Source organism: Zophobas morio, unplaced genomic scaffold (assembly GCF_036711695.1).
Source record: "Zophobas morio isolate AGI-343-1 ecotype UQ-CSIRO unplaced genomic scaffold, CSIRO_AGI_Zmor_V1 ptg000029l, whole genome shotgun sequence".
NCBI lineage: Eukaryota > Metazoa > Arthropoda > Insecta > Coleoptera > Tenebrionidae > Zophobas > Zophobas morio.
In genome coordinates, this window is record NW_026972134.1 from 7246610 (window position 1) to 7307557 (window position 60948).

Consider the following 60948-nt stretch of genomic DNA (forward strand, 5'->3'; position numbering starts at 1 on the left):
AACCCGATGAGACAAAAACCTCTTCACTTTTGAAAACACTGGAAAAATGTTTTGCAAACCCATTAACAACAGACTGTGGATTGGACAATACACAATCTTCCACTTTCATTATCCCCGGAATCCTTGATGTATTCTTTTTTACATTGATATACGACCAAAATTTACAAGGATCAGATCTGACTTCAATTTCCGAGGAAGTAATGAACTTTGAGAACTCCTGCTTGATTAGAATTTTAATTTCATACTCCAGTTTTTTAGTTTTTTCTTTCTGAGACAAAAGGCCCGATTTTGTAAACCTTCTCCAATGACGTTCTTTATCTTTTAATAACTTGATGATGTTAAGAGTAAATCAGGGTGGATATTTCTTGCTCGTTTTCCTATATTTAGGAACATAGGTAAGTATCGAAAAGCTTTAAGATGACATTATTAATAAAACAAATACATGCAAGATTTATGTCTTGGATAGAAAGTACATCATCCCAGTTCCAACAACTAATGGCTTGATATAGCCCTTCGAAATCGGCTTTTCGAAAATTATACATAAAATTTTGAGTGTCTGGTACTAATTTCTACAGAAGATATATTAACAAGAAATGTCATTAATAAAGATGGATGATAACCATCTTCTACCACAAGAGAATGAATGTTATGTGAAATAGTGTTGACAATATTTTCGGAGGAAATTATTACATCAAGAATTCTACACTTGCTGTTGAGTATTCTATTATTCTGATTAAATTGAGAAAAGGCTAGAAAAGAACAAAATATATTATACAGTTTAGTTGGGTGATGATTTCCATTTAAACAATTCTGGAATATTAAAGTCTCCTACTATGATGCAATTTTGTGATAAATCTTAAAGTTTCAAGATGATCGAATACTGATTCATATAATTCAGAAGATGTGGAAGGTGGAAAGTAAAGATTGATGACAATAATTTGAATTCCTTTGATATTGATCCTCACCACTAATATGACAATTCACTCTTTAACACATCTGCAGAAAATCTATGATGTACTGCAGTTAGTACGCCACGCCCTTATCTACCATTCGAAGACCTAAAGACTTGATAAGTATCACCAAAATATTCACTGGATTTAACCCTATCCTTCAACCATGTCTCAGAAAGTAATACAAGATCATAATCACTGCTAAGGATATTTAAATAAAATTCGTCTGTTTTAGTATTTAATCCGCGGACATTTTGACAGGTTGCCTTGAGTTCATAAAAATTTCCTGACCGTTGGACTGGACTCAGTTTTTTCTACTATTAATACCTAACGTAGTTTTAACAATTTTTGGCATACCATTGATATATTTTAGTTTGATATCCACCTCTCCTCCTTCTTTCCTACCTCCAAATTCCTTTCTTATTAAGTATGCCATATTCCTTTGCCGCACTGTAAGATCTCTATTTACATAAATATTATCACGCGTTCGATATGATTTGAGTACCTTAAGAACATCATCCGAAGAATTTAGTCTTACTAATAAAGGATTAACAGCGTCATTATCATTTTTCCGCTTTAAGCGTACACACTTGACTATTGAATTCTCAGCGATACCTACTATTTTCCCAACATTAGTAAGATCATTATCTCTCCTATCTCCTAACCCATGATCTGGTACAGGCAAATTATAAATTATCAAATTGTTCGCACGATCCTGGCGGTCTAACATCTCAGTGATAATTTCTTCATCTATAAATTGCTTATCACTATCAGATTTAGTATTGACTACGGCGTTATCAGCTGATTGTTTACTAATCTGGTTTTTCATGTCACTCAATTCGTTTTTCAATTGATTCAGTTCTTGTTGAATATTTGAGACTAAGTTTATTTTTGATATTGTTTCTTATATTAATTGAGTGTATCTGCACCCCACGCTTTAGATAAACTTCAGAATGTGTTTTTAAAGGAATGAGAGAATATCCAACAAGAATAAACAGATAATTTATTTCGTGGAATGCCCTAGAGAATGGCAGCAGTTTTACACGTTCGTGAGGGAAATACTCGTTATTGTTGTTCTTAAAGAGTGTGTCAATGATCATTGATTTTGCTTTTTTTTGGAAACTTTATCTTTTTTTCAGCTTTGTTTGATTATTGAATTTTTATAATTTTCTATTAAAATATATGTTTTTTGTTCTTTTTGCATACAAAAAATGCAAGAAACGTTTCATAGCAACATCAAAGTATTGCAACCGAAATCGTATTTTGTTTTGCACATTTTCGGATCTTAAGAAAAAGATACAGGTGGCCCGTTTTTCATGCTGGTGAGTGTATTATGTACTTTCAAAAAATCATAATAAATTAAAAATATTAAAGAAAATCTAAATTGTATAAAAATGTGTCACAAATAATATATATTCAGAGTTTGGGTGCACGCCACTGCAAAGACGTTCTACCCTACGAGCGAAGAATGGACTCGACCGCAATAAACTGACATTATGCGCAGTGGTATTAGTTATAGGCCTACCTGAAATCCAAGGTCACAGGTCTGACCAATTGTCAAAAATAACCGTAATTAAATAATATGTTCACTATATTAGTCAAACAAGTTAAAAGCACAGTATATAGCTTACTGTCAGCTATATACTGTGTTAAAAGGTCCAATAATTACTTCCCGAGCGTAAGCTAAGGAAGTATAGTAATCGAGTCCATGAATCCTAAAGTACGAAAAAAGTAGTCTGCCGTTTCCGTCTGTCTGTCTCTCTGACTGTATGTCTGTCTGTCTGGTGTTTGCATCCATTTATCTTAGACAAGTAATCTCCAAAACTACTGAACCGATTGTTGTCAGATTTTGTATGTATATGAATATCATGTAGATGGTTAAATAGAAACTAAAATTTGACTAATCATCCCCACCAACAAGGGGATAACGTCATCTCCAAAATTTGTAATAAAAGTTTTTTTAAATTATATAAAATAAGATACTCCTGCAGTTGTGGTGTGTGAATCCGTGCCGAATTTTCATCCTAGTCATCCAGAATTTTTGGAAAAAATTCAAAACTGAAACTGCAAATCCGATTGGCTTGAATTTCTTGCAAATATTTTAAAGTTATCGTATCATAGTAAATCGTTAAGCAAAGTTTATTCGTTTATCTCATACCAAAACATTTATGACGCCATCTCAAAATTTTGCCGAATAAATCCTATTCAAAATGTGCAAAATATGTTGAGTCTATAGGTACTTGTGATTTATCATAGCATTAAAAGTTTTTAAATTTCTTATACAGAGCGACTCATAAAAATTAATGAATGAGTCAAAATATTTTATTAATTAAATCGGGAACGGCTCACACCGTTTTGGCGAAATCCAAAGTGATATAAGTGTATTTGCAAAAATGTTGATGACGTCATGACAAAATTTTATTAAGGGTAAATTAATTTTTAACGTCGTACGCTCAACACGCTTCTTTACATTAAATTTGTGGGACGTGTTGTCGTCACAATTTGATTTGGTATACAATTGTTATTTTTTTCCAAAAATCTTGATGTCAACACGGATTCATGAAACATAAGTGCAGGAGTATCCTATTCTAAGTATAAAATTTATATAATCTTTACTGTTGTAAATTTTGGAGCTGACGTTGGTTAGCATTTTATCATCTACACGAAATTTCTAACATAGAGGTACATAGAAAATTTAACAACAATCGGTCTGCTATTAGCATATACAGGGGTGACTCAAAAAAACTAATGAATGAGCCAATTTATTATTCCAGTACCAGTATATGTACTCATCTCTTGTATTACATAAATATATTCTGTAAATAATTTTCATTTCCAAATTTATCAAAATGCATGTACTTGTAATTATTCCTTATGTCTTGCCAATGGAATGTGTTATCATCGTCGATAACCAACTTACGAAACAAATGAATACCGTCCTAATATTCTCGAATAGGTATGGCGGACATAGTACACAACTGATCATAAATTTTAAAGATGTAAATAAAGAAATGAGAGTCTTTTAACAGTCAAAAAATAGTCGAATTGAAATCACAAATACGACTACATATCAAGAATTTATTCTCGGAAAATGTTGCTTACAAACGCAACACGAAGTAGGAACGTGTACGCTCGTTTTATCCTAATCAGTCACCTTGTACAAAATACACAGACAATATTTGTGCGTTTACGCCTTCCTTAAGGTGGGTCCTGATCTGAACATTTTGGTCCGAACGAACCAAACGCACAGAACAAACAGAACAAAAGGTCCGCGCAAATATCGCTGTTTTTGAGGAATTTGCTGTGTTCGCCACGTTCCCACTGCATTTCCAGGATTCTCGCAGATTTGAAACATGGTTGACGTTATAGTGGCTGCTAGTGTATTTTTTCTGATTCATTCCCCGACTAAGAAGAAGAAGAAGAAAAAAACGAAGAAAATATGGCATATATATATGATACACTGCGATGTGTCGTGGCGATATTCGTACTACTCTAGCAAAATTTCGTGCTACCAAGTGGTATAAAATAAATGTAGCTCTAACAGTGACCGATTTGCTGAATTTACTTCCCTAATTTGAGGTCACAAGAAAGAGTTTTCTAAATCTCTAGAAGAGATCAGACATCAATTGGTTGAAAAATTAACACCTATCAAAATCGATGGTACCTCTGCAAACAACACCAAACTCAATGTGTAGTACAAGAAGTTAATTAAGGATTGTTGTCTGTAATCCAGGTTGAGACAGAAAGATTGAAAGCTGTTATTATGTTTATTGATATCTGTGACATCTGATTTATCCACAGATATACTGAAATGTTTTATGTTTCCGTTTCTTTAAACATCACTCGAGTAAACCACAGGAAAAATAGAAACACGTACTATTTTGTACTAAGTACTTGATTTATTTTTTTATACCTCGGAGATTCAACCATCACTGCTTACAACGTTTTCATTTTTTCCATTACATTCACAATAATTGTTGCCTACTTAATCTGAAAATGTGCTTTCATCATTCCCTGTCGATGAACTGACAAGTGCTTATAATTTTGCTTATTTATTTCCTAGATATGCGCAACTTTTATCGGTTCATCGATCGGGTTCGCCGCCCTCTTACACTACTATATTGCAATATTATGCAGATCTGTAAATTTTGTTATTTCGCTGCCATTCTTGAGGCTTATATATAATCTAATTTTTTTTTCAATTAATCTGTGTGTGACTCGTACTGGCGCCGTTTTTTTGATTGTCAGTAGATTTTGTTTTGGTGTTGGAAGTTCTTGCTCGGTCTGAATTAACTACTGGTCGAGCGGTTTTCACAATTTTTGCAAGTTGCTGTTTTTCTATTTTTGTCATCATGCTTTTGACCGTTATGCTTTTGTTGTATCTTTTTCTTCTTTTATTATACCATCGGACAAAATCCACCCAAATTTTGTGTTTTGACCACGAAAGCATTATTTGTTTTATCGATGCTGCGGTATTTTCCCGCAGCTAGTATACATCAGTTAGGAGTTGAGTATTTTTTTTTGGTTGATCTTCAGGTCGTTTCTTTCGTTGTGTAATAATGTGTGATGTCTTCATTTACATTTGTAGCATGATGCTGTACTGTGCTGAAGCACAGTCTGCATCTGTCTTCTAGCGATTCGGCTTGAAATTCTGGACATTCTTGAACTGAATAGTAGATCTCTGCAGTACTTGCATGATTGAAACTGGGAAATTATTTCAAATTTATGAAACTGGGCATCTTCCTTCTAGTTTGCCTTAATTATTTCCAGAGATAAAAGTCTTGTTTGCAAGAAATCCATCATTTTCTCAAATTTTTGCAGCTCGTGCGGATTGGTTAGTGACTGTTCGTTTCAATGTCCCATTTTTGAGATATTATTCTTGTGATCATTGGTTGGTTCCCATATTTCCTTGTGAATGTCTAAATTGTTTAATGCTTTTTGACATTCTTTTATTGTTAGATTGTTCTGGTATGCTTGGCAGATCCAAAATTCTGTCTAATAAGTTACGGTAAATCTTGTGATGCTAAATCTTTTAGTCAACACCTCCCATGCTATTTCGTAATTGTTTTCAGTTAGCTGGAGATGTTAAATGATTCTCCTGGGGTTAAGAAGATTTCGCGTCGATCTTGACCTTATTGTTATATAGTTGCACAAATAGGAAATTCTGGAAATTGAAATAAAAAATTATTGTTTAAATTTAGGATTTAAACAACTACGTTAAAATATTGTTTTTATCACTTTCTGATCGTTCTCTGTTATTTTGCAATTCAATTTCAATATTAGAAAGAATAAAGGTCCAATGATACTACCTTACGGAATTCCTATCACAATTTTCAATACTTGAAAAACATGACCTTTTGCTATCTATTGGAAAGATACGACTTGACCCAAGCAAGAGCTGGCCCCCTGACTCCATATTTCTCTAATTTTAAAATTAAAAGGTCATAATTTAAGCAATCTAATGCCTTCGACAAGTCAAGAAAAAGCCCAAAGACTATTTCTTTTTTTGCTAAGCTGGCAATTATTTTCCTCAAAAACTGGAATATCGCAGTTTCAGTCGATTTTCCTTCCAGGAAGCCATATTGTTCGGGACTAAATATTTAGTTTATTCTTAATAAAGAAGTTTTTTATTCTGTCGTGCATTATTTTTCAATAGCTTTTGCAAAGGAAGATGGAGATCTTATTGGCCTCTAGTTACTAATGAAAGTAGAAAGAAGAGATTTCCTTTTTTGTAGACCGGAATTATTTCGGCTAACTCCAACTCATCAGGAAAGATGTCAGACTTTATAGAGTTATTATATACTTATGTTAAGGAAACGACAATTTGAAAAGCGCAACTTTTAATGATATCGTTTGATACATTATCACATCCACTACTTCTTTTGTTTTTAAGTATATTTATTACACTAGCAACCTCCTATAGAGTGGTAAGAGAGACGTACAGCTATTTTTCATTACTATTAATATCAGAAGGATGGTAACTGGAGTCGGGATCTAAATTACTTAAAAGTGTTTCGAAGGACAACTTTTTTCAAATGCCAAGGTGATCTCCAAACTTTTCGTCGCAAACTTATTTTGTTGGATCTGTTACAGAATATACCAAATAAAAACAGGATCTTAAATCTAACGAGAAAACGTAAAAGTATAAAGTCGGCGGACGGACTCAATTATTACAATACTTCCTTCGCTTACGCCCGGGAAGTAAAAAACGTAAGATAACAAATTGAAAATTTCTTGTGATTGCATGAAACTATTGCGCCTCTTTGTAGTGGCTTAAAGCCCCTCCAGCTTTTAAATTGATCAATCATAACGTTTTCAAGCAGAACTTGATATAAGATTCCTCTTTGTTAAGGTTTCTAGTGTGACGTGTTTGCAGCGCTGTTAAAGTCGTGTTTATAAATAACTCAAATTTAATCTTTCAATTTTTAAAGAGTATTCGAAACAAAAAATATTGTACAGTTTCGGCCAGAAAATCTTGGGCAGTATTTTTCTGTCATTTAAAAAACACGATGTAGTCTACGCTTTATTGTCATAATGACTGACACTTTTAAAAAATAAATTTTGACATACGTCATCATCCACATTCCAGTTTACGTCAAAATGACAAACATGGCAGATTTGAGGTTATAAGTACGTAAAGCCTGTTTTAGAGCTTATGTCACTGGAATGACAGAACTGCCCAAGATATTGTGGCCGACACTGTACCACAAACAAGCGCCCTTTGCGGTAAGGAAACTTTTCTGATCTAGTTGTATACATTACTATAACAAAACTTCATTTGGCAACTGGCTTTTTGCAAATAAATAAAACTAAGCAAGAAGGGTTTGTCTTTTCGGTATTACATCAGCGCTTAAGGTGTTTTATATTAAGACCCACCACTGACCCGGAAATGACCGGCATTCAGGCAAGACTTCTATCATTACGGGTACTAAGACCAAGTAATGATATGCTTTGATTAGATTAACAGAACAACTTTCGAGATTCTAGAATTACAGCATACAAATTAGTCTGCTATTATTTTCTAATCTCACCCCATCCCCAAAAGTCAAGCGTAACTACCGATCATTTATCCGCGCATCACATGAAAAGTGACCTACACTACTCTGACCTACTGGTGCTAATCTAATCTGACTGACATGATCAGACTGTTCAAGAAACTTACGAACAATATGACATGTTCCTAACAAAACAGCTTTTTGAATTTTGACAATTATTGAATCATTCAAGTGCAAAGACTTTAAATTCTCAACTAAGCTATTTGGAACTACACCTACATTAGAGATAACTAGGGGTAGAATTGAAATTTTTTTAAGATTTAACATGGATTTCATTTCTATCGATAATTGTAGATATTTGGAAATCTTGGTGTCGTATGTTTGAATAATGTTGTTTGTGTTGGGAATAGCAATGTCAATGAGAATGGCTTCGTTCGTGTGTTTTTTGATAAGTATGATGTCTGGTCTGTTAGCTGTAATGTTTAAGTCTGTAAGTATTGTGCGATCCCAGTATAATTTGTATTTGTTATTTTCAAGGAACGGAGATGGAATGTAAGTGTAATAGGGTGTCGTATCTTCGATTAAATTCATAAGTGTTGCTAATTCTTTGTGAATGATTTTGGCTGCGTTGTCGTGTCTAGCTTTGTAATCAGTTTGTGCTAGGATGCTGCAAGAAGAGATTATGTGCTGGATCGTTTCAGGTTTTGCTTTGCAGAGGCGACAGCAGTCGTTTTTTATGTTCGGATCTTTGATGATGTATTTTCTATAATTCTTGGTATTGATTACTTGGTCTTGAATAGCAAACACAAATCCTTCTGTTTCGGCATACAAACTTGATTTTTTTAACCAAATCAATGACATCTTCTTATTGACATGATTTTCTTCTAAGTCTTTGTAGAATTTTCCATGTAGTTGTTTTTGTTTTAGCCCACTTATTATTTTATCTATTGTGTGGGGGGTGTGGATTTCTTCGGTGTTCGACAGATTTAAGGGTGTGTGGTTCAAATCTGCTCTTGTGATGGTGCGAAACATTTCATTTCTTTCCGCTCGTTTCAAGAAATACTTCTTCAAATCTGAGATTTGTCTCTGATATAAGTTTTCTAAGTTCTGGAAACCCCTTCCTCCATTCTGTCTTGGTAATGAGAATCTTTCAATCGATGATTTTGGGTGATGCCTTCTATACTGTGTGAAGATTTTCCTTGTTGCGATGTTTAAATTTTCAAGATCAGTTTTGGACCATTTAATGACTCCAAAAGAATATGTTAGCAGTGGAACGCAGAATGTATTTACTGCTTTCATTAAATTTTTTCCATTTAACTGTGTCTTCAATATTAATTTTAATCTCGCTACGTATTGATCTTTCAACTGTGTTTTCGTTTTGGTATGATTGATGTGGGAGGATTGACAGAAACCCAGATATTTGTATGTATCGTTTCGTTCTTGGGCTTCAATTATTTCCTTATTCTGTGTTATATGTGGTACTTGGTGAAACACGCCTTTTCTGATTGCTTGGGTCTTACATTTCTCAATACCAAAGGACATACCAATATCACCGGAAAATTGTTCAGTCAGATTTAATAGGTTTGTTAACTGATTTTGTGTACTTGCATATATTTTTATGTCATCCATATACAGCAAGTGACTTATTCTGTTTTCTCTTTGTTTGTTAATTCTTATATTGAACCCATAATTGCAGCTGTTCAGGATATCGGAGAGGGGATTTATTGCTAAGCAGAACCATAACGGGCTAAGAGAATCGCCTTGAAAAATTCCTCTTCGGATCATTATTGGGTCTGACTGAATTGTTTGTTCATTTAAGGTTATTTGGAGGGTGGTCTTCCAAAATTCCATGGAACATTTGAGAAAAGTGCAGATTTTAGTATCAATCTTGTATAATTCCAGAATTTTGCATAACCAGGAATGAGGGACAGAATCGTAAGCTTTCTTATAATCAATAAAAGCAGTATATATGTTTCGGTTTTCTTTTCTAGCTTGTTCACAGATGATGGAATCTATGATTAATTGCTCTTTGCAGCCAAAGGATCCTTTAATACATCCTTTCTGTTCTTCATTAATGATGTCAGAGTTAAAACAGTGTTGATATATTTTTTGTGTAATGCATGAGGTTAATATTTTATAGATTGTCGGTAAACATGTGATAGGTCTGTATTTTGATGGATTTTTTGTGTCGTTATCTTTAGGTTTTAAGTATGTTACACCATGACATAAGAATGTTGGAAAAGATGATGGGTCAAGAAGGAACTGATTTAAGTGATGTAGTAAATGAATATGTACACAATTTAATTTTTTTATCCAAAAATTATGGATTTTGTCTGGTCCTGGTGATTTCCAGTTGTGTGTCTTATTGATGGTATTTATTAATTCGGCAAGTGTTATCTGATGATCATTCATTGGTGTAACTGTGGATAGTTTATTATATATATGAGGAATCCATTTGGCAGATTGGTTAAATTCAAATTCTTGAGACCAAAGTTTTGACCAAAATGTTGTTACATCTTGTGAACTTGGTAGTTCACCGGATAATTGAGTTTTGCTTGAATTAGTTAAATGTTGATAGAATAGTTTTTCGTTGTTTAAAAATTTAGTGTTATGAATTTTTCTGAGATGTGATTGTTTGTATCTTTTAAGTCTTTTGCTATATAATGAAAGCTTTTGTAATAGTGTATCTTTAATTTCGGATAGTGTTGTGTTGTACTCATCGTAATCAGTTTGATGAAAATTATTGTTGGTCAGTATCGAATGCATACATGTCATGATGTGTGGTGTTTTAACTCCTCTAAGGTACTGTGTTATTTGACCTAGTTGTTTTCTAATGTTATTAATTTTATAATTTAACCGTGTTTCCCAATGAGGGGTGGAGGGTATGCGATTGTTGTTTGTATTTATTATGTTATCTTTACATGTGTTAATTTGAATACAAGTTAAAGCTGCACAGTAGATAATTGTATGAAGTTTTTCAAAAGAGATCGAGTTTGTGAGATATTTTGGTAAAATGAAGGAGTTCATTATTTCTACAATTGCCAGAAACTTTTTTGAATAACACTGGAGGGGAAGTGATTGTCTATCATTTGGTTTTAATTTAGAACATGTTTCGAAAGTTAATTTAAATTGGTCTTCAATTTCATTTTGGAAATTAATGTGAAATTTAAAATTTTTGTTGACAGTTTTGATTAATGTGTCTTCTGTGTTGTAGTACGTGTTTTGTAGATTATCTGTGATGTTAATTTGGTTTTGGATTGTTCTTGATGAATTGTTAAGTGATTTGTCAGTTAATGTGTTGGTAATTTGTGTTACGGTTGTGATCTTATTTTGAGGTGTTTTGTTTAATAAATCTTTAGTAAATCTGTCAGTTCGTGTCTCTGGTGCATTTAATATACTACTATTACTATTTTGTGGTATAATTGGGATCTTATTTTGAGATGTTGTTTTTGACAAATTGGTGACAGATTATTATTATTATTAATATTATTATTACTTACCTATTAATAAAAGTAATGAAAAATGTGTGAAATATATGATTTTTAGTTAGTTTAAATATTTTTTAAGTACATTGAACTATAGGGGATTTACTTTATTTTCAAGATGTGATAAGAAATATAAGTCCAATCAGGACATCTCTGTAAATATTTTTATCGACGTCTGTACCATAGGTAACACTTATGTGTAAACAAATCTATCAGTTAACAAAATGTTTTCTACGTTGTAGTTAATTGATGTGCTGTAATTTTTATTTAAAATTTAAGCGACGATTATGGAAAACGATGTAAGTAGATTCTGCACAATTTTACTTACAGCTAGGTACTTCTGCGTGAAACAATATATCTAAATTACCTTGAAAACATAAAACCTTGGTTCTTGCCAATACTAGTGAACGATTAAATGTGCATTATAAGTGGCCAAAAGTGGTGTATGTCGTGATTGTTATAACTGTGATACTGATTTTACGAGCTTATAATGATATGTTGCTCTTCAGTAACAGCTTTTACAAGATTAATCCAAACTGAAAGTTCATTTAACCTAAAAGATCGTATTGTAATTAGATGTAATACTAATATTCATAGTTATATTACTTTATATTACGTCGCTCGCGAGTATTTTACATCACTTATTAATAATATTGAATTTTTACCCATAAAACAGATGCATAAACTACTCCAAAATCTACTACTGTAAGATAAAGAATATAGATTTAACATATTATTAATACAACATAGTAATACAATTCATTTATTAATATGAGTATTTTTACTTAATTTTTTTTTTATTCATTCAACTTCAAGTTTATTGAAATTTGAATTGAAATAAATAGAAAAACGAAATATTTAAGTTAAATTTTTTTGTTGTGGTCAGATTCATTTTATCATCTGTTGTGCATTTTTGGATCCTTACTTTATCTTACTCAAGTAAAACATAGAAATCTCTATATATTAACGTTTTTTAGTTTGATAAAAATAAACAATTTATTTTAGTACCATATCAGTTACATGTAGCATTTATTATTGTTTCAGACTTTTAATAAAAGAATTGGCACAACCGACCTCGGAAAACACTACGAAAACGTCCTCATCGCAAATTTAACTTTACAACTTGTGTTAGATAAAACTATAGATGATTTCAAATTGTCAGCCAATGACGAAAAATTCGGTGACTTTGACGATATCGTCGTGGAAACTGAATCAAATGGAGAGAAGAAAATATACGCAATTCAGCTCAAGCACTTTAGGAATGTAACTAAGAAGTTATCAAAAGACAGCTTTAAGAAAAACAAAGAGTTTGATCTTCAAAAATACTTTACGTCGTTTAAAAATATCAAACAAGGCGATCGTTCTTGCAATTTTATTTTGTTTACAAACGAAAAATGTGATATGGAAGTTGAATTGAAAATTCGCGATAATGACATCATTCGTGTTAAATTGAAAAAAGTTGAATCGAAAGAACTGTTTACCAACGGACTGTGTTACAAGTTTGAAATAATGAATAGCAGCGAACTTCCTGCAGACTCTAAAGAATATCACACATTCTTTGACAATTTGTTGTTATATACAAACCAATCAAATGCAGAGAAAACAGAAACTGATGTTAGATTACAATTCGAACAAATATTTTCTTGCTCTAGTGAAGAGTCAGCTAAGTTTTTACAATTTATATCTCAGTGGCATTTTCAAGACGGCACCAAAGTGAAATTAAACAAACCCATGATGCGGAAAGTGATAGCAGTTGCTGCACTGTGGGGTTCTACTAAGCCTCTTGCATTTACACATACTACCGACGAAATGAAATTGGTACGTAGGGCTATTGATAATTTTAATATCACAGCCATTCAAGAGGAAAGTTACGATAAAATTAAAATTCTCTGGAGTGACTTGAAATTCAAAGTTTTTGAGCAGAATATCGAAAAACTAGCACGAAAATTTCCATTTCTTTGTTTGAAAGAAAGTGTCGCTGATACTGATGACAACACTTTATCAAAACTTTTGTGGTTACTGGAAATGACTCCACTGATAGTCAGCGAGAATCAAACGGTTCATAATGTCATGGACCTCTGTCGCAAAGAAAAATTTATCTTAGTTAGTTCGGGAACACCCAAGGAGCAACTATCGCCAAGCAGAATTTTTCAAAATCTGTCAAATTTGGATCCTAGGTCTGAACTATATCAAAATATTGTAACCACATTCAAGTGTTTACTTCAAGGGAAAGAAATTGTTACTTTAGATTTTCTAATTAAGAAAAATGATGAAATTCGAACAATTATAACCCCTGAGGAACTGGTGAAAATGTTGGACCGTCCGTATCAGATTGGCGAGAATAAAGAATTTATATCGGAAAGTTACATTAACAGACATTTGTCGGTAAATTATATTGATATCAATTATTTAAAAAACGTTGATACTGATACTTTGATTGTTCTTGATTGTATGAACCAAATAGAAAATATTTTGAAGAAACTGGGCAATTTTAATTTGATGGATATCAAATTATTTTTTCGAGATAACGATAATAATTCTAGAAATTGTGGTCAATTTTTGCCGAATCATCGAACGCTATATCACACAAGTCCATTCTTAAAAAATTATGTTTCTGGTTCTGATATATACATCAGTGACAAATGTTCTTTGGATGATTTTCAAAAAATTTGTGATCACAATCCAAAAATGAAAAAATATCATCATTTGAAGATTATAGATGAAAAGACTTTAGAATGGGTACGAAGCAAAGGTGATATAAGCGATCTATCGAGGTATCGAAGAGAAGAACGATTTGTTGAAGAAACAACTTTTTATACTAGTGAATTTGACAACAATGTGAATGTAGTGAATGGAGACCCGGGAACCGGAAAATCTGAATTATTGAAAAATATCAAAAATAATTGTGGTGTGGATTTTTGGTGTATTTTTTTAAAGTCTGTGGACACCACTCTTTTGTGTACGCGTCTAGAGAAAATCCAAGCAGATGAAAGAGAATCTGAATTGATAGAGTTTATTCGAGACACAATGTATGTGGGATATCCAAATTTTGATAAAGAGGTAATAACGTTATTGATCAAGAATCGTCACGTTGTCTATTTCTGGGATGCTCTTGATGAAGTTACAACAAAATGTACAGAAATTGTGATTGATCTCATAAAGGAATTGTCCCAGAAAAGTGTCTTCCAATGGATAACCAGTCGTTGCCATTTAAAGAAACAACTCGAGAAGAAGTTCGGTGTGTTATCAAAAAGCGTGAGCCAATTTAGCGAGGAAGAACAAACTCGTTATATTCATCAAAGGCTTAAAGACTTTTATTCCGATGAACATATTGACAAAGTAATCCAACAGATTAGAACTACAGTCACATCAATAAAAAATAACAATATTTTAGCAACCCCTTTACAGATTTATATGTTCACTGAGCTCTTCCATCACAACCCTGTCAAATACAGAATCTTACTTGAAAAGCTGTTTTCTTTAACGGATCTTTACCAACACATCATAGACGAGAAGTTCAACAGATATTACAAAGAAAAGGCTGATGTTCGATACCCTAATAACGCCTTAAGACAAGTCTTAGAAGGTTACAAAAAATCGATGTTTGAGAAATACGAAAAAGCGGGACTAAAATCACTTGTCAAGAAAGAAGTCTTCAAGCAACTGAATATCAACTGTGATGATTTTTTGAACGAGATTCAAGATCGTGCTGACAGTATAGGACTGATAACTGAAGTCACTGACAAATTTCCGCAGTTTCTGCACAATTCCTATGCCGAGTTCTTTGTGGCCAAGTATTTTATAGAACACCATAGCGAGATCAATGATTTTGAAAAGATCATTTTTGATAGCAGATACACGAATGTGCGGTTTTTCTACGATCTACTTACTGCGAAAGATTCAATTGCTCACAAGGCGGTGTTGTATAGAAATACAGATTTACTTATGAAACAGTACATGGACGATATGATTACTTGTGAAGACACTCGAGGGCGAAATGTTTTACAGATTGCATGTTCATGGGGACAGAGACTTCCTGTTCTACAAGTGGAAAAAAATGACGGCATCTATGTTATTGACAATGAAAAAGATGATTCATTGTGTGGAGAACCAACCGAGTATATTGAAATGCTGCAGTATCTCTTAGAGAATTGTCACACAAACGGTGATCAAGAATTGAAAAATGCTGCGTTAGAATCGGCCAAAAAATCTGAGTCTTTGTTGGCAAAGTTAATACTTCTTGGACATAGCTCCTCCAAACTCAGAAACGATGACGACGGTATTAGCATCTTGTACTATTCTGCTAAGTTTGGTTACACTCAAGCAATTGACTTGTTTGACAATGTGCCTTATGTGAAAACAAAGAAATGCGGTTTCTCTCTTCTTCATCTATCCGTTAATTATGGTCAAGGAAAATATGTGAAGAAACTTCTTTCCATAGAGGCATACCAACAAAATATAGACGATAAAGACGAAAATGGAGAAACTCCACTTTATAAAGCCTGCCAATACGGATATTACAACCTGGTGGTTTATCTTGTAGATCACGGTGCCAACGTCAATGCGACAACCTCAAATGGTTCCTCACCTCTTCACACAGCGTGTCTTCACCTTCACACCAACATCGTCCGATTTTTGCTATCCTCAAAAGCCAACATCAACGCGGTAAAAAATTTTAACATAACTCCACTCCATGTTGCTTGTTGGAATGGTCATTACGACGTTGTGGATCTACTTCTTCAAAACGGTGCCAATATCAACTCTGCGGCAAGCGATGGTTGCACGCCCCTGTACGTCGCTTCAAGAAACAGACACGACACTGTAGTTAAACTTCTACTTCAGAAAAATGTTGACATCAATTTGGCTCAAGAAAATGGCGTAACTCCTTTATTTATAGCTTGTCAAGAAGGGCACATAAAAAATATCAATCTTCTTTTAAGAGCAGACGCTGATGTCAATCGTGTTACGAAGAGTGGGGAGTCACCACTTTATGTGGCTTCTCAGAACGGCCATGAAGCAGTGGTTAAGTTGCTGATTATGTTCGGAGCTGAACTAAATGCTGTTGCTGATAATGGGTTTATGCCGATTCACATTGCGTCTCAACAAGGGTTTTCAAAAGTTGTGCAATTGTTGCTTGAACGAGGAGTCGATGCCAACATTTGTAGCACTGATGGTATGACAGCTTTAAGTATGGCAAAAAATCTAGGACACGATGATGTTGCTTCGTTGTTGAAGAGGTCCAGATTGTGGAATAAAGCATTTAAAGTTGTTAACTACAGGCTTAATTTTGTTAAGAAGCTTAGAACATAGAAGTGCGTTCCTATCACTGTAATTTCATTTGTAAAAGATAATTTTAATAAGTACTTGTAGTATGTTTTTTATTATCTTAAGTTATGTATTACTTTGTTGTTGTTAATTTATATTATTATGTATTATATGATAAAGCAAATCACAGCCATTTGTTTGAAATTCATCAGATGAATGATCTTATGTAGGTATTCTTGATATTTGAGTGAAGTTTTATTTTTGACATGGTTTTACTGCCTAAAATTTGTATCGCAAAAATACAATTTTCGTCAAACTATATATCATATAGTAAAGTTCTGGATCAGTTGTATTAATTATAGGCCTGCCTGAAATCCAAGGTCACAGATTTGATCACTCGTCAATAATAACCGAAATTCAATAACAATATTGTTCACGATTATTATTATTAGTCAAGCAAGTTGAAATGTCCAATTTTTTGTTCTACGACCTATGTGTTATAAGATGCAGTTGATAGAAAAATTGACAATTTAATAGTGTCTATGAAGTTGTTGTGGGCTTTTATCCTGACATATTATAAATTCTTTTCGTTTTGTGGTTTATTAACTACGTATATAAAAAGTATATTCTTCCGAGCAAAAGTTTACTAGAACTTTTTTGAGGGGAATTTTATTCTCTACATTTTGGTTGAGACGTCTTTACCTGAGTATTTTAAATTTTTCAGTATTTCTAAATTAATATTTTAGAGTAGTAATCAGTGGCGGCTCGTGAAGTTTTCTTCAGAGGAGGCTCAAATTTGAAAAGCACTATTTTAATGTCTTTTATTATCTGAATAATTTTTTTCGACATGCCCACGAAAAGAACACTCTTGCGTTGACAGATAAATTATGTTGCATCGATTAGTCTTTTCAAAATTGCCCAATTTTCACCAACTTTCTCGTAATAGTTCTCCCTTTTATGAGCCGAATCTAAATTATTGGCAATGTTTTGCTTACCAAGCATTTCTAATTTAATCGAAGAAAATATGTGTTCCTGTGATTTTTCATGCCTTTCTATAGCTCGTGACAAATTTTGTAAATTATTATAGCCTGTTTTACCCCAAGCGGAAGATTTATCAGTTTATCACTTATAAATAATACACAATTCCAGCAGTATAATTTGTTTCTTAAAACCGAAGCCGTTAACTATTTAGTTTTATTATAATTATTTTCATGAAATGCTCTGTTTTGTTTCTAATTGTAACTGTCAATACCATTAATGGGAGTGATGGTGTTGGTCTTCCCTTTCATACCCTTACCTACGTAAAGCCTAACCACCACCACCACTGAACAGGTAGCTCGCGAAACCACCTCAATGTTTTTCCTACTTACACCCGATTGCTCCAACTAATAAGAAAGAGATAAAGTTATCTGTACGACTAGATCTGAAAAGAGATGAACTAGCCGGAGGCTAGCGGCTTGGAGCGGCAGTCCGATCACCGTTTTAGCCAATGCAATACCCACTGACGGTGCGTCAAGGTTACGGCAGGCCTATGAAAGTCTCAGCTGATTCCATAAGAAATACATGGGGAGCTTACGGAACGACATAAAGAGGTCACTAGCGTTCTAAAGGTGCTCCGACCTTGAAGAACATAGTTTCTTTTCCATTTTAAGGTTTTCGGTGAACGTTTTGTCTGGTTTTGTCTGGTTTTGTCAACAAGAAATGTCATATTATTTACGGAATCATACGGGATGTTGGGTTATGGGGTTAAAAACAAACGTAAAATTTATTTTAACAAAGTAATAGATACTTACGACACAGTCTTACGATACATGTAAAAAATACTATAAAATTCCAGGCTAAAGAGGTCAACAAACTGCAGGTTAAACGAAATATATAGTTTAATTTTCGCTGTGTACGTGTTTGAGCGGTCCAAGATTTATTTTTAAATTTTAGTGTATAAAAAATTCTAACTCAAATAAAAACTGAGACGAGGTAATCAAAAGGAAAGTCTTTGCAGGGGTGGTGGAATAGTATTTTTGTATGGTTCGTTTTTTAGTCGCAAACCAGTTAACGAATACAGTGCATAAATTGAGAAAAACTCACAAAATATATTATCCACTACTGGAGTATAAACTGCAAAATGTTCAGGTGGCATCATTAAATCGCCAAAAATCACATCTTCATTGAAAACTTTAAAATGTCACACAATTAAAACAGGATGTACCACTTCGTAAGAATCTGCAAAGTTCACACAAACTTCGCAGAAGTGGTGGTGTAAAAATTTTCGTATTAATGAGTATCCACAAACATACCATAAACAGTTGTGTTCTTTCAAGGTGAGTTTCCGGTAACTCACATCACTTAATGATTGTTGAAGAGGCCGGAATACAGGGAAGATGTGTTGTGGAAGTTTGTTTAAAAGAACACCTTAGCAAATTTTTCATTTCAAATAAAATAGTGCTTCACAGTTGATTCTTGCACTTGTATCGAAATAATCTGTAGTAAATAGTTTCCGAAACGTTCTTTGGAATTCTATTGGTGTGGAATTTATACAATTCCCAAATTGACGCCTCACAGAGCCAAATAAATATGTCAAACAATACTGATTTAGTTGCAGCAACCTTTTAGTGAAAATTGTAAACAAATTGTATTCTGTGAAAACTATTAAAAATAATAAGCAAAATGTTTATGTTCCTGAAGTTGTTTTTTATTTTTTTGTGAGTGATTTAAAAATATTAAGAGTGAATTAAGAATTTTGCAATTCACTTGTGGATAACAACTTATTTGTCAGACTTGTTAAGGCTTTAATAAACCCAGTTTAAAACGTCAAAATTGAATAAAAATGTTTTGCTTGAATATATTAATAATTTATAAGAAAGAAAAAAATGACCAATGTCACTAGTACATGCCAACCATTATTGTTTTTGTGTACAATTATTAGTATTATATGAATCGCATACGAATGCTACGAAATATTTGAATCTTCGTGTTTCCCGGGAACGGGTTCCCAAGGTCACACCCATTCCGCAAATATTGCTGAAGTTTCGTTACTGATCTACTGTGGTTACGGTCTCATTATTCAGATGCATCGTCGTTCGGAGGCTAGCGGCTAGCAAGCCTCTGCCGCTGAAACCAAACGCGGAGTGGTGTCAATGTGAATTATGATTGTGCAAATATAAATTTTTCCGACATTTTAACCTGATATATGATGAAAGTAAATGAAATCCAATAAAATATTCTGAAAAATAACAAATGTCTACAAAAATATAAATTCTTTCATCGAAAAAAATTAGAGGAAGCTGAGCTCCAAAAAATAGAGGAGGCTCAGCCTCCCCTGCCTTCTCTGAGGAGCCGCCACTGGTAGTAATGGTAACTAAGTCTGGATAATATTTAAAAAATTAGTTTCCAGTCTTTTGAAAATCTTATCCAGGGGTACTCGTATATCGGGAAAACGTCCTGTATAAAATAGTGCAACAAAAAAAAGCGGTTTCTCTGTATTCGTTATAGAGTAAAATCATACAAGTTTTTTCTATTTTTTAAATACGTTTTAGTCTCTGACAGTTTGGTTAACAAAATTTAAAGCCCATAGGCCTCAAAATTTAAATGATCATGTTTAATATTTTAAATAAATTGAAAAATAAACCAACGAAATCTCAGTATTATTATTATTAACGGGATTTGGCGTAAAGTGTTTATTTAACTTCACATTTTGGTTATTTTAATTGATTTTGTCAATATTATTATTTCAGTGTATTCATTTGTATTTGACGACTAATAAACAAGAATATAAAGGAATTAATTTCAGGAAATAAAAATTTTATTTAAAGTTTGGCGACTAATTCAGAACACCACAGATTTACTGATTTTTATAATTGCAAACAGAAAGAAGGTTAGGTAAATGTTGGATACAAACGCAAGACCAAGAACGCAAAAGTCAGTTTTCGACATCTGAGTACAAAAAAGTGACAAGTCAGTCCAAAAAAGTGATACTTCATCGACATGATTCGGGACTTAAAACAACTTGATTGGTAATGGTAAATTTGTAAAAAAAATACAACATCATCTTAATTCATCGAAAGTAACAGTAAATAATAAGCATCTATTTTATGCTAATATTTTTTTACATCTAACCAAATACCACCTTCTGCTTGTACACTAACACTGTTTTTTGAAAATTTGAGCGGTTCTTTAGTTTTCTCATTCAGCGTAAAATTGTAATTTTTTAGCAAACTGGTAAGTACAACCTTGGCTTGCATCATCGCAAATCGTAGACCTGCAAACATTACATTACATAAATTAACAAAAATTGTATAACAAATTTCCATACCAAGACACATTCTAGGTCCAAATCCAAACGGAATAAAGCAGCAGCGATGTCTCGCTGTCAGTTTCTTTTCATCGAAACGCTCAGGATCAAATTTATCGGGATCGGGATAATACTCTTCGTCATAATGTATCCCCAGTACTGGTATGACAACTCTTGTACCCCTTTCGATGATTACACTATGTTCAGGGATTTTATAATCTTTGACGCATTGCCTGTTCAGAAAAGGAATTGGTGGATATTTTCGTAAAGTCTCTAAAATGTAATTAATATATAACCACTCTAAACTAAATGAAACACTACTTACCATATAATACTTGATTCATATATGTCATTTCCTGAATGGTATCATAAGTTATTTTTCCATCGTGTTTATCCATTACGATATTGATTTCGTTTCTGACTTTCTGTTGAATCTCCTGATTTTTTGCAAGTTCATACAGCGCCCAAGTTGGTGCAATAGAAGCATTTTCAACACCAGCCACAAATAAAAGAAAACTTTGAGCAGTGAGTTCTTCAATAGTTACAGTTTTACCATCATGGTTATATCCTTCATCTCTGGCTAGTTTGCTATTTTTCATGTTTATCAATATTTGTATATAATCATCCTTAACGTAATTGTTTGTCTCTCTGTCGTGTACAATATTTCTAAACAGTTTATCAAAAAAGTTTGATATATCTTTGGGTACCGCTTTAATATTTAAATTTCTAGCGGCATTTGGAAAGTTCATAGTAAATAAAGCCACTAGCAAGCGGCCAATTGAATAGGTAAAAAATTTCTTCACGTATGTTCTGAGAGGATAATCTTTATCTTTCAGCGTGTCACAGTTCATACCGAAAGCGCAGCGTCCAATAACGTCAGTAGTGAAACAAGACAGAACGTCTTTGATATCAATTGGTTGCTTTTTTTGATGTAATATTTCAAAAATTTCTTGCAGGTTTTTTTCACAGTGGGTAAACACATCAAACATAGCTTTGATTTTTCCAGACGTGAATGTCTCACTCAACTGCACTCTCAAATTCCTCCACTTTTTCCCACCAATGCAAAAAAGATGAGCACTGATTGGATCATCTTTTTCGTTATAGTAAAGTCCACGATCTACGAAATGGTGAAAATCTTTTGATAACATTCTGTCAATGTTTTCTACATTAACCACCATGTATATGTGTCTCGCAAAAAAGTATACGCCTCCATGTGGATGATTCTTGCGTTTTAATTCCTCATAAAGACGTTTGAGTACCATTCCCAAACTATCAGTAGTTGTTACAAGGCTTTGTAAGTTCCCAAAAGGAATAGTCGGTTGCAAGTAAGGTAGATTTTTTTTCTTCCAGTAAGTGTACTTCCATTTGTAATAGACGATGGCGGTGCTTGTCAAAAGTAAAGAAAATCCAGTTAAAATTTCTAAAAGTGGGTGCAGCCGATACATTTAGCTAAAATTTGATGAAAATGGATTAGGCCACGGTTTATTTCAAGCACAAATAAATATTTTACCGTTACAATAGTGTTCACAGTGTATAGGTATGTGGTATTCAAATTATTTAAAACACGATTAATATTATGAACAATTTAAAGTATTAACATTTTCTAGTGTTGAATTATATAACACGTAAATATGTCTTGTGGCGTTTTGAGAGGTTTAACGACCGAGTTCTAGGTTATTCGATTTCACTGGCGTAGATAAGACAGTCATCATTTTACTAGATGTCCTATATTATATTTATATTTGGGCAATTCCACCGTTACTTAGGCTAAAATCGTACGAAACTCTGCAAAGTTTTTTATTTTAAACTGTCGTCATAAGTGCTTTTACACTTTCATTTTTTAACATAATCGTTGTAATTTGATTTCTCTTTTTTCTTAATAATTTGATATTACTAAAGTCATATTTAATTTAGTCAAAATTTAATTAAAAGTTTGCGTTACTTACGCGAAATCTTTGAACCTGCCTTCTCTGGAATTGATACATTTTCTCCATTTTCTGTGGAATTGTGGATTATCATACAAAAACAGTTGTATAGATAAAAAATTTAATTTTCGTGTTTTCAAAAACCGAGAAGTAGTTTAATTTTGATTATGTCTGAATAGAGAAAAAATTGCGTTACTTACACGATGTCATCTTTACTTATACGATTTGATCGTTTCTTACGCGAACTTGTGAATATTAGCTGCCACGGAAGTAAGAAAAATTGCAAATTCGTGTTTTAAACAAAAGGAAAAGTTGGTCGAAGGTTGTTTAGAACTTGCCTCGCCCATGAAGTGCATACAATAAAACATTTCCAGCATTTTCGAAAATTATAAAATTTGATTTTGCAAATTTTATTTTTTATGAGAACCTCTATAAATTGAAATAAACAAATGTATGTAATGTCAAAGTAAAAGGATTAAATGCTAAAAGAGAAAATATTCAAACTTTCCGAATTTACAATTTATTTACTTGATGACATTACCATCATTTGAAATTTCGATTTGTTTGTTTTTATTTTGGCTTTTCTCGCTTTTCTCCTTGTTATTTTCATGGTATCTTAACTTTTTTATAGCGCAATGTCTTTTTTCTTTGTGCAGCTTATGTTTGCCCTATATTCCTGCTGATATTTTCGGTTGGTTGATTTTAGGTATTCTGAGTCTCTTTACTTTTTGTCGGTGTTCTCTTTCTCTTTCAGTGGATGTTAAAGACATTTTGATTACACAGTAAAATCAAATTATTGGTAGACTGACGACTGTCAAGACTAATTATTATTTAATTTCAAAGCTAAGCCACCGAATGAAAATTATCCCGTTTCGCGTAAGTAACGGTGCGATTTTTAATAATAATCACAAGGCAATTTCAGACATTTAATCAACAGTACTTACGCTTGTATTTTGAAATAAATAACCAATAAAAAGTATACTCAACAAAACGCCGGTTTAACAACTGTTCGTCTTTACACGTCACTTCACCACAGATAAAAAGTGAAAACGGAATGAATTTTTGGACGTAAGCAATAAAATGTTTGCTCTTGTGTTGTAATAACTGTAAAAAGCAAAAAAACGAAACAACCCATAATTCAGTACCGGTTAAAAAGGATAGATTTATGATGTTTCCAGGCGAATCTGGGCCGAACAGAGGGTTTCAAAACCAGATGGTCTAAGTTTGTCACATTTCTGTGTTTGTGTGGCCATAAAACTGAAAGTGTAGGGTATGTACCTACTCTTACAAATGTGCTGAAGTTTAATTTTGACAAATAAAAAGGAAATTGACGCAGAATCTCAGGGGGGGGCATCGCCCCCCCTGCCCCCCCCCTATGGGCGCCCATGATAGGTGCACTCTTTACGACCGTGCTTGATATTGTATGTAAATCAAGATATTTACTTTGTTTCTAGCGATGTTAAAGAAGATATAATATCTATCATTTCTTTGAACAATTTTATTATTCCTCAATAACAAGAATTTTTTACTGCGGGTGTTATGGTACTGCAAAAGCAAATATATGCCAGTAAAATTTAAAGTTTTTAGAAGTACTAATTGTAAGATTTAGATTAATTGAACAATTTTCAAAAAAATGTGCTGAGGTTGACATTTTCGTGGAATTGCACATTTATATCAGTTTAAAAATGGTTTGTATAATCTAAATATATGTTACTTATTACTTACTTAATAAACGAAACAAAAATCATTATTAAGAAATTTAAGCGTAACGGATATTTGTGCTGTCAATTAAAAGGCCATACCTACATCATTGGACGGTAAAATTAGTCTAGAATTTAATTAAATTGGTTTTATAAAAATGGAAAATAATGTTAAAATTAGAAGTCATTCAATTATTATTACAGAGGGATACATAATTATTTGCAGTATTGTTACGTTGATCGGTGAATAAAATCGGCGTGGTTAAAACTCAACAATTTATTTCTTACTAACTCGAATTTACGCGACTAATTACAGAGCGATTATGTACTCGTTCCTGACGGTAGCCTGTATTTGAAGCCTATTCCTCTAGACGAATCGCGAATGCCACTTCAAGATTTTCGTAGACGCCTATAGACTTGTCTTATTTCGAACGCCGCTGGGTCGTCGTCACCGATGATGACTCACCCATCATCTCCGCACATTGTAGGGAACTCATAGGTGTCGTACTAGTATAGGTTTATTTCGTAACAGTATTTACGAAATTATGATATATCATAGTAAGTATTTATTTGAAAAACAGCTAAAACTAAAGTTCATTAGCACGTTATAAATCTTCGAAAATAAAAACGTTGGTTCGTTTTATTTTGTTATGTCATAAGTTGTAATATATATAGGGTGAGTCCCTAATTCACTTCGATATATTATTAATTATCAGAAATAGAACAAAAAATTATTTTTAATTATAGAGAGTGTTCTGTTTTTAAGGCGTAGCACACTCCTTAGTTTTTTTTTTTAATGAAATACTATATATTTTTACATATTCTCATTACTACAGTTTTTTTTTTAGTTCTAATGCGACATTACGTTATTTCAATTTTCTTTTCGCCAATCACAGGGTTCATAAAAAATTCGCAAAATAGTTTTTTAATGATTGTCATACAATATTTTTTGGAAGGATAAATTAAGATACGCGCTTTCTTGCGGTACCAATTAAATCAGTTTTTAGTACATTCAGTGTTTATAAAAAATTCAAAAATTGTGCAATTTTCAAATATCTATAGTTCAATTTTTGAAACAGAACACCTTGCATTTTATTACTGTATAAGAAAGGCGGTAGTGTGGAAACATTGGAGTTTTCGTAATGATAACACACTGCTAAATTCCTTACAGCTGTCTGGCGAAATAAGTCAACTGCTGCACTGATTAAAGTTTAGATATTGGAAATGTTCAACGTTCAACCTCATTAAGTTAGTGTATTTACCGGATTAATAAGAGTCGGTTAACAGAAGGTCAATGAAATATTTATGTTATCATTATCAAGGATTTTTTATTTTGTAATACTAATAATAGATCATAAAAGTTAGCATAGGGTAAAATGGGTTAGCCAAGTAGGTTAGGTTACTATTATTACCAAAATATATTTTTTTGTCGGGAGTGGTGTAAGGAATGCAGTGGTGTGGAAATTTCACACTACCGTATATACTACTACAATGCACAGGGTAACCTTAATAAGGAACTCAGCACAAAAGGTTTATCACCATATATGTGTCTTTGATAAAATGTTGATGACGACATCATAAAATTTTGTTTTGGAAAAACTCACTTGAAATATACGTATAGCACGCTCTTTTACTTTTATTTTAACAGTTTTTACATAATCTTTATTGTAACTTACACGAGCTACAAACACACAATATTTAAAAATTATCCGGAAATCTCTGTCATAATTATCAAAACTAATTTTTTATCTCGTTCCACTTGTATAAAATGTATCAAAACTTATATCCACTTTCATCTAAAGATACGTTATTGCTGATGAAGTGCTGATAAAAGCGTTTACACCGTGGCCATGGAAACCGTCCGTCTAGTCCCGGTATTGCGCTGGAATCAGGTCCTGTTCCGACAGTGCCCACCAGTAGTAACTCAATTGGGGGTTTTAATTTTGAATCTGCGCGAATGAAATTGTTTGATTTTAAATAAACAGTGTCACAACGATAGAATGTTAGTGAAAAATTTTAGGGAGGGCCACGACCGATTAAGCGCCCTGGATTAATACTGGCGTGAATCATCTATGACACGAAGGTATGTGGACAAATACTTTTTTACTTTTATTGAATGTATTTTTGTTTTTATTTCCATCACACAATTTCGTGTATTATTTGATAATAACAGCCTGTTTTATATCTTTATATTTAACTCATCTATTAAATTGTGTCCCCCCCATTTCAAAAGGTCACGAGCCGCCACTAATTTGTACATTCGAATACATCAGGAACGAGGGAGGTTCTGTCTCAATAACGTTAGACTAATTTTTATTTATTTGTAGTCGTTGGAAATTGCTACTGTTATTGTTAAACAAGTAGTAGTATTTTTATTTATTTGTCTTATAGTTTTATATGTGTTTCCAAACATTTTACAATTATACGGTGTAATTTCCAGATTGCATGTACAAGGACGTGTTGGAACAGCCGATTTGTTGATGCAATAAACTGTTTTACTGCCAATAAAGGTGTAGTGAGAAATAAATAAGTCAAGTCTTGTCAAACCTGATCTTGATCTGGAACCAGCGTTCCGCTGTGACAGGATTTTCAAGTTTATCGCACTTTTTATAAATAAAAATCTCGAAATAAAATGCAAAATACAATAAACAGAAAAAAACAAACAAAAACAATTGGAAATCAATTAGTTACTAAGGTCAACATGTTTTGAAAACACTTAAATTGATTATATTGCAGAATCAACATTCAGTTGTTTTTGTAATTAAAGTGCTAAAATTGATATAACACCTGAACAAAATGGTCCCTGCATGGATTTTTTTAGCCGCGTCACTCTTGCTTATGAAATATCTCTGGTCCAGACGATGGGTTTATTACTATACTTGGAAAATTGCAGGCCCTGTTTCGTTCCCCATTATAGGAAGCACTCACCTGTTATTGCGGGAAGGATATGATGGTTTGATATGCAAATACTTTTTAAGTATAGTTATTCTCCAGTTATTTTCCAGGTTTTCTCAAAACATTTACCAGCGTTTGCAAAACGCAGCCGGCGGTGTTTAAACTGTGGTTGGGCGGACACTTGCTTATCGTGACTTCCCAGCCCGAAGATATCGAAATTTTTTTAACTAAGTATCTAAAGAAGGGTACATTCTATGAGTTTGGGAAAGAGCTTATGGGTGACAGCCTCATAAATTTACCAGGTAAGGCTAACCTTTAGCAAAATGAGCATTCGAAAAAAAAATTGTAGTCGAACAATGGAAAGTAAATCGGAAAATTATAAATCAATCTTTCAATTCAAAAATTTTGAATTCGTTTGTTCCTTCGTTCGTGAAATATGCCAACCGACTTGTAGAGGACCTCAGTAAACTTTGTGATGGAAAATCAACTGATATTTTGCCAGAAGTGTTTAAATGCACTTTAGATGCAGCTATTGGTGTGTATTTTGACGTTTACTTGTTTTTTTTATGAAATAGTTTTTCAGAAAATCTAACCGATGTTGACGCAAGTTTAATAAAAGGACAGGAAAAATTTATTGCAAATATAATCAGGTTAGCCACAAACATAAATATATATCAAATAAAAGGTTTTCTTTAAGTTTGCCGCTTTATTTTTACTTAAATCAAATCTGAATGATTCCAACTAAAAATTGATTTCATAATTGTGCTGTTTACCCTTTATTTAACAAAATCGATTAAAAATTACTTAAAAATAATGAATTGAATTTTGCAGAATGGAGGATTTATTGATGTTTAGAATGTACAGGTTTTGGCTTCATATGAATTGGGTCTGGAAGCGTACTGCTGAAGGAAAAGAAAACAGTAAGCTTTCCAAGGAAACAACGGAATTTATCAAACAGGTATTTACAGTTGCCCAAAAATTTGAAATATACATAATGGTTGCGATTTTGTAATTGAAGATAATCAATAGGAAAAAAATGGAACTCCAAAAGAATACCTACAGTAATGCGTTTTATTCTTCTTGCTCTATAATTAGTTTAATAATATTATTATTGCAGACGACGATATCAAAAGGAAACAATTTCTAAATCATTTATTTAATATAAGCGACGAAACAAGTCTCTCAGAACATGCTATAACAGACGAAACTAAAACTATGCTCATTGCTTCGAGTGAAACAACAGCAATTACCATTAGTATGGTTCTTTTGGTTTTGGCTATCCGATCTGATGTGCAGGTCAGAATAACCAATGTTTTCTAATAAAAATAAAGACAATTAAAATTACAGAACAAAATTTACAAAGAACTCACGACGTTGCTTAATGGTAAAGACAGAGATGTTACACTAGAAGACCTTAATAAAATGCTCTACTTAGAATGTACCATAAAAGAAACCATGAGATTCTTTCCTACGGTGCCAGCGTATGTACGAACAGTTGATGAAAATGTTAAATTAGGTAAAACATGTATTGAACACAGGTTTTAGTGTTGCTTTAGATTCATACACAGTTCCAGCCGGTAGTACCTTTTTGATTGCTGCAGTGCATATGAATAAACGGGAAGATATTTGGAGCGATCCTTTGACATTTAATCCAGACAGATTTCTGTCTCAAAATGACACCCTAAGACATAAATGCGCATATGTACCTTTTAGTTATGGACCAAGAAATTGCATAGGTACGTATGATAGAGAGGGGGAAGCAAAATTAATCAGTACTATTTTAAACGAGAAGTCAAGGTGCCAAATTTTTGAGCAGAAAAGTGAGCTTACGTACGCTTTTTTGTTGTTTTGAAGTCATAGATCAGAGAGAAAATCTGAGTTTGTGTGTTACCTACTTCATATATTTTAGCCAGACTCTACTTTTAAAGATCGTTAAAAATACACGCATACTCCGTTGTATTTATTCAAAAAACAACTGACATTATACAATATAAGGCCGTGTGTCCTGGTCCATTGCAAACATTTTGTACATTATCATGATCAAAATCTAAAAAGAAAAAATATAATGCAATTTTACTTTCATACGTTTGCTTTTCAATTAAGCATTTGGCTGGTAATTAAGATAAAAATGTTTTTATTAGCTTTCACCAATTTTTAGTTTTTAGTTTGTTAAAACTTCGTCATAAATCTGGTTTTCTCTTCTCTCATCTATGGCATTTTTTCTTTTGTCTTTTGCTTTCTAGTATGATTTAATATGAAGTCGTCACCGTTGAGTTTGCATGAGATTAATGTTTGCCACACTTTATCAACGATTCAAACACAGAATTTACTTGATGTTAAATTATGCCTTGATCTAAGTGACTGGTTTCTTAAAACAATTAGCTTTGAGAGTTTATATCGTGGACTGTTCCCAGCTTTTCCCAAACAAACACATGGTAAATAACCACAAAATCCATCCCTCGTCGCGAGAAATACGTCTCGATTATGTGATGATGATGATTGCCTAAGAGGAAAAATTTCATCCCCCCGCCCCTCAGTCCACGATATTATGAATTCTACTGTACTTTCAACGGTCCTTTTTCTCAGAGTAGGACAATGTTAGGTTGATTTAACTGCTGTAAATGAACTATTAGCAATCTAGAAGTGTCATAAGGTAACACTTAAGTTTAGGCATCCAGAAACCTTATTTATAACTTGATAAACAAAGGATGAGTCCTGACTAAGTGAATCTATGAAGTCTCCCAGCAAGTTCTTTTCTGAAGAATCTCATGACTGTTAGATTGTGTTAGAATCAGTAACGATTCAAATCCTAACATGAACTGTGAATTTACTAACAGTAAATCAAATTTACACCACGTGGTAGCGTTTCCCTCAAATGTTCAAATATTTTGTAACTATAAACCTCTACCATTAGAATAACGTCAGGCCACAGGGGTTTAAAAAACTAATCTAAGTCTTTATCCATCACAGCAAACGCAAACGACTACATACTAAAGCGTCAAACCCCTTTTCGAACTTGAATATCAGAAAATTTTAAGAATCAGTAAGGGCATCACCAGTAAATACATAACTTCACAAATCGTTAACTTTTTCCTAAAACTACTATTTTATTTAGGCAAATTGTAATTTACATGTTCAAATAAATAAGAAAAAAATGTTTTTACTTTTACAGGACTCAATTATGCAATGCTATCAATGAAAGCAATCCTAGCAACACTTTTAAAAAACTATATGTTTTATCCTGTAGGATATAAATCGTTCGAAGACATTGAATTTTCCTACAGTGTAGTTGCAAAAGTCAGGAACGGTTATAATATTAGGTTAACACATGTAGACAAACAATAAAAAACAACGTAAAATAAAGGTGTAAAATATTTGGTCGTTTTCATTTTCCTTTTAAAGCTCATTCGTCTAAAATGAGCGGATTTCATGTACCAATGAAGAACGAAGATTCTTGGACGATGACATGATAGCAAACACTTTCAGTATATAGGTACACAAGTAATAAAAAAATTGTTCGGATGTAATACAATAATCTAATATTCACTGCAGGATAAACAAAAAAAAGTGAAATATAAAGACAGTACTTATAGAAACAAAGCGTAGTAATATACTTATAATACTGGAGGTACGTCCAAATAAATTGGGTTTCCCTTTACATTAACCACATACGATAAATTCTCCACCTGGTTCTCGCCATCATCATCGCTAGGACTGTTGTGAATCAAGTCTACCTTTTCTTTACTCAGAACAAGAGGATCATCCACAATTACATCATGATCCATAGACATGTCCACATATTTGAAAGAATATTTTTCCAACAGCATATTTAACAGCACGTCTGGAGAAATTTTTTCCAGAAAGGTTGGATTATAGTCGATTATTTCCTTTAAAAGAACTGATGTATCGCAAACTTTAATTTTAATTCTGTTTTGTATACTATCGAAAATGGTTTTGGTTTCTTTACCTTGCAGGTCTTTTAAGTTCAGAAAGATTTTTAAATTTTCATAAAATGTAGTAGCACCAATTTTCAAATCCGTAATAATAATGAATTTTAAAGTGATATGTTCTTCGTGAAGGAAGGTGATTATATTGCTGATAGTTTTTAATTCGTTTTCATCGTTTACGAACAGTACCAAGGGTATAAATTTTGCTTTCCACATTGCTAAGTACGCTTGCGCTAACGTTAATTCTATAGTTTCTTCGTACTTTTCAAATATTACCTCAGACAATCCCAGTTCAGAAATGTTAGCTTTTTCGATTTTCAGTTTACCGTTGTTTTCAACGAAATTCGTTTCTCTGCGCAGAATGTAGTTGAAGCATTTATAAATATTTTCAGCTACGCCGCGCTGGTCTCTAATAATAATCAAATCAAATATCATTAGTATTTCATTCCATGCTGTCAGCCTTGTCTCGGCGATATTTTCTGAAGACACGAGAAAGGGTTTCAGAAGCAATTCAGCAATTTTTAGAAGAAAACTGTTCCTCGATAATTTCTTGCAAGTTTGTTTCTGTTTAAAATGGGTACATACATAATTGATAAGTTCTTGTGAAACATCGCCGCAGTTATCGAACTTATTTTGTAGCATTAATTTTATAGACCTTTTTAGACCTTCCAACTTTCGTTGATTTGTAAACATACTAAACTTGTTCAAATCATCAAACACTTGCTTATTGTCTTTGTCTACGACTTTGAATATACAGATATCGTCAGAATCGTCGGTTGTGTTCAACAAATGCATCCTTTTGTATTCGGGAATCTTCAGCTCGTTGTCTTTCCATTTTTCTTTGTCTTCGGCGTTCTTCCAATCTCTAAGTGCATCATCATTATACACAAATTTAGAAACGTCGTCTTTGTTAACTTGCAAGCTAGAAACTGTGAATAATTTGAAGTAAGCTTTATCGTAAGATTTTTTTTTCTTGTTTTTCAGTTGCATCAAAATATCGCATCGACTTTTTATACTAAACTTTCCCATTTCAGCAGCCAGTGTTGGGACTAAAATGTTACTTCTGGTCTGAACTTGCTTACACTGTATAGCTTGAATTTCATCTACTGAATTGTAGGTATAAAATTCGATAACAACGTCTCCAAATTCATTCCAGTCTGAGTTTATTACCGATATTCTAAAATCTCTATTGTCTTTACTTAAACAATATTTTAAAGCGAAGTATGTTGACAATGTAACTATGTAGAGGTGGTGTTGTTCTGGAAGAGGATTTCCGCCACGTACGTGATAAGTCTGTAGAATGTGACAGATGTATTAATATTTATAGGAAAATAGGTACATTTTCTACCTCTTTCACTTTTCTTTTGTCGTGTAAACTTTGGGTTTGTGGTTCCATTTGGAAAGATAAACTTTTAGCAACGGTTGTTGAAGGTCCAGTTTCTTTCTCTTCTGTTGGTGTTATTTTTCGTTTTTTGCGGAACGTTGCGTACTTCGACCGATGAATTTTGGTATTCTTATGTTTGTCAAATTCTTTATATGTAGTCTTTTCGCCGCAGACAGCACAAGTGATTTCAGCATTGCCACTGTTTGTATCGATCTACACAGAAGAATTTAAAAATGGAATTGTATTACATTATTTTTTGATTACCTGACCCACTGAAACCTTTGATTTTGATGGAAGAGCTTCTGAAAGTTGTTTTTGATGGTTATTCAGAGTATGCTTAGCTGAGTGTGTCTCAAAGAGACCCGTTAAATCAAAGATTTCATTATCTTCAATTGTCTATTAGAGAAAAGTATTATTTATAAGTAAATATTTAATAATGTTAGGTAACTTACGCTTTCCTGTCCTCTTTCTGTTGCTTCCATTTTGAGAATCCCGAACTATATTAAGCTAATACAATCCCCTATCTTACCTTTTACGTGGATTGTACTCGTAAATAGTTACAAAAGTAAAAAATATGAATAAAAGTTTGATTCAGACTTCTGAGCTAATAAAACGTTAACATTCCGCTGTTATCACTTAAACGTTGTTCAGCATACGAATGTCTAATCTAATCGAACTTTAAATAAAAATGATTAATCTCTTGTTAAAATAAACTAAAAAATAAATAAATACGTAACTTTTGAAACGTCGACACAGAATTCCGAAAAATCTTCTACTTGTTGCAACTGGTTCATGTTTACATTTAATTTACTAAAGACTTTCACGGCCGCTACTACTAGAAATTAATTAAGTAATAGACGCGCATCAGCTGTACAGCTGTAAGCAATGCGTTTCGTTGAGGCGAACTTTGTCGAATGCAAATACGAAGTAAATAACCTTATCTAGCCATTTGTATATCGTGTTGCCTACCCATCATTGAAAACCGTGAACGAAAAATTCCACTAAAATAAAATTGGTAAGAAAATTTTGTTTGTTTCGCTAGCCAGGAAAATGAATGAACTTCCAAGGAAACGTTTTAAATAAACTTTACGCTATGAATGTCAATCAAGCATATTAAAACTAAAGAAATAATAGTCTCTGCGTTCCTCCTAATACGTTTTGGTTTTAATGATGTATTTATTTAGCGTAGAAGATATACTGTGGTAGAAGTATGCAAACACAACGAATATTATGCGTGTTTATGACAAAATAAAGTCGCGGTGAGTACGGGTATTGCGAAAGTACGAGCATCGAGTAGGTAGGAAATAACGGAAATATTCAAACAAGAAACTTTAATTCTTCTCCCTGAAAAATCTGGAGAAAAATATAATATTCAGTACAACTCATTTACGGAATGGTGTGCAAGTAAATGTTAAAAATATTGTGAAAGTGCAAGTTTTGGCATATCTATAAGAGCTATCAAAAAAGTATAAATCGTCTACACTGTGGTCAGTTCATTCTATGCTGAAGACAACACTGTTGGCCAAAAATTATGTTGATATTGGAAAATATACCTGAGTAACTTCACCAAAAATAATTTCGGGGCAACTTGTATGGACTCTGTCATTGCTCAACTCGATTCGTTCACTAAATAATAATAATCGTCCCCGAGGGTGGCCTCTATTTAAGCCTATACGTTCCTCTCGGCGGATCGAGAACGCGGCTTCGAGGGTTTTCTGGACCCACAATCAAAACATCCGGTAACCCGCTACAGACCTGTCTTTGTGGAAATGCCGCCCGGCCATTCTGACCGATGATAACTCACCCACTAACGCCGTGCGTATAGAAAGTTCGGGAACCCATAAGCGTCGTACCGGGGAGGCATATGGGTTTATTTCGTAACAATATTATGGGTTGTTAGGTTTTAGGGAATAATCCTTGAGTATAAAACAAAACGTCAGTTGGAAACAAAGTAGAAAAGACTAGAAAGAAGACAATTTGGAATACGCTGGCAAATATTTTACAAGAAAAGTACAAGAAAGTGCACAACATTCAGTTTCATCCATTTCGAGTATCATTTTCTTAAGTGTTATAAGATCCCGATTGACGATAAACCTACCACTGTTAACTCGTTTAAAATTTGATTAAAAAATACCCGTACGAAAAAAACCTCAAAACTTTTAGTGTTCTAATTGGCTAAAATGTTCTGAGGGAAATAATAAGTATCATTTTCATCATGGGATATTTTCACCGACTTCAAAAGTATTTAATTCGACAATTTCGCTTCCTCTAAAACCTAATTCCTAGTTTTGATGCGGTCTTTTACTTGCCAAGTAATTTAATTATTATTTTAAATTAGTTTCTGTCGACATCGTTCTCTAAATTACGTTCGAAGTGAAGTATGGAAACGGTTAAATGAGGCAAAATTAAGTTGGAAATATCATATTTATTGAAAACGTAAAAAATACTTACAAAACTAAAACTTAAAGCAAGGAGTATGAGCTACAGACATTTTCTAAGACGCAAGGACCTCCAAGTACGCTTCTGATATACCCGTCTTTACAAACACATCCTTCAGCACAAACATCCGGGCAGACCCTTGGCTCCTTATTTTGGCAAGTCAGAGGACACACCGTTGCACATTCTGAGTATATTTCGTTTACTCGGACATTTGGGTACTTCTAGAGTTGGCAAAAATTAATGGTCAAAAAATCTAAGACAATGCTTAAAGTACTTACTTTTACAAGACTCCCTGGGTACACAAGAACCGGTCTCTGCTGCCCTCACTAACCTTCTTTGCAGAAACAACATTTGATTCGGTTCAAAGATTTACAGATAGATTTGTGGGCACTCAGTGCCGCAGTTTTGGTACTCTTCGTTTTCATCAAATGTTTTTTATTCATTTGATGAAAATTTTGGTTACTTACTGCTAAATGTGACCCCTAGGAGGAAGAAAGTGACGATGATGGTACCAAACATTTTGGTATAAATTCTTGGAGTTGTAGACTTCATAGCAGTTTGTCTTGATTCTGATTTAATGGTTGCAAGGCTGGATTTAAATACCTAATTGATATTGTTGACAAATATTTCTATGGCCACTGTACTCCAAAATATTAAATAACAGACTCAGAATTGGTAAAATTCACCATTGTCAAACACAAGCAAACACACCAAGCGCTAATTCATGACTACCCGTACCGTCTTTTTGCGCCTTCCTTATCAGTGCACTTTTTTGTGGTTCTTAAGCGTAGTCGCTCTATGCCATTCATTGTAGTAATTATGTAGGTCACGAAACAATACGAGCGGCGCGTATAACAATTTATCTTTAATTCCAAATAATTTTTGCCAGACAGTGCTGCCACTTAGGAATGTGAAATTTACAACAGCCGTAATCTTATTGTGAGCTATTCACCATTTTTTTTTGCACATATTTCGAAATCACCCTGTATACAAATGTTTGCTATAGTACTGTATTGTGTATTTTATATTTGCAGACAAACATTGAAAAATGTATTTATCAAATTCAAATATAAATAAAATTGTTGGAAATTTCCATATCCAATCATCTTAAGCAGGTACCTGGGGTTGTGAGAGGTGGGGCTGTGTCCCACCCACCCCATTTAATCGGTACCGGTAAACACAATTTTGTAGTTCTGGAATAAATCCCAAGCAAAACGGTCGCACTGTTATTACTTTGGTCCTTCGAAGCAATTCTAATAATCACAAACAAAAATGTTAAAAAATGCGCACAAAACAAACAACAGTTTTAAGCTTAACAAGTAATGTAACATCCACAACCTAAGATCTACGCGATTGTAATTGGTTAATAGAATCTTTGGTCAAGAGTTTTCAGAATTTTAAAATACAATGATTGTAAATTTTTGTTTTTGATGTTTCCTGTAATTTTTTCTCGTATGTCAGTAACCGTGTTTTGTAAGCAATATGTATATAGATCTGCAATATTTAGTTCTTCAGATACATTTAAAATTGTTGCCAGTTGTTACCATTACAGCCAACCATGAACATTTACCTTGTTGAATATCTGTTCCCTTTTTACCACTTTTCTCTGGGTTACCATAACAGTCCATGAAGTCATCCTAACAATTACAGCTGTCTTTAAAATGATTTAATCTCGCATTGCATTTTACGAAAAATATTTGTTTTCTTTTTTGTAGAGTCACGTTACATACTTTCGTAAATTGTCTATGTAACTTACCTGAACTTGATATAGAAATGAGAAATCTTTGGACAAATCTTCAGACTTCTTGTGGAGTTTCAAGTCATATATGTTTGCCATATACATTCCTAAAGCTATCGGTAAATAGGAAGTGTAAAACCCAGTTTTTTGTTGTTACCTCTCCATTGTAAAAACTTGCAGTTGAGGTTTCCATCCTTGACAGACATAAAGTTCGCAGCTTCTCCCAAACCGGTTCTCAGAGTGATGTCATGAAATAACAGCATCGAGGGTCGATAATAGTGATGCTTTCTAAAATATTTTAAGTTCTAACGCCCAAGCCATAATCATTGCTAATCTGAGATTTGTGTTTCGTAAGTTGTGAACGTAATTAAAGCTCTCAGTTTTTTTACCAAGAGGTTAAGATAACGAAGGTCCTCATCGTAGCGTACATTTGGTTCAACAAGATTTGAGTCTGTAATCTTATTCGTTAAGTCATTCACTACCACAGGAAACAATTCCAAAAATTCTTTATATTTCTCCGTACTAACTAAAAAATTACTGCTCGATGTAGTTCCTGGTGCAGATGGAATTCTAAAAATACATGCATTAGCAAAGTATCTTAACAATATCCCCACCAGTTTAACCATTACGTCGTACACTGAGGAGCTCGGAAATGTAGTTTAGGAAATTGTTTGTGAATTTGTAATGCTTAAACTGAGTTTATAATTTTTGAGAATTTGAGAGTTGTAACGTAGAGGAAACATTTAAATGTTAAATTTAATTTAAAATTGTTAAGAAATCAAAATTATTTTAGTTTACACTGAAATTTAAAAACATAATTAAAATGTTCTAAGCGATCATATATTACATTTCGAATAATTTCAAAATATTTCATTATTACTTAGCGTGGCTGGTTAAAAACAACATTTTCTGTAGTTTAAATTCATTATACCGGGTGTCTGGAAAATGGCGGATTAACTCTCCGCTACGCTCTTAACAATCAACTGGTGAGTCTGAGAAAAATAGTAAAAAAATCTTTTTTACATTATGGAGTAGTTATAATGATTTTAAAATTAGTTCTTTTGCTACGTTTAACAACTAAACAACTCATTCATTATCACAATAACTAGTAATAAAACTGTGACGGGCTTGGGAGATTTTCAAAATTAACTTTTGTTAATTTAGTATATATTCTTGTCGTGGACCTTGTGCCCGACATATAGTGAAAATATTATTTATTTGTTCGTAGGCTGGTTCGTGATGATGGTAACACATTCTAGTGACTGGACAAAGGGACTACTTCAAGTATATGCATTTTGCTTAAATGAATAATTATATTTAATTTAGAAATGAGTATGTACAAAAGAGATTTAGTCATATGAGAATAATTTGGTATAACAATAAATTGTAGTGTAGTTTAATATGCAAATACAATTATCAGAAAATGAACTTCAGTATTGAAACATTTTTAAATAAATTCAAGAAAACCTTATAAGTTTGAAACTAAATCTTTGAAAGCATAATAAAACAAACATTTAAAAGAATCTAAAACAAAAATATAACAAAACTCAAAATTGGTACCATAACTCAAAATTTGGTAACATAACTCAAAATTTGGTAACATAACTCAAAATTTGGTAACAACTCAAAAACTTGGTAAGGAACATTATAGTAGTTGCGTGGTCAGCGTTCATCAAACAATATAACTGTTTAACTAATAATTTCAATGCAAATTAATCTTTAAAAATAGATCTAATTCTCAAAACGGTATCCAATCGAGAATACAAAGGGCGATTTATCATCAAAATTAAATTGAACTTTAAAAATATTAATAAAAGCAAAACTTTGAACTTTTTATGAAATCGTGCACATTTTTGGAGATGTCAACACTTACCCCCTTGTGTCACAACACAAACACACACTAACAGGCAACTGGCTAGAGGACTCTGATCGTTTTTGGATCTTTCGATCTTTTATAAGTAAAGACCCCTCCAAAGGAGTTGTTTTCGCAAAATTGTTTACAAGTTACCAGTTTATTTGGGGTGTCGTAAAAGTATTTGTGTTTCCACCAAATTAGGCTTAATTAACTGTAATATGAAGATTTTTAGTGGCAAAATGTGCTTTTTGTTAAAATTAACAAATTTAAACCATGAAATTATAAAACTGGACAAAGACATCGTGTCCAGCCAAACGGCGCCAATATTTAACTGTGAAATTATAAACCTTGATTAGAATGGTGTGAAATCATAAAATCCAAGTTTCACAAGGACAACCTTGATTTTTACGACAATGACGATTGTTCTGAATCATACCAACATCTCCAAAAATAAGTAAATTTATCGCCCGTTACAAAACTTTTAGTTAATATTTTTCTCGCCCATGACCATGTTTAATTACAATTTCAGTTAGAATGCACAACGTTATGGTTGTGTTGTGTTGTTTTTGTAATAATTTGATCAAATTCCATTTGACAACAATGTTTGCCTGATATAATGCAAAGGTGAATTTCAGTCACCATCGTTACTAAGCAATCAGAAAATAAGCCAGAGGTATTCACACATTAGGTGTATGCAGCGTTGCCAATTTTACTTTTATAAAATTACATTTTTTTCGTAATCCATATCATTAAGAATTTTTTTATTATTTTTTTTTTGGGACTCCCGAAACCCCCGTATATAACGTACTGAATATATATTTACCTCTCTGAACTCGTATTTAATGTATCGATCAAATTTTGGTTTAAATTAAATGGACGTCTGTGTACTGTAGAAATTTTTGATATTTCAGTTGTGTGTCGTGTACACATTTGCCAAAAGTGCGCGTTCATACGGTTAAAAACTGCGCTTCTTTGGAAGGCCATCACGATAGTGATACCTACTTGACTAATTAATTAACTCGTTTATTAGTTTATAGTTTAACCATAGATATGTATGTTAATTATCCTTATTTTTATCTTGAGAAAAAATGTAGGTTATAGTATTTTTCCTTTTTCTTATACACATATCAGGAATTTTTAGCGTTAAGTTATTTTATTGATCGTAGTGATTTTTATTTATTTTGTTGGTCTTATGTTTTGATGTTTTTCTGTAACTGGATGCCATAACCTACAGAAAATGACCTGCAGAAAATAACACAAACAATAAAAATGAATATTATTATTTGACTAAAACACCGTAGTTTTGGCAGAATTTTACGAATTTTGGCGTTTATGAACAATAGCAGTAATAGTAGTGTGGTGACCGAATTTGAAAAAAAGTTTTTGCGCTGAAATTAATTAACAGCGGCGCGAAATCACATTTGAATAATTTGAATTTGAAAAAAAATTCAATCACGAAAAGGGAATCGTTAAACATAGGCAACCAAATAGACATGTCGGTTTTTAATGCATGATCATTGAGTTAGATGGCACCACGTAGCGCTAGGGTGATTTTAGTTAGAGGGTTGGTAGAGAAGCTGCATGGCGTAGATTCATGATGAATGTGCTTGTGAAGGTGTAAACACGTGGTAAACGCTAGGTTTAAATTAGTTGGTTTGGTAGTTAATAAAATGGGAGGAAGCCTTTGTTTAACGACAATCAATCGTAACTGACGTCACTCTTGTTGTCCCCAAGCCGCGCGGTAAATTCTTGCGCCCTTTTAATCGGAGAAATGCGGACTTCCGGTCGAACGCGAAACACGTGCTGTAAATTTGTTTCATTGTCGGTAAATTCACCAATCAAGTTAGTTTTTCTTAATAGTCAGCTAGTGCAAACACAGTTTAACAATCAGGATTATTTAAATAAACCACTTGCTAGAAGATTTCATGAAATGCATTTCGTCAGGAAAACACCTTATTGTTTAATTACGAATAAGCTTCTGGATGCATATACGTAAGTGTTACATTATAACACTTCTTAATCCTTCACACAAGGTTACTAATAGTTCATTTACGGCAGTTAAACAAGTTCATTATACTGCGAACTGGTGGGGGTTATGATATTTTCTTCCCTTAGGTGGTTATCATCGTTATCATTATCGGGGCATGCCTCACAACGCCACAGATTGATTACATCACCGAGACGCTTTTTCCTCGCAACGATTTTAAAATTTACATCACCGAGACGCTTTTTCCTCACAACGATTTTAAATTTTAGATCACCGAGACGCTTTTTCCCTCGGAGCGATGATTGGATATTTTTGTGTTTGTTTATTATGTGTTTTGTTGGGGTAACCAGTTCGCGGTATTTTAAACTTTCAACGTAAATTATTTTTGAAATAACCCATCATTTAGATCATGATATAATTTGGCATAATGTAAACTCTTTGTTTGAACGTTGATAAAGTGTGGCAAAAATTAATCTCATGTAAATTTTGTTAACTCTGCAAATTTTCACCTCATACAATATTTCTTAATTTCACAATTTTAACCTTAGTAATTTTGTTTGTTGTATAATTTTAATTGAACGTAAATTTCATGTTCTACAGTTTTAACCTTACATAATATTTCTATTTCTACAAGTTTATTTCACACCAGATCTTCTATTTCATAAATCCTTGCTAAGTTTTGTTTTGTAAAGACTTTGTTGATGTTTTGTTTCTATCATATAAATTATTTGATGTCCAACTTTAATCTCACATAAGAATTATTTGTTGTTTAAAATTTCACAAGGTTGTGTGGCGAATCTAAATGTTGTTTATTGCTCTTTGAAACTTTAATACTTGTTCAGTTGTTGTTAACATTAGAGTTATAAGAGGTTGAATATTTTAAAATGGAATTGAGGTTAAATGACACTGAAAACGTGGCAGAAGCGAAATTCGGTTTCTAGTCGAGCTGGCGAAATTTATCGTGCCACCTGTACAAGTCCACAGGTTTGGATAGATTCAGGGGCGGCCGCCGATGTTGTAAATTTCTCGACTTGGCCCAATAGTCGAGATCTCTTGCGGGTTGGACGATCGTCATGGCCTAGTTCCGCAGGGCACGTTCGTAATGGAGATATGCGTGTGGGGTAGGCTTTGCGATAGATAGAATCACCGTCGTGGGGGGAGAACAGCTCCAGACCGGTAGCCCAGACTCCGCTTATGCTACAATGCTCCAGGGGTACTTTTGTTGTGCTCCTGTTAATTGCCGTAACTAAAAAAAAGGAGATCTGCCGCCACACGCCTGTAATAACTTGTGTCTTTGCATCCAGTTACTTAATTCGGATTTTGCTTCGTTTTTATTAAATTTGTGATATTCAAATATTTGCATTGATTCCAAACAGATGTATAGAATTTTCCGTTTGTTCATTTTTCATATGTGTATGTCTGTCAATTCGCGAGTGTTTTTCTTTCATATATCTTAAGGTGTTTGAAATGTAATATGTCCGGGAATAAAACCAAAGGGGTTTTTTGCGCTGAGGGGTAAATCTTCGCAGCGTCTTTCCTCCTGTGAGGGGGTGCCGTACTCCCCCCTCCAAAATAAATTTGTCTATTATTTCTTGCGCTCTCAACTCACATGCAGTATATGCTCACTTGTATGAAAGAACCGTCTTCCCGCCATTTTTCAAAAGCAAAAAAAAAACACATAATGTAGGTTCCTATTTGTTAGATGATCACAGCCAGGGCCAAACTTTGAATTTTTAAATTTTTCGCGGGCCTTTCAAACTTTTCCAAGGTCAATTTAAAGGCGGGAAGTTTGGGTTATCAGAGTAGATTGAAAGTTATTGCAGAAAGCTCATTAAATTTTGCTCGTTGTTAAGCTTTTTATTTGTATCAGTAATGAAATTTTAAAATATACTGCATCTGAAGTTGAAAAAATGAGTCTTATTCCTATTTCACTTAGATGATGGTTTAACACATTTTCAATCAACTTTTTTTCTGTTAATTAGTTACATATTTCTTTTTACATCAACTAAGTATTTCTCCGAATTAAGACTTAGTAAATTTAACTGAATCGTAATGAAGATTCACAGGTTACAGATATTATTATTAATATTATTAAAGACGCGATCAGGCAGAGGCACGCTTGTTATGTCCGCGCTACCTAGAGTGGTGGGTATTCCGTTTATGATACTAAGACTAACCATAAGTTTTTTTGGAAAGCATCATACCTTGATTTAAACGCATTAGTAGACGGAGCCTCGACAATTTCTCGAGGCAAAGCATTCCAAACTACGAAAATTCGGTTTGTGATAAAGAACTGCCTAACCTGGGTCAGCCATGTTTCGATCAGCAAAAAGATTGACGGTTTGTATGAGCTAACGTGGGCACAGAAATCATCATACTTTGCAGCCAGAGATGTAACATTCGAATACATTAAGGAGGTAACGAAGTATTGTGAAGAATACTTCTCGCTCATTGGAGGATGCATTTTGATAAAGTGGAAATAGAGAAGAGCGTCGGAGTGATCTAGTCATTGACCACCCGGTCAACAACCATTACGTGCCCTTCGTCGTTGATATGTGAAATATCCTTGTCTGCCACAACCGAACTTTCCAGATTTATCGCTTTTTTATTTTCCTTTGTACTTTCTTACACCTGTTTTTGATACTTTTATGCTTGACCATCGGATACACGTTATATAGTAGTGAATGTACACCCTTAACATGATCAGTGTATTTACGAACTGAATATATAATATCAGTCTCACCAGTGGCTATGTCACTGAAGTTACCAGACATTACACTTAGCGGAGATTTGCGTAAAATGTGGCACTATGTGAACTAAAGCAAATGCAGAAGGAAAGAGGTCAGGGGCGGGGTTTATGATGCTTATGGGTTTTCTAGTATGTGCGGCGATGATGCCTCATTGTCGATGGCGGCGGCCGAAGAAAAGCCTGGAACGGAAGTCGCCATGGGCAATCCAGAAAGACCTCGACTGCGGGACTTCTAGAAGGGAAGTATGGCTTTAAATAGAGACCATCTTCGGGAACGATTATTGTTCTAGCGAATGTTGAGAGAAGCCAGCCAAGTTGCCCCGGAATTATTTTGCACCAAAATTATAACAGTGACCTTTTTTGTTACTCACCTTATTGCACACCTTTCCTACTACTATATAATATAACCAGAAAATACAGTTTCTTGTCAAAAAGCATTCCTAAATCTTTGACAGATTCGGAGCTTCGATGATGTAAGAACCCAAAATTGGGGACATTTTTTAGTGAAAATGATTATACAAAATTAGGAAACATTAGGATTTAACTTATTCAAAATACATCATTAGACTCTATATCCTTGATTTCAATGAAAATTTTAAGTTCGTTTGCAAGTATTAATTTAACAAGATGACGTCGACTAAATCGTTGATGAATAAAAGAAATAGCATAGGACCCAAGTTAGATACTTGGAGTACATGAGATGTTGAACAAATTGAGTTTAATACATAGATGATTGAGTAGGTATGAATATGATTGATTAATTGCACTAGTGAACGAGAAAATTCTAAATAGTTATGCAATTTTGAAGTAATATGAAATAGTCGACCTGATCAAATGCCTTTTGAAAATCAGTATAGGTGACATCGACTTGTCTGTTATTATCTAGAACTTCTGAAATACACTATGTGAAGCAAGTGGGATAGGTTACGTTTATTTCGTTTTTCTACTCAAATAAAACACATCATTAAAACTTCTGAACTTAAAAATAAAACAGAAGATTTGCCGTCAATAGAAGTGTTTCTTCAATTCTCAGAATTTATCTAGTTTTTTTTTTTTTTTAATTAACAAGGGGGTTTATGAACCTGAAAGTGGAGGGGTATTTTGTACTTGTTTTGTGTCATTTCCTATGTCTGCGTCTGTTCTCCCAATTATTGAATTTTGAATATTCTGTTGTTGAAAATCGACGATGGAAGAAGGTATGGACAGTTCGTATCCAAAATTGCCAATTTTTTTTGTCTATTTCTTTGTAGAGTATTCATGGGGTGCCCGTGCAGGGTAATTATACATTTAACTGCTAAAATATAGTAAAAACCTATTAAGTTTGATATTACCATTCTCTTACCTTGGTTATTTAAGATGTCGAGACCTTAAGAATTATTTTAATTTCACAACTAATTGTACATACATTTATTAATATAAATTGGTAGTCTTGCGTTTGAAAGGATGAAAAGGTTTTGCATCTGGTTAGATAAGTTTCATAGAAGTCATAAAACCTTTTGACCAGAATTAATAAAATATTTTCCTTCTATATGTTTACATTAGCATTTAAGGTTACTTTTCCATATTTGAGGTTCATTACTTTGCATTTAAACGCATTTCCCTATTTAAAATCGCAACATAGGTACTACATTTTGTTGACGATCACCGATAATGGTCCAATTTTAAAAATTCCGCAAGTTTCATAATTTTTGTTTGCATTCCTTACTTTTGGCGGAATATTCTTGTTGTAACAATATTGTTACGAAATAACCCATTGTCCGCCCCGATACGACGCCCATGAGTTTTCTAGGCTCATCACTCATCACTGATTCGAGTTTCGAGTAAAGACACTCCAGAACGACCTCGATCGCGAAATCTCTAGAAAAGGGCGCGTGGCAGTTTCAATAATAGGGACCACCGACGGTAGGCTAACGAAATATTTCGTTAGCTATGATCGGGAAGTAAAAGTAAAAAGTATAGCATTTTTGAATTTGAAAAATAATATAGTACTCTTAAAAAAGAGTACCTACATACAGCCCATGATACAAGTAAATATGGTATGGACATCCCATGAACCAAAACTCGTCTTCTTCTGCGCAACGTTATCTGACGTCATGTGGAATGAATGACCTTCCACTTCTGTGTTGACATCTGATGTCAAATATCAATTTTAAGGGTTATGAGGCAGTTATGAGTTTTTGTGGTTATGAGGGTTATTGTTTATTGTTACCAAACTGATGCGTAAAAACAAATTGGTGGTTTGCTAGCGACCTAGCGTTGTTAAAAAAATAGCGGGGATGATAGCAAATAATAAGAAAATATCTGTGTCCTTGTTATGCTCCGTCTTTTCGACAGCAGGTATTTTTTGCTTCCAGTATGGCGATCCTGTTACTGTCATTTGGCCGTCAATTGCCTTGGTGGTAACACGTCTTCCACGACTGTTTGCTGGTTACCGGTGACACTTTCTCGTTGAATAGGGCTGGAATTACTTTGGGACTGGAATAGTGTTCTTTCCGGTCCGTTAACTCAATAATTCTAGTACAGTCTGTCGTAACCTCAAATCGTAAACACATCAACCTTTCGTTGACAGATAGCGAAAATTACTAGCCTCGCGCTATCTTTGTTTAACACATAGGTTAGGTTCCTCTCTGTCGAATTCCGACCACAGGCAGTTTGCCGTACTTTCTAAAAGTAATAGTAGATCTAGTGACTTTAGTTGGGCTCGGTAAATATTTCAATTTCCCGCCTGAATACAGCCAGGTGACGTCAGCAAACCTGCGTATGTCCATACCATATTTACTTGTATCATGCATACAGCCTACCCCTTGCGGTCAACGTACTTGGGACCAGTTCTCTGACCGGGGACCTACTGTGTATGATTTTCTATGGCTACAATGTTGGGGCAATTTTTGCTGCCTCAGAGCTACGGCGGAACTATAGCCACCACATTGTAGCCCTTAGCAACGATCATGAAGGAACGAATATAATTCATTCGTCCATGGCAACGACATATGTCATTGGTCATTCTGTTGTAAACATAACCTCCATCTTCCATCGCAACAGTGCCGGTTGTTTCCTTACGTTTTTCAACGAATTTCCATGGCAAATAAGTCGTAAGTTTACAACTTTGCAATGGAAAAGTTAACCGTAAAATTATGTTTTAGCAACAAAACCCGATCGAAAAACTTTACAACCACCGAAGTTTCGATTTTGGTGGACGAAGTCACAAAAAAACGTGATGTATTATGGGGACCTCTGAAGGGGCCCAAATTAACGCAGTTTCATCGCGATAGGGCGTGGAAGAGTGTAGTGGAAAGCGTTAATGCTGTAGCTCCGGTGGTTCGGTCACTGGAGGAGATCCGGAGAAAAATTCGTGACCTAAAGTTTCGAACGAAACAAAAGGCGGATGCCTTTAAACGTGTAGCAAAAGAGATAGATGGGGACGAAAATGATGTTCCTTTATTGAGTGAACTGGACCGGAAAGTTATTGCATTTATCGACACAGAAAACGTAGAGGAGATTCAAGGAGGCAATGATACTTCCAGGGAACAAGGTAAGTATTGTCCACTCAACATTATTTCTGTTTCAGGTGTATCGTTGAAGTCAATATCAGTTATTAATTAATTTACTCTATAAAATGTTAAAATCACATAGAAACTGTATAAAGATTTAATATTTCCAGTTTTATTGCTGTAATTATTTTAACTTTTTTTTAGTTACTAATTAACCTATTAACGTCAAACTTTAAAACCTAGTGAATAAATCGGACTTTTTAAATACAGATATTAATAGATACCTACTTTGTGTATCTCATTTAAGTGTTCAATTTCTATTTTGCTAAATATAAACTTTATTTTTAAACATGACGAACACATTAATTAAACATAATTTAATTGAATTTAAGGATAAAATTTTATATTTGTATTAATTAAAAAGATCGATTTTTTATGAAGTCGGACATTTATTTTGGGACAAAATTTGTTTACAAACTGAACACTTATTAATTTGGGAGAGAGTATTGTGAAAGATATAAAATATTAAAGAACCCAGAATTTTCAAATATATATTTATTCAAAGGAAATTAGTGCCACTAACGTTTGCATCCTAATTTCATTCTTTTGTAGAATCGTTATCTTCCCCTTCTTCGCCGAATGTTCTCAGCATATCTGCATTATCCCCACTACCACTACCACCCATATCTCCAGTAGAAGAACCTACCGCTAAAATTAAAAAAAAAAGTAGCAGAGCCCTCGCAGCTGAGCACATGCTCAGCACAACGCTATTACAGGAAGAGCATACCCTGGCAGTACAGGAGCAAAATGCGCTGTTGTGGAAACAGAATCTTGCCCTCAGAGATCAAAATGACTTATTACGTGAAATGCTCAGTGAGTGCAGAGGTTTTAGAAAAGATATTGTTCGTGAAATTAGAGATTTTAAAGAACAAATGGTGAGTGTATTGCGACGAAGGAGTCTGGACAGTGAAGAAAAAAATTGTTTTAAAAAAAGAAGGATTAGTTAAGTGTTGTTTTTTTTTTTAATTTGAATTATTGTGTTATTTTTTTAGGTTAGTCGTTGTTTGTGTTTAATTTTAAAAAATATTTTCTATTTTTTCTTATGTGTACTTGTTTGTTTTTGAATTAAAATTTTAATTCCGCAATTTAGTGGTTGTATTGTTATGGACTAGTTTTGTCAATTTGGTGAGAAATCATTTCAATTTGAATGGCTGCTGTTTTCTAATCTTCTGCAGAAAAAATCAGGCTGGCAAACTCTCGCCAGGATAAGAAAAGGGTGGGAGTCAGTTGTTACCAACTATAGTTGGTGTAAATTCAAGCTTAATAAAAGCAGGTTTTATTTAAAGTGATAACAAGAAGTATTAGGAGCTGCCTTACTGCGGGCCAAAATTTTTTGAAAATTTATTTATTGAATTAAATTAATGAATTGCTACAATAAAAAAAAATATATTAGGCATTCATACTTATTACTTAATAACAGAAGGAATTTTGGAATTTAAATGTTGATTTTGAAAACTGGAGTGAAATCGCATTTGAAAATCTCAAAATAAGGAAAATCGTTCAAACATAGGCAACCATGTGTTCAGTTTTAAGATTCGAATGTAGAGCAGGTATAAGAAAATTTGAGAGTCCCTCGATCTAGGGATGAGTTAGTGTAAACACGTGGTGAAAATAAGGGTAGATTAAATTTAGTTTTGTAATTTCAGCAATTTAACATAATACGGTTAATTAATGCATTTCCAATCTGGAATGCGTAAAATTGACGATGCTATCAACAGGAGTTAAATTTTGTTTATAACAATTATATCTGAAATTTCTGAATGTTTTCCGAACTTTTCTCTTGAGATCTAAAATAATTTATTTATGGTATTTAAACTAATTTTAAATGTTTCTCCATTTTAAGAGCAAGAACCTTGAAAATTTCATCTCGTAATTTAATAATATCGTGAACTGGAAAGTCTAATTTGTGAACCCGTATAATTTTTTCGCTTGGTGTACCTGCTTCCTTGTGAAACGAACTACTTCCGATCTGGTAGTCCGCGAAAAAGTAGATGATGCGGTCAGTTATTAACAACCTTGCACCGTGAGGATGAGTATGTGTTGTGCCTCATGGACCTCGCAACACAATAATGTAATGTTGAAAACTGAGGAGAGATCGATCGAATCTAGATGAAAGCTATCAATGCAATAACCGTGATTTATGACAAAGACTCCCGACACAGACGTTAATTTTTATTCATTATTAATACTAATGATAATAACTTGAGTATTTGCAACAATTTACTAAGATTCAGATTCCTTTTTTCTGTTCGTGTTTAAATTTGTAATATTAAAATATTCGTATTGACTGAGCATTGGGCCCTCAGCTCGTCATAACAAATTTCACAGATTTTTCCCATGGCAATCGAGGAATAACCAGTTTTTATTTTTCATATCTTGTGTTTGAAGGTACTCTGCTGAACAAGAGAAAAAGCACACAACATAGGGCAACATTTTGATGACGACAGTTCAAAGCCAAATTTTGAAATTTTCGCGGGTGCAAAATTTTGTTCTCATGTCTCAGTTTTCGTGGGATGTTTGGGTTATCACAACAAATAACTGAGCAACATTATTTATGAGTCGTGCATCTCTAAGTGAAAGTAAAAGTCAATATAATCAGGTCGAACTTCATTTATAAATTAAGAACGGTACGACGCCTATGGGTTTTCTAGAGAGCTTTCTAGTATGTATGGCGGTGATGGACACTTCATCATCGGTGACGGCGGCCGGACGCCGCGGCGTTCGACTAAACAAGCGGTTCTGCGATGACGGCGAACTATCGAGAAAGGAATTTATGGTTTTAAATAGAGACCATCGTCGGAAGCAGTGAGTTTTGGAATCTAGTCAACAAGAGAATATTAGAGTCCAAGTTGAGTCGGCATTATAATCGCTGTGTTGTTAGTCATATAAATTTGTATTACCGAGAAATAAATTGTTGAGTTCTACCTATACCATTTTTTTTTTTAATTACAAATCAACGTAACAATACCAATTCAGTACTCGCATCTGAAAATTATATACATTCTATGAAAATAAAATTTTTCAAAAGATCTAGAAGTGTAATTTTACACATAGAAATGTTATGTTATATAACAATCAACAATAACAATTCAAACGATTCGAAGCAATTTGCGATATAATTTATGCTAGACACAAATTATAATAATAGGTAGTTACTCGTGTATGTTAAAAAGTAACAACAATACCACTGTTTTTATTAGATAGGGCAATAATGGAACAGTACGTACTTAAAAATTAACACTCACGCGTTCTAAATAGACTAATCATGCAATAATTTTCAAAATTTGATATACAGCGTGTTATTGAAAGGTACGTACAAAATAAAATCGACATTTGGTCTTGACGTATGGATGCTAAAAGTTAAAAAAAGTTCAGGTAAAAGTGTTCTCCTTTTAGAGATAAAAATTATTAAAATTTATGTCCAAATTTGTTGTACGCCTCTGATAAAAAGATCATCTCTCGTTTCTATAGCAACATTTAGTCTTGACAAAAGTTTTATTGTTACAGTTGCTAGGATTTGCTAAAATAAATTAATTTTACCTATTTATCGTTCAGTAGCGTCTAAAAAGGTTGGATAAGGGTTAATTTTTCCCTTATAATTTTGATAACACAAAATAAGTTTTTCTGACTTCTTAGACTTCGCGAAGAACTGTCAATTTTTTTGTACGTACCTTTCAATAACACCCTGTATTTATGATTTACTGGTAATTATAAAAATTTCTAACATTATCAAATAAATAAGTTGATTAATTCATCAGTAGCTTAGCTTAAAAAATATATGACTTGTAAAGAACAAAATATTAATTCTATACAAACATTTTTTTTTTAACTTTCAATCGTTGTGTTTGAAATCGCGAAATGCGTTCTTTAATAATAATAATAATAATAATAATAATAATAATACTTTATTCCCAACAGGTAATAATACACCCAGTAACAGGGAAAAAAATTAACAATAATTATGAAGTAGTGCAGTAAATACAAAGAAAAAGAAAAAGAAAAAAATATATATATGTATAAAATATTAACTCAAATAAAGTTAAGTAAAAATAAGTCACAAGTGAAAACTTAATCCAAAAACGCAACTTTTAATTAATGGTTCAATTATAATATTATGATCGGAACAAAAGACAAAATAAATTATTTATTACAGTAGACTTTATAAATGGTTTGAATAACAGTACCTAAACTATCAGCATTTATGTCGCAAAATTTAGATATATGATTAAATAGTTCACACATGAGAATTATAGGTGATCTACGTAACACATTTGTTCTGGTTGCTAATGAGTAAAATGTTAAAAACTGTCGAGAATGAACACGAGGTACAATGAAACGAATTTTATCTAAAAGAATTATACAGTCTATTTTGTTATTAGCGTGTTTGCGCAAAACATTTTCTTATAATTTTTTTCTTATGCTTACACTTACCCTTATAACCTATGTCTTATAATTATAACACTCATAATCGTTACATCTTATGTTGACAACAATATAATTTTTTTACAATGTCAATCAGTGTCATTTAGAATTCTAATTATGTCGCAACTGAAAAAGAAACTCTTTTTGTATTAACTGATACACTTACTTAGTTTATATCGTGGATTTCGAGCCGATCGACTCAGTTCGATCCGATTGAAACTAATGGTATAAACGCTGCAGATCGAATGTTGAAGTGGATTCACTATCAAAATTCGATCCGACAAACTAGTCGGATTGAATCGAACCGATCGGATCTAAAACGGATTCAAATGCTTGAAGAAGCTATGTAAACGGACTTTAACTTTTATAGGTTTATTATTTATGTTGACAACTTCACACATAAAAAGAAATAGTGTTACACCATCACTGGTTACACTATTATCTTTCTCCAAACGTCAAACTCAAACCAATTTCAAACTACAAATCAGTGGATCGAACGGACTGTTTTCCGTGATATAAACGCTTGTAGATTAAAGTAGGTTTGGCAACTTCGATCGTCTCGAAAATCGATCGGATCGAAATCTACGATATAAACAACTGAGTAGTTCTGAACATCTTCTATATTGCCACAAGTCGCCAAAATTTCTAAATAATTCATGTGCAAAATTAATTAAGCCTTCAGCATAGCTGTTACAATTATGCTTATAACTATAATTATAAATTATAAGTGTAAGCATAAGGTAAACTGCATAAGAAACTGTTTTGCGCAAACATGCTATTAACTAACTTATGTAGAAAGCTGATGGTATGAATAATACGCCTAATTTCTAAGGAAATAAAGTTGAATTGATTTAACAGTTGTAAGTGATCACACCCTCTGTCAGGATATACCTCAGATGAACGATATGACAGAAATTTCAGGAACTTACGTTGGACGGATTCTATATTTTTTATATGAATTTCGTAAATTGGAAACCATATTAGTACTCCGTATTCAAGTTGAGATCTAACTAATGCGTAATACAGATTGCAAAGAGTAGAGATGTTGAGAAAATCATTACAATTTCTGTAAATGAAACCATACATCCTGTAAGCTTTTGACACTATTTCTGTCATATGATCATTAAACATTAGCCTACTATCAAAGGTGATTCCAAGGTCTTTATACTTTTCTTCACGATTTAGGGTAACTGCATCGATATTATAATTGAAGATAATAGGTTCCTGTTTTTTAGTATACGAAACTACAAAACATTTATTTTTATTTAGTGATAAACGATTAGTGTTGCACCACTCGACTACAGTATTAATGTTGGTTTGAAGAATCCTACAATCATCAATGGTGTTAATTTCAAAAAACAATTTCAAGTCATCTGCAAATAACAACTTTTCGGAAGATATATGTTCAACAATGTCGTTAATAAACAATAAGAACAAAAGTGGTCTCAAATTAGATCCCTGAGGAACTCCAGATGTCGGTGAATATATTTCTGAATAGAAGTTACGATATCGTACTGACTGCACTCTACCAATAAGGTACGACTTGAATAATTTAAGTAATGACTCAGAGAAGCCAAATTGGCGCAGTTTGTCTAGGAGAATAAAGTAATCGATTTGGTCGAAGGCCTTAGAAAAGTCCATATATATCGCGTTGACTTGACTTCTACTATCGATTAACTGAGATACGTATTGAGAAAAACAAGCCAGATTCGTCACAGTCGACCTCTTCTCAACGAAACCATGTTGGTATGGTGTTATAAAAGATTTCACAGATGAATAAATTAGCTTATACATTACTGATTCAAATATCTTCACAAAATTACGTAATAAACTTATGGACCTGTAGTTCTTTACATCAGCTTTATCCCCAGACTTAAATATGGGAGTAATGCAGGATTTTTTCCAAAGTTCTGATACCTGACAATCTTTGAGAATAAGATTAAATATTCTAAGCAATGGAGTCACAAAGATATATGCACAGTCCTTGAGTAGAAAGCTAGGAATGCCATCAGGACCGGATGTAAATGTGTTCTTACAGTTTTTTAAGGCCAAAAGAATATCTTTTTCAGACAGTGAAGTAATAGTAATTGAAAGCTGAGCTGCTGTTTCATTCGTAGTGCAAAAAGGAGCTAAACAATCGGACTTTATATAAACATTACTAAAATGATGAGCAAAAGCGTTAACTATAGCTTGTGGACATGATAGTTCTCTGTCATCATAGCGCATTAAGCCAGGAATACGTGTGCTACCTTTTTTGTTATGAAGAAACATCCAAAATGACTTAGGATCTATAGAAATATTATTTTCAATCTTACGCATGTACATTCTATAAGCATTTTGAATAAGCACTTTACATTTGGAACGATGGAATTTAAATAAATTATAGTAATGAGCAGTTTTATATTTTTTATACAGTTTGTGCAATGAGTATTTAGTGCGTATAGCATTTCTTATTTCCTGATTAAACCAGGGAGGATATTGTCGACGGTTAGTACTCAATTTGATTTTAAATTTAGGAACAGCAAGATCAAAAATTTCATGGAGTTTGGCATAAAAAAGAGAACAAATTTCATCAACGCTACCATCGGTATCTAGGAAATCCCAGTTGCAAGAGTAAAGCATATCATAAAGAACTGGAAAGTTTGCCTTTCTAAAGTCATATTGTTCTAGATTATTTATAGGGAAAGATTGATCAAGGGGGATTACAGATTTTATAACTATACAAAGAGAAGGATGGTGAACATCATCATCGACGAAATTGAAATCAGAAGCCTCTACCTTACACTCGATATTAGAGAAAACTAAGTCTAGAATATGGTGATATTTATTTTGCACATTATTATGCTGCTCTAAATTAAGGAAAGATTGGAAATTATTAAGAGATAGAGTGAATTGGTTTATTTTACCCAAGGTGAAATCCGGAATGTTAAAGTCACCACAAATCAAAATTTTATTATTTTCTTGAATGTCTATTCTACTTAGGGCTTCAAGAAATAGTTGAAATTCATGTACTGATACCTGAGGAGGTACGTAAAGGACAATAAGAATTAATTCCTGCTTAACACTGAACAATTTAACTCCTACAACATCTATAGTCGGAACAATATCCCCTAAATAAGAAAGATCCAGAGCAGATGATTTCAATGTATTATTAATACCTAAAAGTACCCCACCTCCTCGAGAGACGCCCATCGCTTGTAGATCCCTGTCTTTCCGATAAACAACAAAATCATGAGGAAGAAATTCAGTGTTACTAATATCACTGGCCAACCAAGTTTCAGTTAACGCTATTATATCAACATTGATTAATTCAGAAACAGAATTGTAAAAGTTAGATATTTTGGATCTTAAGCCCCGAACATTCTGGTAAATACAACACAACGAAGACGTGCAACTGGGTGTTCTTTTTAGTTTACCGAGACAATTTTGGGTGAGCCATTTATATATTTTATTCTCAGATTTGTTTCCCCGTTGCTTATTCTAATGCCAAGTTGTTCTTTGACTTGTCTGTAGGATGCGTTTTGCTTAGGAGTGCGATCGAAGGACAGAGTAATATTGTTATAGTTTACGTTGCTTTTCAGTACCTTGGCATTACGAATAAATTTTTGAACCTCGAATTCATCATTCAAGATAACTCTTATGGGTCTAGGTTTATTACCGGGATTTTGTTGAGAAAAGCGACCCAAACGTTGAATCTTAATACCAGAAACATCAGCATCAGGCCGGACTAATTGTAAAATATTTTCAACGGCAGACTTATCTATTGCAGAACGCTGATTATTATTATTAGTAGAAATCTGTGGTTGCTCTTCAACACCAAATATGATTAAGTTTTGTTTTCGATTTTGCCTTTCCATTACTTCGTTAACGATTTCTTCAAATTGATTGCTGGGGCTACGCTGGTCTTCATGAAGCGCGGACCGAAGAGTGGCTAGTTGAGTGTCAAAGTCTTCTTTCAGTTTCTCTATGGCAGTTGTAAACTCGGTTTGTAACGATTAAATTAAGGTTTTGAAATCTTTATACTGAGCCATATTATTGTTGCATGTATTGCACACTACTTTTATTGACCTAGATTTAGCTCGTGTTATCTTCACGTCATTTTCGGAGAGCCCCACACAGGCAATATGCAATATTCCTTGACAACCATCGCAAGTTATGGTATGGGCATTAGCTTTGCATACAATACCACAATTTAAGCAAATATTATTCATTATGATTAAAAAAAAGTGGAATATAGGATATAACAAGGACACAAGTTCTTCACACCCAAGGGTCTGTTTAACTTTCGACAAACAGGAAGACCACGGGAGGTAAAACATAAGAGAACAAAGGATTAATTAAAAATGTTGTACGACCGCAGTCATTCACCTTAATGAAAGAAACACTATCGGTACGTAAAAACGTCCCCGTGGTAACAGCCAGCAATTGAGTAGATATTGGTATATATCAAATTAACCATCCGTTGGATTCAAAAACCGCTTTGGCCTTTGGAAAGATAACACAAAGCACAAAAGATTGGTATAGAATCCACCCTAAAACACTCGATGATACTTGTCGGAGCCTTTATTAAAAAAAAACGAATTTTTGGGCGCTCAGGGTCGTACTACAAGCACTTTGTGGAACTTCGCGATCCGACGTGACCGGGCCTCTCTTTCTCACTGCCCCCTTGTCCCGCCGTTCCGCGCGTGGGAGAAACCCTTTCCCCCTCGTGTTCCTGCTCATTACCATATATGGCTATATGTCCGTCGACCTTCAATATTGTTTATGGTTCTGGGAATCACACAACACTTTGTGGCGCCACCTATGACGTCTAACGTATTGCTTGTATGTTTGGTTGCCTACGCCACAGCCACCATGATCACCGTCGCCGACATACTTTAACACCACTGAAGGTCACTCAGAGCAACACTTTATACGTGTATTAGCTGCACTGACACACTTCTAATGCAAAGTGATGAACCGCAAAGGCGGAAAAGTGACCTTGTATTAACGATACAAAATTATGGAGGAATTAATTTTATTTCGTTTTTTTATCAGCCAGTCTCCCACAAACATCTCCTGGTTCTTTTCAAACCCAGGATTACAAATTTTGATCACATCGACACAACTTATGAAATGTATACAACTCTCTAGTTGGCAACAGCTTATCTAAAGTGAATGGGTGGCAATGCCCACATTATTACTCGGTGTGGTGCAAATTTAAATACAAACAAAATCAATACTTATCAAGGGTTCAAATTAAAAACTGCAAAGTAACCAAAATTTTGTGACACCACACTGCAACAACAAAACGACGAGAATCTTCATGAACTTAAATTCAGTAATTCAAAATTAATCAATCAAGATTACATCATGAATCGAATTCCCCTTCATATAAATAAAAACACATCTTAAATATGGTCTAAATCACAAGAATGTCGTTCGGTGCACACTTCGTTGTGACAGGAGTGTCCGATAATAAACGTTCCAGAATTGAAGGCATAGAACAGAAATCATATTACAACATCAGCATCAAATCTTTTGGCCTCTTCGCATTCACGATGACAGTAGTTTCCTTACTAATTAATAATTTGGAATCAATACTGCATACTACTGTATTAAAATTCTCAAATGAGAATCTATTAAGTCGAAATAATGATTTAGGAAAAACCATCGTTCCATGATTTACTGTGACTTTAAAGTTGGATTAACTCAGGAACAATCTTCAAAACGTTTAAAAATCGGGTTTCGTAATGAAACACCGTCTTGGGCCAGCCTTTTTAGGTGGTTTCAGAACTCTACAAGGGCAGTAGTTTCTTTTTATAATGAAGAATATAGGGCTCGCATAGCAATTGTTTAGAAAATAATTCTGGCATTCGGAAGATAGTAAAACTGAACTTATGAAATGATGGCGGCTAGGCTAGACATCGAATCCGCAGCAACACACAAAATCTTTCATGAAGAATTACGAATGCCGAAAATTCTTTCCTTTCGGATTCTCCATAATTTGACAGACGTACAAAAGGCGTAATAGAATTGCCAGAAAAATTTTAAAATTTTTACACGATGGTGGCCGTCGTGTTATTTCCAAAATAGTACCAGGTGAGGAGACACATATACCATTTTTCGACATTCCAACGCGTCAAGGAAGTTGAATGTGAGTGTTCGAAGGTGACCCCACACCGACAACTATGAAAAAAAAGCATTGAGCTAAAAAAGTCGTGTACGCTGTGTTAATTAAAAATGGGGGGCTAGTCAGGGCAGTTCAAGTGAAAGAAGTAAGTTTGTACACCCAGAAATGTCTGCTAAAAGTGTTGTACGAATTCACTCTTAAAAGTTCAATGCTCCCCCGTGACAATATTTCGTTACATGGCGAGAACAACGGTTCAGTTTCTGGACGAAAATATTATTAAAATTATTAAATATCCATATTACTCCCCTGATTTAGCAGTGTGTGACCTTTGGAAATTTTTGTAAATAGAAACGTATTTATGAGGTCGCCATTTTTCTTCAGAAGAAGAATTTATTTTTGAGATTAAGATTCGGTAGAAAATTCTTCTGCAGAACTGCAACGATATTGGAAGTAATTACTTTGAACGTAAATAAGATTTCAAAAACCTAGCCCGTTACGTTTTCTTGTATTTCAAATATTACGGAGTAGACCTCGTATTAAAAATACAAAGACATTCACATTGTTGCTTCTATAATTTTAACAACTAGAGTGGTCAAACTGGACGGTAGTCTGAAGGGTCAAATTTATAACTTATCTTATTTATAATAATTTAATAACGGCCTGCTTCCACTCAGCAGGCAAAGTTTCGGTAAAATGGATTTGGTCAAGAGAAAGCTTGACGGTTTACTCACCTAAGTAATTATAACATTCTCTCAAAAGTCAGATTCTGCTAAAATGTTCTTTTTCGTACTTGTTTCTATAATTATTAGTTTCTCTAAAGCAAACAACCGAAGACCAAACGTTTTATTTACATTTTTGTTTCATTTTACAAATAGAACTTACAATACATGTTTAGCATATTCAAATTTCTGTAAAATATTAATGGCAAAAGTATTATTAAGTTTTTAAAATGATGTTTTTATTAACACTGCTTATCCAAGAACGACGTGACTGCGATTTGTTAAAAGGATCTTCCCTCAATGGATTTTAGAATTTTAAAATACACTGACTGTAAATTTTTGTTATAGATGTTTTGTCTGATGCTTTTTTGTATATTATTAAAAGTGTTGTCTAAGCAATGTCTATATAGATCTGCAATGTTTAGTTCTTCATATACCTTTAAAATTCTTGCTCCTGCTTTAGGATCGTTTCGACCATAACATTCCTTCATTGTCTCTATTTGACAGTAATTTCCTTTTTCCATTACCATTACAGCAAACCATGAACATTTACCTTGTTGAATATCTGTTCCCTTTTTACCAATTTTATGTGGGTTGCCATAACAGTCCATGAAGTCATCCTAGGAATTATAGTTGTCTTTAAAATGATCCCATCTCGTATAGCATTTTACGGAAACTAAGTATATGACGTGAAATATTTATATCACGTTCTTTTTTGTAAAAGCGTTATAAAAGTGATGCAAATATATGCTGCACCTCTTGCTAACAATTCACATAACATACTTTCGTAAATTGTCTTTTATATTATTATTATTATTATTATTGCCTATGTAACTTACCTGCACTTGAAACAGAAATGCGAGATCTTTGGACAAATCTTCAGACTTTTTGTGGAGTTCCAAGTCATATATGTTTGCCATATACATTCCTAAAGCTATCGGTAAATAGAAAGTGAAAAACCCAGTTTTCAGTTCAGCAATGCGCTTAAATCTTTCCATTGTAAAAAGCTGCAATTGAGGTTTACCATTCTTGACAGACATGGAATCCGCAGCCTCTCCCAAAGCGGTTTTCAGAGTGATATCATGGAACAACAGCATCGAGGGTAGATAACAGTGATGGTTTCTAAAATATTTTCTGAGTAATATATAAGTTCCTTGTTCAAGGAGGATTGCATCATTAGTTGCATGCAAGCCGATATTTTCTTTTCTGTGCCAGCAGACGGAGCTCCGTCGCATCACTCCTTCGTCAATTACGTCGTCAATCAGTACACAAGCTGTTTGTAGCTAACAAAAATATGTTATTAATTCCGACTGAATTTCCGTTTTTTACACTTTTAATACCTAATTAAGACTCGACTTACCATTTCTAAAGCCCAAGCCATAATCATTGCTAATCTGAGATTTTCCGGTGTAATATTTTCTGGCTTTTCAAGCTGTTCATAAGTTGAGAACACAATGGAAGCTCTCAATTTTTTACCAAAAGGGGCAAGATAACGCAGGAGTTCGTCGTGTACATTTGCTTCAACAAGATTTGGGTCTGCAATCTTATTCGTTAAGTCACTCACTACCATAGGAAACAAATTCAAAAATTCTTTATATTTTTCCGCACTAACTAAAAAATTATTGTTCCCTTCATTTCTTGGTTTAGATGAAATTCTAAAAGTACATAATCTATACACTAAAATGGCAATAATTTCAAATCACAAGCGTTTTACCAGTATCCCCTTGAGTTTAGTTACTACGTTAAAAATTGAAGCGCTAGGGAAAACAGTAGAAAATGTTGCTTAAACGGACTTTCTAAAGTTATCTTACACACTCGTTTTTAAAACCTTATTTCCCTAGTCCAATTTTGAAAATTATTTTTTGTTATTTTTAACTAAAGTGATCAATGATCATTTAGATGAATAATGTAAAAAATGCAAACGTTACACAATTATGTGAGGCGTCTTCAAGAGTTTTTTTTACTAACACTGTAACACTGAAACACAAAAACATAAACCAAACATTTTAAAAGATGACGTTACATTTCAAACAATTTTATCTTAAAATAAAAATATATTAAAAAAAATTGCTAGTTAGCGTAGGGATGACTGGTTAAAATCAATATTTACTGTAGTTTTTGAGTTAATAAAGTGTGTACCTCTTTGAACTTGTATTTAATCCGTGCGTTGTAGAAATTTTTAATATTGTAGCCTTCTGTCTTGTCCATATTTTCCAAATTTGTGGACTTTTTCGCTTAAAAATTGCACTTAATTGCATAGCGACAAGCGGTATTGTTATCTAAGTATGACTAACTACTTAATACATTTTAAAGCAGTTTAAAGCATACCTATTTATGTTAATTATTCTTTTATATGTACGAAAAAGAATAATTAGGTCAGCCATAACTGTGTCCATTAAAACGTTTACATTTTCAAATTTTTTAACATTACAACAACAATTAAAATGGTTACTAATGGGCAAAAACGCCCAAGTTTATTGAAATAATTTTATATTTCTACAGTTCCTCAAGATCAAAATTTCTTACAATTCTGTCAACATTG

The 60948-nt window shown here is 33.4% G+C and overlaps 7 protein-coding genes across 13 annotated transcripts; 3 read left to right on the plus strand and 4 right to left on the minus strand.

Moving 5' to 3' along the window:
• Nucleotides 1–11644: 11644 nt before the first annotated feature.
• LOC135137223 (uncharacterized) lies at nucleotides 11645–16870 on the plus strand. Its single transcript, XM_064066819.1, has 2 exons — nucleotides 11645–11729; nucleotides 12475–16870. Exons 1-2 carry the CDS (start codon nucleotides 11718–11720, stop codon nucleotides 16738–16740), a joined length of 4278 nt encoding a protein of 1425 aa, XP_063922889.1. The 5' UTR covers nucleotides 11645–11717; the 3' UTR covers nucleotides 16741–16870.
• Nucleotides 16871–20476: 3606 nt separating this feature from the next.
• Nucleotides 20477–24161, minus strand: LOC135137618 (probable cytochrome P450 6a23). Of its 6 annotated transcripts, XM_064067311.1 has the most exons (5): nucleotides 22930–23078; nucleotides 22494–22750; nucleotides 21309–22432; nucleotides 21005–21256; nucleotides 20477–20950 (listed from the first exon to the last, which is right to left on the minus strand). In XM_064067311.1, the coding sequence occupies exons 3-5, from the start codon at nucleotides 22426–22428 to the stop codon at nucleotides 20787–20789; spliced, it is 1536 nt and encodes a 511-aa protein (XP_063923381.1). In that variant the 5' UTR covers nucleotides 22429–22432; nucleotides 22494–22750; nucleotides 22930–23078; the 3' UTR covers nucleotides 20477–20786. The 6 variants fall into 6 exon arrangements, with proteins under 6 accessions (XP_063923381.1, XP_063923382.1, XP_063923383.1 ...); XM_064067312.1 differs by lacking the exons at nucleotides 22494–22750; nucleotides 22930–23078 and adding an exon at nucleotides 24054–24161; XM_064067313.1 differs by lacking the exons at nucleotides 22494–22750; nucleotides 22930–23078 and adding an exon at nucleotides 23853–24021.
• Nucleotides 24162–26430: 2269 nt separating this feature from the next.
• Nucleotides 26431–30877, plus strand: LOC135137215 (cytochrome P450 4C1-like). Its single transcript, XM_064066810.1, has 11 exons — nucleotides 26431–26691; nucleotides 27049–27561; nucleotides 27614–27805; nucleotides 27853–28038; nucleotides 28087–28153; nucleotides 28335–28461; nucleotides 28522–28564; nucleotides 28621–28799; nucleotides 28851–29019; nucleotides 29060–29239; nucleotides 30676–30877. Exons 2-11 carry the CDS (start codon nucleotides 27405–27407, stop codon nucleotides 30846–30848), a joined length of 1473 nt encoding a protein of 490 aa, XP_063922880.1. The 5' UTR covers nucleotides 26431–26691; nucleotides 27049–27404; the 3' UTR covers nucleotides 30849–30877.
• Nucleotides 30878–31016: 139 nt separating this feature from the next.
• Nucleotides 31017–33730, minus strand: LOC135137214 (uncharacterized). The gene is made up of 4 exons (XM_064066809.1): nucleotides 33287–33730; nucleotides 33099–33230; nucleotides 32799–33047; nucleotides 31017–32743 (listed from the first exon to the last, which is right to left on the minus strand). The coding sequence occupies exons 1-4, from the start codon at nucleotides 33314–33316 to the stop codon at nucleotides 31118–31120; spliced, it is 2037 nt and encodes a 678-aa protein (XP_063922879.1). The 5' UTR covers nucleotides 33317–33730; the 3' UTR covers nucleotides 31017–31117.
• An 11894-nt stretch (nucleotides 33731–45624) lies between these two features.
• LOC135137588 (uncharacterized) lies at nucleotides 45625–48238 on the plus strand. 2 transcript variants are annotated; one of them, XM_064067280.1, is made up of 4 exons: nucleotides 45625–46341; nucleotides 46399–46694; nucleotides 46746–47134; nucleotides 47706–48238. In XM_064067280.1, exons 2-4 carry the CDS (start codon nucleotides 46681–46683, stop codon nucleotides 48098–48100), a joined length of 798 nt encoding a protein of 265 aa, XP_063923350.1. In that variant the 5' UTR covers nucleotides 45625–46341; nucleotides 46399–46680; the 3' UTR covers nucleotides 48101–48238. The 2 variants fall into 2 exon arrangements, with proteins under 2 accessions (XP_063923350.1, XP_063923349.1); XM_064067279.1 differs by having other exon boundaries at nucleotides 45625–46694.
• A 1522-nt stretch (nucleotides 48239–49760) lies between these two features.
• Nucleotides 49761–56303, minus strand: LOC135137342 (uncharacterized). The gene is made up of 6 exons (XM_064066965.1): nucleotides 56180–56303; nucleotides 54992–55539; nucleotides 52907–54938; nucleotides 52563–52819; nucleotides 51742–51889; nucleotides 49761–49972 (listed from the first exon to the last, which is right to left on the minus strand). The coding sequence occupies exons 1-6, from the start codon at nucleotides 56301–56303 to the stop codon at nucleotides 49761–49763; spliced, it is 3321 nt and encodes a 1106-aa protein (XP_063923035.1).
• Nucleotides 56304–58594: 2291 nt separating this feature from the next.
• On the minus strand, nucleotides 58595–60685 carry LOC135137488 (uncharacterized). The gene is made up of 4 exons (XM_064067157.1): nucleotides 60546–60685; nucleotides 59767–60061; nucleotides 59246–59689; nucleotides 58595–59026 (listed from the first exon to the last, which is right to left on the minus strand). The coding sequence occupies exons 1-4, from the start codon at nucleotides 60662–60664 to the stop codon at nucleotides 58688–58690; spliced, it is 1197 nt and encodes a 398-aa protein (XP_063923227.1). The 5' UTR covers nucleotides 60665–60685; the 3' UTR covers nucleotides 58595–58687.
• Between the last annotated feature and the right edge of the window lie 263 nt (nucleotides 60686–60948).

Coding starts and splice junctions, on each gene's coding strand:
- LOC135137618 (XM_064067312.1), bottom strand. CDS start 22,428: ATGTATCGGCTGCACCCACTTTTAGAAATTTTAACTGGATTTTCTTTA. Junction 21,257..21,308: donor TATGAATCAAGTATTATATG/GTAAGTAGTGTT, acceptor ATTACATTTTAG/AGACTTTACGAAAATATCCA. Junction 20,951..21,004: donor TGGACCTAGAATGTGTCTTG/GTATGGAAATTT, acceptor TAATGTTTGCAG/GTCTACGATTTGCGATGATG.
- LOC135137215 (XM_064066810.1), top strand. CDS start 27,405: ATGGTCCCTGCATGGATTTTTTTAGCCGCGTCACTCTTGCTTATGAAA. Junction 28,039..28,086: donor CACTTTAGATGCAGCTATTG/GTGTGTATTTTG, acceptor ATAGTTTTTCAG/AAAATCTAACCGATGTTGAC. Junction 28,565..28,620: donor ACTCCAAAAGAATACCTACA/GTAATGCGTTTT, acceptor TTATTATTGCAG/ACGACGATATCAAAAGGAAA.
- LOC135137214 (XM_064066809.1), bottom strand. CDS start 33,316: ATGGAAGCAACAGAAAGAGGACAGGAAAGC. Junction 33,231..33,286: donor CAGAAAGAGGACAGGAAAGC/GTAAGTTACCTA, acceptor TTTCTCTAATAG/ACAATTGAAGATAATGAAAT. Junction 32,744..32,798: donor ACAAAAGAAAAGTGAAAGAG/GTAGAAAATGTA, acceptor CACATTCTACAG/ACTTATCACGTACGTGGCGG.
- LOC135137588 (XM_064067279.1), top strand. Junction 47,135..47,705: donor TGATACTTCCAGGGAACAAG/GTAAGTATTGTC, acceptor ATTCTTTTGTAG/AATCGTTATCTTCCCCTTCT.
- LOC135137342 (XM_064066965.1), bottom strand. CDS start 56,303: ATGGTAATGAGCAGGAACACGAGGGGGAAAGGGTTTCTCCCACGCGCG. Junction 54,939..54,991: donor GCTCACCCAAAATTGTCTCG/GTAAACTAAAAA, acceptor TGTATTTACCAG/AATGTTCGGGGCTTAAGATC. Junction 51,890..52,562: donor GATCTCAACTTGAATACGGA/GTACTAATATGG, acceptor AATCCGTTTTAG/ATCCGATCGGTTCGATTCAA.
- LOC135137488 (XM_064067157.1), bottom strand. CDS start 60,664: ATGCAATTAAGTGCAATTTTTAAGCGAAAAAGTCCACAAATTTGGAAA. Junction 60,062..60,545: donor TTAAATACAAGTTCAAAGAG/GTACACACTTTA, acceptor ATGTACTTTTAG/AATTTCATCTAAACCAAGAA. Junction 59,690..59,766: donor TGGCTTGGGCTTTAGAAATG/GTAAGTCGAGTC, acceptor TATTTTTGTTAG/CTACAAACAGCTTGTGTACT.